At 40.4% G+C, this 72,089-nt stretch overlaps 1 protein-coding gene across 5 annotated transcripts; it reads left to right on the top strand.

Moving 5' to 3' along the window:
• The first annotated feature begins 21,904 nt into the window (after positions 1 to 21,904).
• LOC139406635 (F-box-like/WD repeat-containing protein TBL1XR1) lies at positions 21,905 to 68,835 on the top strand. 5 transcript variants are annotated; one of them, XM_071149470.1, is made up of 18 exons: positions 21,908 to 21,948; positions 22,098 to 22,175; positions 29,075 to 29,122; positions 32,005 to 32,070; positions 57,725 to 57,827; positions 58,085 to 58,230; positions 58,625 to 58,844; positions 58,967 to 59,141; positions 61,960 to 62,101; positions 62,383 to 62,446; positions 62,538 to 62,635; positions 62,807 to 62,867; positions 63,075 to 63,196; positions 63,327 to 63,401; positions 63,740 to 63,867; positions 64,156 to 64,321; positions 64,718 to 64,819; positions 64,958 to 68,835. In XM_071149470.1, the coding sequence occupies exons 5-18, from the start codon at positions 57,770 to 57,772 to the stop codon at positions 64,982 to 64,984; spliced, it is 1,584 nt and encodes a 527-aa protein (XP_071005571.1). In that variant the 5' UTR covers positions 21,908 to 21,948; positions 22,098 to 22,175; positions 29,075 to 29,122; positions 32,005 to 32,070; positions 57,725 to 57,769; the 3' UTR covers positions 64,985 to 68,835. The 5 variants fall into 5 exon arrangements, with proteins under 5 accessions (XP_071005572.1, XP_071005569.1, XP_071005571.1 ...); XM_071149471.1 differs by having other exon boundaries at positions 21,905 to 22,175; positions 59,009 to 59,141; XM_071149468.1 differs by having other exon boundaries at positions 21,907 to 22,175.
• The last annotated feature ends 3,254 nt before the right edge of the window (positions 68,836 to 72,089 follow it).

Raw genomic sequence — 72,089 nt, 5'->3', positions numbered from 1 at the left:
GGCACAGTTTGTTTTTTTGCTTTCATTTGGGGTTGTTTTCTTCCCCAAATGAAAGTGTGTGTGCTTGCACATGGACTAGTTGGACTGGTCCTCTATGTAAAAGATTCAGATTTTCAATCTTGCACTGCCATTTCATATATTTGACTATGTGTGGATGGAAGATTTATTAAACTGATATTTCTGTATCTGTATAATAAAATAGCAAACAAACGCGATGATTGACACTTCTGAAGCTCTGCATGATTGCTGACAAAGAGAGAAAGAGGGAAAGAGAGAAAAGCTCACAATCCTTTGTTAGACTCTCTCTTCCCCCTTTCCCCTCACGCCTACTAAGCAGTGTGTTTGCACTTTGGCAGTGCAGTCATTTCACCAGAGGCTCCGTGGGGACCAAGCTCTGCTGAAGGAAGACTCCCATCAAACATGGTCTTTGATGATATCAAGATAGCAAGAGCTGTATTTTAATCAGCTATGCCATATGAAATTAAACACTACAAATGGCTTTTATATAAAGCAGGTCTGCAGTTATTTTCACCAAAACAAAAAACACACACATTCTAATGTATTGGCATGATTGGAAAGATTACACAAACTTTTCAGGTTGTAAGATGTTGTTTGTATGGAACATGTCTATGGGTGTTTGGGGCTCAATGATGTATAAGTCATGTTGTTGTTTTCAGTGTCTTGGGCAGCGAAAACTGCTTTTTCTCGGAATACGATTTTTCCTCTGTGACCTCCCTTAATAAGGTAAAGATTATTTTGGAAAACAACACACCGTCATGTTCAAAGGGATTGAGCAGCTTTGTGAGGTGCATTTGATGGAGGCTGTCCATTAGCTTCTACCCCTATAGTACCATGTTCACCCGCAGCGAGTTGAAGGGAAAAAGGGCGTCCTGCTCATATGAAATCTAAATGGCAAGTCAAATGGATTTGTTCATTAGGCTTGAGCGAGAGCCCCAGATGAAGGCACAGATAATTGAGAGGGAAGATCAAAGGGTTCATGGCAGCTTGAGAAGCTCAAAGCCTCTCACTGGATTTATCTCAGAAATGGCATGGCGTTAAAGCACACTCAAGCGTGTGGATCTGGGCTATAAATGGCAGTGCCAAGGATAGTTACCAGGGGGTGAATCTCTTGTTTGAAGCTTTGGGGAGTAAAATTACTTAATTAATTTGAACAGGTTCCTGGGTTTAAGTCAATGTTTATTTTATTTTAGACTTGGCCATATTTGATATTCTAATAGCAAGATAAAACATAACTATTTTGTACAAGTGTACCGTTGGTTTGCATTGTACAGTGTCCAAGTAGAATGCTGTAGATGTGAGCACAGATACAAATATATTTTTCAAAACCCTGTCTACATTCAAACAAATCAAAATCACTACACTAACTAAACTCAGCAACAAAAGAAACATCCCTTTTTCAGGACCCTGTCTTTCAAAGTTAATTCGTAAACATCAAAATAACTTCACAGATCTTCATTGTAAAGGTCTCAAACACTGTTTCCCATGCTTGTTCAATGAACCATAAACAATTAATGAAAATGAATGAAAAGCTTACAGACGGTAGGCAATTAAGGTCAGAGTTATGACAACTTAGGACACTAAAGAGCCTTTCTACCTACTCTGAAAAACACTGAAATCACGTTTATCGTCGAAGGAATGAGCGTTACACCGAGGCCTGTTCTCTGGAGCGGTATCGATTGGAGGTGGAGGCAATCTCAACACTTTGCGTTACAGGGAGGACATCCTCATCCCTCATGTGGTACCCTTCCTGCAGGCTCATCCTGACATGACCCTCCAGCATGACAATGCCACCAGCCATACTGCTCATTCTGTGCGTGATTTCCTGCAAGACAGGAATTTCAGTGTTCTTCCATGGCCAGCGAAGAGCCCGGATCTCAATCCCATTGAGCACGTCTGGGACCTGTTGGATCGGAGGGTGAGGGCTAGGGCCATTCCCCCCAGAAATGTCCAGGAACTTGCAGGTGCCTTGGTGGAAGAGTCGGGTAACATCTGACAGCAAGGACAGGCAAATCTCGTGCAGTCCATGAGGAGGATATGCACTGCAGTACTTAATGCAACTCATACTGACTGTTACTTTTGATTTTGACCCCACCTTTGTTCAGGGACACATTATTCAATTTCTGTTAGTCACATGTCTGTGGAACTTGTTCAGTTTATGTCTCAGTTGTTAAATCTTGTTATGTTCATACAAATATTTACACATGTTTGCTGAAAAAAAACAGTTGACAGTGAGAGGACTTTTTTTTCTGAGTTTATGACTATGGTATGTATATTAAAACAGGGTTGGTTGGATGACCTGATACCTTTGACCCTTCACTTTTAAAATGTAATTTATTTATCGAAAGGTTCAGAAAAGGAACAAGGCTTACTTATTCTTGACTAATCACCATATATATATGGTGGAAAATATTTCCCATCAAATAGGCTACTTGTGCAATATTGATACTTACTTGCTCTATGGCAGCAACTATACTGAACACAAATTTAAACGGAGCATGCAATAATTTCAAATATTTGACTGAGTTATCAGTCAGTCTCTGGTGTGACCACCATTTGCCTCATGTAGCGTGACACATTTCCTTCGCATAGAGTTGATCATTCTGCTGATTGTGGCCTGTGAATTGTTGTCTCACTCCTCTTCAATGGCCGTGCAAAGTTGCTGGATATTGGCAGGAACTGGAACACGCTGTCATACACGGCAATCCAGAGCATCCTTAACATGCTCAATGGGTGACATGTCTGGTGAGTATGTAGGCCATGGAAGAACTGGGACATTTTCAGCTTATAGGAAATGTGTACAGATCCTTGTGACATGGAGCTGTGCATTATCATGCTGAAACATGAGGCAAACGCAGCGGATGAATTGACTACAATGGGCCTCAGGATCTCGTCACGGTACTCTGGGCATTGAAATTGCCATCGATAAAATGCAATTGTGTTCGTTGTCCATAGCTTATGTCTGCCCATACCATAACCCCACCGCCACCATGGGGCACTCTGTTCACAACGTTCACATCAGAAAACCGCTCACCCATTCCGACGCAATACTAGTGGTCTGCGGTTGTGAGGCCAGTTGAACACACTACCAAATTCTCTAAAACAATGTTGGAGGTGGCTTAAGGTGGAGAAATTAACATTATTTTATCTGGCAACAGCTCTGGTGGACATTCCTGCAGTCAGCATGCCAATTGCACGCTCCCTCAAAACTTGAGACATCTGTGGCATTGTGTTGTGTGACAAAACTGCACATTTTGGATTGGCCTTTTATTGTCCCCAGCACAAGGTGCACCTGTGTAATGATCATGCTGTTTAATCAGCTTCTTGATATGCCACACCTGTCAGGTGGATGGATTATCTTGGCAAAAGAGAAATGCTCACTATCAGGGATGTAAACAAATTTGTGCACAACATTTTAGAGAAATAAGCTTTTTGTGCAAATTGAATATTTATTTTATTTCAGCTCATGAAACATGGGTCCAACACTACATGTTGTGTTTATGTTTTTGTTAGTGTTTGATGTAAATTCCTAGCTGTGACCTACATTTCCTTTTGGCTGTGTGGGCTAATGGACAGCAATTAAGAACAAAACTAGGATTTACATAACAAGCAACAAAAACACTCTCTAAAGACCTGCATTGGTTATTCAAGAGAAAGCATTGGCACATTTCAAGAAAATCATAATTCCTTGATCATTATCAATAATACACAGTGTCCTAAAGATAGTTCGTTTTTTATTCTAGGACATATGTGGTTAATTGAACTAGATCTATTTGAGACGGCCATTTAGTCTTCTCAACCTATTTCAAATCAGTTCTCTGCAGACACTAATGTTTAATTTTAAAAGCCTGACAAAGCTGATGTCATTTGGGAATATGTGCTTAATGATTGTCCTTGTTAAACCTACACTATTTTCTCTCGCAGGCAGAGAAGAGAGAGGCATATTTCCTGCTTCTAAGCTCTTTGTCTCGGGCAGACGCACAAAGCTACTCAGCTATTCCGTTATTCCCCTTACTACCCATTACTTTAGCGGTTTATGATGTCAAACATGTCAAACAGTATTAAGGGGGAGCTGGCCTCAGGAATTGCAAAGGTCTATGGTCCATTTCATTAGCAATAAACCATCATCATCACCATGACCTCAAGTTCTCTTAGAAGAAGGCAGACAGAAAGAACCAAAGCAGTTTAGTATAATGTCAGGATTTTCTATTTTCTGACGTAAAAAACAAATGTCACAATAGAAACGGATCCAGAAATTATCCCACAGGACCCTGTACAAGGCAGAGAGGCAGGTGACTGTTATGTGAGTGGCAGAATCAGATATATGGAAATTGTTATAAGCCTTTTGGAATTAACCAGCCAATATGAATTTGTTTGCTTTCCTACAGAGCCACAAACAGGATGCAAACTGGATTGAGCAGGTGTAAGTCACCATGGCCCTGACATGGTGACAGGAGGTAGGGTCAGCTAAGGCGATTGTGCTGTGTAGTCTTGCCAGTGGCTGCTATTACACTGTATCAGGGCCCTCATTTGACGAGGGTCTGACAAAAGTGTGTTGACCACAGATTATATAAAACGTACAATACTGTAATATAAGACTAGCCATTTACAGTAATATTATCAGCACAACAATGTAGAGCCATGGTGCCATTCACCAAGCAGGAAGAGACATGACTGTAAAATTGAATTGACTGATATAACCACTGTGCCGTCTGCGCAAAAATAAAACTTAAAAAGAGTTGGTGTAACAATGTGTAAGATAAAGTGTCTAAAAACCATAATAAATAATTTTTTGTTTCAGATAACAGCAAGAACAAAACACATTACTCCACATATCGTGATTGTTGTAAATTTTGTTCCTCTTTGGTACAAAGCTGATGTTCATCAGGATGACATTTCAACCAGCTAAAGAAGAGCAGATGATGTGCTCTCTCTCTCTCTCTCTCTCTCTCTCTCTCTCTCTCTCTCTCTCTCTCTCTCTTTCTCTTTCTCTCTCCCTCTCTCGTTCTCTCTATTCCTCCCTCTCCCTCTCTCTGCCCATACTGCAGTAATTTAATACAGTGTTGTAAAACAATTTCTGGCACTCTCATTGTACTTTACAGTGTGACTGTGAGAAAGCTTTGAAACTGGATGAGGGAGTGAGGCAATAGGGACCCATTCTGTGAGGTACACCACAGGAGATAAACTCTGCAATATGCAGTGGGATTATGAAACCTTTGTCAAGACAGACTTGCTGACTTAGAGGACTGAAAGACGACAATAAACTCACAGATGACCTATTCTCTTTGATTCTGTGTCTTTACCTAGATCTATGGGGGGGAAATTCTGAATTGTTCAACTACATGGACGCTACTATGCCGGTTTACATCCTGTGGTAAACTCAAGGGAAGATTGATGTGATTGTGATGTCCTTGTTTCCACACAGACAGAATCCCATCCAAGACACATCTTGTAAGGAGTCATGTACAGTATATCAATATTCAAGACAAAACTGGGAGACAATTTAAGGATACGGGGAGAAGTATACTTTAGAAACATATTTTTATTGAGAATAGTAATAGGTAAAGGTGTTAGTAGCAGGGTGTCTTGTGTATAACTGGCAGTAGAATCAACCCAAACCTAAACAAATGTCAATACTATAAAAATGCTGCTGTAGTGTTCTGTCAAATGTGTAGGGATTATCAGTCCCACATTAAACAAACCACACATTTCTGAAGGCTTTATCTCTTAGATGAGCTCGAGTGTTCTCTGGGAAAACGTGGCCTGAAGAAATATGTTTTCTTGTTACATCTTGCGTCAGGCCACAGGAAGCTTTGTACATCTCAATCAGTTACACCCATTCCCCATAATGAACACAAATATTGAGCTGTTGTAAAAAATATATATAAAAATAACATTACTGGACTTTCTCACAGAAGAGATCTCCTGTTGTGCTGTACAACGACTAACATAAACCTTTGCATTGTGTGAAGACTACACGACCCAGACACGTAACACATGATTAAATTCAATCAGGAAAAACAAAGGCAGGAGAACCAAGTTAGTGCACTCAGTGGTTGAAAATAACACAGCTTCAGGTGTATCTCTTGCACATTTCACTCTGTGGTTTCATATAAAAAAATACCTGTCCCCTTTACAAGGAACAGTGCAGCTTTTTCACACTGTTCACTCCTTGGTGTTGAGAAAAGGTGGACATTGAACATAGATAGATTTTTCATCTAGTCGGCTCTGGGATTCGAATCAGCAACCTTTCGGTTACTGGTTACCTTTTGGTACTGTATATCAATATTCAATACTCTCTCTCCCTCTAGCTCTGTGGAAGTGCATTGATCCAAAGAAATGGAGGGATAACGCAATTCACAGGACCATATTGAAGACCCTGCTGAATATTTCTCTCTCCTTTGATTATGGTTTTATGTCTGCAGCTACAGCATTTGTCTCTCTCCCTAGCTCTTGAAATCGTTGTCTCTCCATAGCTCTTCAAATCCAACATTGAGTGTTGCAGTTGGGAAGAGCTGGCTTAAAACACTGTCGGCTTCGTTGTATGACAAATTGAGAAGCAGACATTCCTATGAGTATTGCCCTAAGCTTTAGTCCTCTCATGAAACACGACACACAGTCTATTTTTTAGCTCATTGTGTCTTACCTTGGAAGCAGCCATACTAATACCACATCCATAATTGATGCAATGGTAGAATAAAAGACAATGCCATGTCATAAATTACTTAATGTACCTTTGGTTAAAATAAGCATGCACTACTGTACAGAGCAGAGGTATTCCCTCCCATACCCAATAATACCATACATGTTGTTAAAAATGTGCCCTTACCATTGTGTCCCCAGTCAGCCTTCAACATTTTTTATTTCATGTTGCTGCATGAATTGTTTGTCTGTGTCTACTGCTCTGTTGCCTTGTGCCTGTGTTGCAGCCTGGAAGAGACTGCTGACATGTGAGATACTGTCACTTCCTGTTTGATGCTCCAGTCTTACACCTCTGCAAGGGATTTTTCTATCGTAACACTTTCATCTCTACCGCACCATGAAGATAAGCAACGCCCAGTTTCCTTTCAGACCAGCATATCAACAGAAGGCAATCCTCTGAGGGAGCTTGCTGTGGCAGGCACTTTGCTCAGATCAGGAGGGGGGAGGGGACTGGGGGGGACTATGTTGACATGTTGGTGGAATATTTATCCACCTTGAATACAGAGTGAAAAGCCAAGGTGTCTTGTTTCTGCCAACAGAGGATCCAAGATGGTGTTGTGTCTTTGGCATCATTAAATTGAAGACTGTTATTTTATCAAATAAATTCTCTGTAATTATTATTATTACGTTATTAAACTAATCATGTAAATGTAATTAACTAAGAAGTTGGTGCACCAAGGAAAATGTTCAGATTACAAAGTTATAATTTTCATAATATAACTCTTCAGATATTTTAATATCTGATCAATTAGTCTTCTAATTAATTAATTATTCTTAATCTCACGTAAGTCTCATTCCAAATGTCGTCCGTTGTTGGTTATCGGCACTATGCCTTTACTATGAATCATCCAAACATCAATTGTCTTAATCATTTATTTACTAACTAACTAAATAATCACAGAAATGCATAAACAAGCAAACAGTAGATATGGTAACAAGGAAATGATAGGGGAGGTTCCCTAGTGGGCTAAGCTGATATGACGGCTTGGTGGACAAAGGGAAGTGGGTGTGGACTGAGAAGGGCGGGAAAGACAAAAAGAGTCACTACACAGTTGATCATTATATTAATTGAAATGCTAATCCTTTGCACATGAACGCTCACTCATTTGGGAATAATTGCAGTCAATATATATTTCCGCCCAGTGTGTCGTCGTGATCTCTGTTGGAATCGTCAGTCCTTCTATTGGAAAGTTCATCCGAGTGTTTCTCTGCTTCCCTGAATTCTTTCGTGGTTAGAATGGATACTTCAGGGTACCATTCAGAAATGTTCTGATAGAATAGATGTTTCGGTATTTGTCGGTCTTCGCATCTCAAGTTGACATAATTTCTAGCTGCAGACTAGTAATTACTATCTAAGATTTGCTCTTATTCTCTAGGGATCGATAGTCTCAGAGTTTAACCATTTCCAGCTATGTGTCACGTTCTGACCTTTATTTTCTTTGTTTTGTCTTTATTTAGTATGGTCAGGGCGTGAGTTGGGGTGGGCAGTCTGTGTGTTTTTCTATGTTGGGGTTTTGAGTTCACCCTAGTATGGTTCTCAATCAGAGGCAGGTGTCGTTAGTTGTCTCTGATTGAGAATCATACTTAGGTAGCCTGGGTTTCACTTTTGGTTTGTGGGTGTTTGTTTTCCATGTGTGTGTTTGTTGCCACACGGTACTGTTTTGGTTTCGTTCGTTTCATGTCTTTAAATAAACGTTATGGACACTTACCACGCTGCGTATTGGTCCTCCGCTCCTTCTCCTCAGAAGAGGAGGAGGAATGCCATTACACTGTGTAGCCAATGCTCCACGTGGTATGGTTAGGAGTTCAACATTACAACCTTAGCTTATACTGAGGGTTTTGGGGTCTAAACTCAACCTGTGCCCCCTCAGCTGACCGAGGAACGCGTGGTCTGAAGAGGATTTCTTCAGGTGGGGGTTTTATTCGTAACAGTAGAAAAGGGCTGTCCCTTGAGCCAGATCATATCTGTGCTCATAGGGGCAGGCCAATTACTTAGTTCAACTTTAAAGGGAATACAATTCTCTCACATTAATGGTTTAACATAGGATTACATCAATTCACAAATAGTTTCATCTTTACTCATTCATTTTATACAATAATTAGATGCAAACCTCATAACAAAGGCACCTGTATAAACAGAGTTATGGTAATGTGGCTGTATTGTCTTTCATGAGGTCACAAACATGAAACAAAACGGTCCGGGTCGTAGCTGTATTCTCCACCGACCGTTTACACATCCTCCAAAACATGGATATTGTTCAGTTCTCAAGTTCTGTGATGTAGAAGAAGGTCCTTTGTTCTACTGTGAAACTCTCTCTCTCTATACTGCATGGCCAGGAGGAGAGAGTCTCCTCCAGGAATTTACAACCTGAGATACCAGAACTTGGGTGTAGAGAGGGAGAGGGATGCCACGATCTATACCCAGAAAGGGCCACATCATGACAATGGTGATCATTGCAGTGGGTGATGTGTCACAGTGGGACACGTGCAGTGGAAGAGACATGTAAATGCCACAGCCCAAATTATGGTGTCTGCCTCAACACAGACCATCCTGCCAGTTCTATCTCTGCCTGATATAAAGCAGAAAGTCCATGCTTCTTTGTTTCAACATACAGTAATGCTTACTGATGAAATAACATCAGTAAATAAAGCATTTAAGAGTCGGATGTTGCCTTCCTTGAAGATGTTTATGAAGTGTTGCTCTCTGAAATGTTTCAAGTGGTTTAGAGCTACAGGTCTTCCTCAGCCTGTATGCATGTTTATCTTCTGGAATTGTTTTCAGCTATCCCTTATGCTCTGAGACAGTGTTATTGATGGGAATCCCAGCCCTTAGACCACAAAATGCATGTTTATGTTACAATGTGTGCTGAGAGTTGGGAAGCAAGTTCAGGGAGTGAGTGTTTTAATAAATAAATGAAACCAAAATGTGACACAAACAATGCACAGATATGACCTAGGAACAGAAACAATAGCCCCTAGGGAAAGTGAGTGACATATATAGGGAAGGTAATCAGGGAGGTGATGGAGTCCAGGTGAGTCTGATGACGCGCAGGTGCGCGTAACGATGTTGACAGATATGCGCCATAAAGAGCAACCTGGTGACCTAGAGGCTGGAGAGGGAGCACACATTTATTTTTTTATTTTTTATTTTTTATTTCACCTTTATTTAACCAGGTAGGCTAGTTGAGAACAAGTTCTCATTTGCAACTGCGACCTGGCCAAGATAAAGCAAAGCAGTTTGACACAGACAACAACACAGAGTTACACATGGAGTAAACAATAAACAAGCCAATAACACAAACAAGTCAATGACACAGTAGAGAAAAAAAAGTCTGTATACAGTATGTGCAAAAGGCATGAGGAGGTAGGCAATAAATAGGCCATAGGAGCGAATAATTACAATTTAGCAGAAGTGATAAATGAGCAGATGATGATGTGCAAGTAGAGATATTGGTGTGCAAAAGAGCAGAAAAGTAAATAAAATAAAAACAGTATGGGGATGAGGTAGGTAGATTGGGTGGGCTATTTACAGGTGGACTATGTACAGCTGCAGTGATCGGTTAGCTGCTCAGATAGTTGATGTTTAAAGTTGGTGAGGGAAATAAAAGTCTCCAACTTCAGCAATTTTTGCCATTCGTTCCAGTCACTGGCAGCAGAGAACTGGAAGGAAAGGCGGCCAAATGGGGTTTTGGCTTTGGGGATGATCTGTGAGATATACCTGCTGGAACGTGTGCTATGGGTGGGTGTTGTTATCGTGACCAGTGAACTGAGATAAGGCGGAGCTTTACCTAGCATAGACTTATAGATGACCTAGAGCCAGTGGGTCTGGCTACAAATATGTAGCGAGGGCCAGCCGACTCGCAGTGGTGGGTGGAATAAGGTGATTTGGTAACAAAACGGATGGAACTGTGATAGACTGCATCCAGTTTGCTGAGAAGGATGTTGGAAGCTATTTTGTAGATGACATCGCCGAAGTCGAGGATCGATAGGATAGTCAGTTTTACAAGGGTAAGTTTGGCGGCGTGAGTGAAGGAAGGTTTGTTGCGAAATAGAAAGCAGATTATAGATTTGATTTTGGATTGGAGATGTTTAATATGAGTCTGGAAGGAGAGTTTACAGTCTAGCCAGACACCTAGGTATTTATAGTTGTCCACATATTCTAGGTCGGAACCGTCCAGGGTGGTAATGCTGGTCGGGCGGGCGGGTGCTGGCAGCGAACGGTTGAAAAGCATGCATTTGGTTTTACTAGCGTTTAAGAGCAGTTGGAGGCCACGGAAGGAGTGTTGTATGGCATTGAAGCTCATTTGGAGGTTTGTTAGCACAGTGTCCAAGGAAGGGCCAGAAGTATACAGAATGGTGTTGTCTGCATAGAGGTGGATCAGGGAATTGCCCGCAGCAAGAGCGACATCATTGATACAGTATATACAGAGAAAAGAGTCGGCCCGAGAATTGAATCCTGTGGTACCCCCATAGAGACTGCCAGAGGTCCGGACAACATGCCCTCCTATTTGACACACTGAACTCTGTCTGCAAAGTAGTTGGTGAACCAGGCGAGGCAGTCATCAGAAAAACCAAGGCTATTGAGTCTGCCGATAAGAATATGGTGATTGACAGAATCGAAAGCCTTGACAAGGTCGAAGAAGACGGCTGCACAGTACTGTCTTTTATCGATGGCGGTTATGATATCGTTTAGTACCTTGAGCGTGACTGAGGTGCACCTATGACCGGCTTGGAAGCCGGCTTGCACAGCGGAGAAGGTACGGTGGGATTCGAAATGGTCAGTGATCTGTTTATTAACTTGACTTTCCAAGACTTTAGATAGGCAGGGCAGGATGGATATACAGTAGGTCTGTAACAGTTTGGGTCTAGGGTGTCACCCCCTTTGAAGAGGAGTGATAGAGATAGTTTTAGAAAGAGAGGGTCCAGATTGTCTAGCCCAGCTGATTTGTACTGGTCCAGGTTTTGCAGCTCTTTCAGAACATCTGCTGTCTGGATATGGGTGAAGGAGAAGCTGGGGAGGCTTGGGCGAGTATCTGTGGAGGGGCGGAGCTGTTGGCCGTGGTTGGAGTAGCCTGGAGGAAGGCATGGCCAGCCGTTGAGAAATGCTTATTGAGATGTTCGATTATCTTTGATTTATCAGTGGTGACCGTGTTACCTAGCCCCAGTGCTGTGGGCAGCTGGGAGGAGGTGCTCTTGTTCCCCATGGACTTTACAGTGTCCCAAAACCTTTTGGAGTTAGAGCTACAGGATGCGAAATTCTGCTTGAAAAAGCTAGCCTTTGCTTTCCTGACTGACTGCGTGTATTGGTTCCTGACTTTCCTGAATAGTTGCATATCGTGGGGAATATTTCGATGCTATGGCAGTCCACCACAGGATGTTTTTGTGCTGGTCAAGGGCAGTCAGGTCTGGAGAAAACCAAGGGCTATATCTGTTTTTAGTGACAGTTTAAAGGTCCAATGCAGCCTTTTTTATCTCAATATAAAATCATTTCTGGGTAACAATGAATTACCTTACTGTGATTGTTTTAATTTAAAATGGTCAACAAGAAAAATATATAGCTTCTTAGCAAAAAGCTATTTCTCAAGCAAAATGTTGCTAGGGGTGTCTCAGAGTGGGGAGTGGAAAATGGAAAACGATCTGTTATTGGCAGAAAAGTTTGGAACTCTCTTTCTTTTTGGTCTATTAATTTACCACCTGGTGATGCCAAAACTCCAACACACCAAAACAGACAGACATTTCAGGCACTCCTTTCAAACAGCACTTAAATTAAAAGGCCATTATCATAATTTTCACAATTTCTCAGTATTATTCCAACCTCAAAGTGTGGAAATAATTTCTATATAACACTGGAAAATCACTTTGACTGAACTGGGCCTTTCATAAGTCATTTGTGAGTAATAAGTCTTTCTCTCTCTTCCACCCTCTCTCTCTTCCACCCTCTCTCTCTTCCACCCTTTCTCTCTTCCACCCTCTCTCTCTAGCCCTTCTCCTCTGGTTGCCATGTTTCTTAATCACAGGCACATAACAGTCATCTCTTTATTCTAGGAATAAAAACATCCACATCACAATATTAAATTGTGATGCCAAATGGAGCTTAAATGCTTTCAGCAATGTTAAACTAGGCCAATGCAAATATACCATCTGGGTAGACTTAGTTTGATAAACTGAGCCACCGCTGATTGCACTCAAGCACTGATGTCTAGAACAATCTTCATGTAACTGAGTTATCATCGGTCTCACAGGGTATTTGCTGTAACGTGTTGATGCTAAAGTGTGTTGCCCGGAACCTTTTAGTTGGTGTTTTTCTCAGTCGCCAAAGTTTTTGCTCTACAGTGTGAATATAATTTCTACTCTCTCTGCTTAATTTTTCTCTTAAACACATAGCAGCTTCTATTTATCAAAGGGTGTTTCTCTTGCTACCATACTAAAGAATGCAAACAGCAATTTGTCTCTATTGGCCAACCATGAAATTACCTTAATTTTGCTCACTCAGCACGCTCACACCATATAAATGGCTGTCAAATAAAGAACTCAGGACTGAATTTGTAATTTTCTAAATTCTGTATTTGTGTTACGTGTGTTTCTATGAGTTTGGCAGTGTTTTTTTCTGTAGGGTTTATTACTCTGCCGCTGTGTATTAGATAATCTTGTTTATCCCACTTGTGTATTGTTTGAGTGTTTACTTGTGTTTGTGTGTAAGTTTTTCTCCAGTCTAGAGGCTGGGTCACCTCATTACTCACTTGTCTGGCAGAATGTTGAGCCAACCACTCTCTTCCTCTGAATTCTCATTATCTATCCCCAGCCAACCACACACTCTTTCAGTCATCATTATCCAATCCCAATCCATGGCAGGGAAATGACCCTCAGACCTACTTGGGACTGATGTTATGCATGGAAAAAAAGGTGAGGTAAGAAATCCCTGACCTTTACCATCCCAGTCAATACTCACACACACACACACACACACACACACACACACACACACACACACACACACACACACACACACACACACACACACACACACACACACACATACATACATACATACATACATGCATGCATGCATGCATGCATACCAGGGTTTCCGTTAGGAAAAGGTGGTGCTGGACATTTGACCTGCAGCATTTTAATTTACTGGACATTTCAGAAATTTACCGGACCCATATGCATTGGGTGCATGACCTGATTAGGGCGTCTGAGAATGACAGAAATTACTTTTAGATTATGGCAATTCATCTTAACAGAACATGCAAGTCCTGGAAGCAATGTCTTGCGACCTTCTTAACAAATTCTGCACTTTGAAGATGTTAGAATAACTGTCCACATATACTTTTCTTCAGCCAACTAGATGAGTAATGAACAGCAAAATCACAAGTGCCAATTTTATTTATCGGCTTTTCAATTTTTTATCAGCCAAAAGACAGCTATTACCGGCTTACGGAAACCCTGATACTGAATGTCCTTGATTGTTTTTTGTTGTTGTTTATCTTCCCCTTGTCTTATTACAAGACACCCCCTTAAATGACTTACTTGGCACACAATGACAGTTCCTGTTTATGCATTATAGTAATAAAGCGTTTCCCAAAGGGGCGCACATTTTGTTTATTGCCCTAACACTACACAGCTGATTCAAATGATCAAAGCTCAATGATGAGTTGATCATTTGTATCAGCTGTGTAGTGCTAGGGAAAAAAACTAAACGTGCACCCCTTGGAGTCCCGAGGACCGAGTTTGGGAAACCCTTTAGTAATGTCAGTTTTAGACACAACCTGAGATGGTCATGATAGAGGCTGTGATGCATTATCTGGGGTAACATATTTATATATGGTTCATTCTAATAGTGGCACTGATTAGGCTACTGTCAGAACAATAAATTATTTGCCTTCACATCAACAAACTATACACGGAATGCTTATTATTTGATTGTCATATATGGCATGATTTACTGTACATACCCGAAGACTGCATCTTACGTCTTTGTCAAGGCAATTATGATGATACTGAAGCCAGTGGTACTAAAGTGTTAAAATAGGCACTACATTGATCCCAGGAGAAGTAGCATTTCTATACACACTCACATGTGTATTGTTTTCCTGGAGTCAGCCTTCCATGAGCACAATCTTAGTGTTTTGCTTATTACTGTATGAATCAAGATGTATTCAGTAGGAGAATTTTCCACCATACAGTTCCCCTCGTTACGAGGGACAATGCCCTCATGTGTAAGGACCGATGCTGGAGTCGAGAAGCAGGTACGGGGAGTCAAACATTTAATGAGGAACAGACAAAGAACAAGACAGAAACAGCGTCAGCACACGGGAACAAAACAACATACAAACGTTAATGTGGAAGCGGGGAACAGAGCTGAGGGACAGACAGAAATAGGGAAGGAAATAACAGGTGACTGAGTCCAGGTGAGTACAAATTATCGCTGATGCGCGTGACGAGGGAAGCAGGTGTGCGTAATGATGGTGGCAGGAGTGCGTAATGCTAGGGAGCCTGACATCCTCGAGCGCCAGGGGGGAAGAGCAGGAGCAGGCGGGACATGATGTTTGGTCAAGAAAATGTAAATTGATTGTTAAGAACAAAATAATAGTAATCTGAAATTAATCTGCTCACTGATGCAGATTAAAACAATAATGCTTGATGTAGGTAGCCTGGGCAGTGCTGTGAAAAAGCCATGGCACACAGTTTCAGATTATATCAAGACAAGGTTATATGATAATGCTCTTAAATAAAGTGGTGATCCTAACTGGCCTAAAAAAGGGAATTTTTACTACGATTAAATGTCAGGAATTGTGAAAAACAGATTTTAAATGTATTTGGCTAAGGTGTATGTAAACTTCCGACTTCAACTGTATTTATGCACAATATTTGCCAAAGAGCATTTATAAAGAGAAATCAATGAGATGTGGAAGACCACAGTATCTCCAATTTAATGGTTCCATTTTGAGAGAATAATAATCCCTCTACTCCCTCCAATAGACAGGGATTAAGCATACCCTTAAACAGGTGTTCTAGAGAGTCTTTGCTGGGGCCCCTTTATATAGCTTTTCCAGCTCCACTAGAGCCAAAGGGATGAGATTCCTCCTTGTGCAGTTGGATAAAAAAAAAAAACTATGGGGAGGGATGGAATGCAGAGCCTCACTGTGGCTAATTGATTTGAATTCTGTTGAACATGTGTCTCCTCTACCTTGCACTGCATTGGGGTTTAACATGCACCACATTCTATGCGAGTGGATGGCTCTCAGCCCTTTTAAGTGACAGTGGATTGAAATACTTAAAATAGAGCATCTTCAAACTAAAAAGTAGCGGTGTGTGGCATAGTCACCTTTTTGCAGTGCTTGACTTGGACTGAAATAGGTACCGGTACTCATTTTGGGTACTGTTTATATTGGAGCAGGAGCTCCATAATAGTTGTATGCTAATTATTCTATAAGAGGAACAGGAGCTCAAGCAGTAGAACATTTTAGTGCCGGTACTCAGTTCCAGTGAGCTCCTGCTCAAGTCAAGAACAGCCTTTTTGTATGATAAACTGTTCTGCCTCAAGGACTGGCACTATTCACTTTTACCAATTATGTTCCAAGCATATTCTTATTTTTCTAGATATCAGTATTGATTGCCATGGCTTGCTTTCATGTGTGAAACACTCTTGCCCCAGAAATACCATCCATCCTAGAGACACTCTCTGTACGCTACTATGTAATATTTCCACATATAGTTAGCTCAATGTCACAGAAGGCTGAGGCCCAATGGAACATTACCCTACCCCCAACAGTGCCTTTCTGATCTAGTTCCACCATTTTCCATAACATCCTCTTATTTGGCATAAATCTCAAACCTTAATGCTCCTATCTTAGGATATTGTGGGTAGAATGAAAGTAGCAGTGTAATATACAAACCAATGATGATGTCAGCTTGTTATTGACTCTCCAAGTCTGAATGACTGAGCAAAGGATAGGGGGTGGAGTGGAATCTATCTTTTGCAGTCAGTGACCAGCCAGGCAAAAGTGGGTTTACAAGCGAATGTGGGGGATGGGTGGGATCCTGCAGTCTCCTTTCCGCAGACATAATCTCCCAGTAACTGCACAGCTTTTCAATAGTTTACAATAATCTCTTCCCTGTATTCTGATGAGAACTAAATTAGAATAGCTAGGAGCAGAGGCAGCCATTATGGACAAAGTGGAACGTCATGACAAAGATAATTGAGAGTAATGCTGAAATGGATACCACATTACAACCTCTAGTAGAACAGAGGGTAAAATTCACAAAAATGTTGCTGAATGCAAAGGTGCAGATGTATTAAAATGGGGAAAATACTAAATTACACATTATGTAACATGTTCTAAAATAAATGCCTCTCCATTGCTTCCAAAACCACATTCCTGACTCCTGAGACAGACTGCATAGGGGAATAAGAGCGAGGGAGGAGTTGGACGATCACACACACTTCTCTCTCCCACCACCCCTCAGCACACAGGAAAAAAATATTCTGTGTACAATAATATTTGATTTACATTGTTGTGGTGCCTTTTTAAATCCCGTATCTGATTTGGGATTGTATTCATAGTCTAAATGAGATGTACATAAACACAACGTTTAAATATTGAGATATTTCTAACTCCCTTACACTGATGGTGAGTTGTATGTTAAAACTGTATTAAACTACTAAAACAACATACCTACAAAGCATTTAACAACCTGCAAACAAAAAAACTGGTTTATCTTTAGAAACACAACCCATTTGTTCATGTATAATGAACATAAATGCTTATAGATAAATATGGATCTCACAGGACGGTTTACATGCAAATTGTATAAATGATTACCAACTTGTAATATTTTGGTTTCAAATAAAGGGCAGCTTCTCCCTTCTGCACTAACATGTTGTTTATTGTGTCTTCTCTCTGGAGGACAGTTAATTGTTCGAGTTAGATTTGTCATTTGTAAATGTTAATGAGCAGAGGTTTGAATCGATTCAGAACCAGAACGGCCCAGGCTCCACACATATTGACTGGAAGCAAAGTATACCATCTCAAGCAGTACTTGGTTGTGCTCCTGAATAATTTATTTACTTACCTACAGCAGGAGTTTCAATCTTTAATGATTTAGCTTACACTCAAATTATACCATATTGCAGTATCTGCATTACTGAGCCTTTATAAAGAAATATGACAAAAAATTATTATTTGCTAGAACCCGGTAATGCTCACATCAATATTTCTGATGCAGAAAATGAAATGTCCTTGCCCTATAAAGATAATTTCCTTCCGCTATGTACAGACAGATCTAGACACCACGGACATTTGAAATTCAAATTCTGTACCATCACACAGAATTGATAGGCAGAGATAACCTAATTTGAAAAGGAAGCAATATCTCCCTGGCAGTGGGGGAGGAGGCTTGAGGTTGCGATGTCATCAATGGCTGGCATTGTCAGGGTTTAACAGCAATGGGTATCTCTACTAGCTATGCTGTTCAGATGGCCAGTGTCACGCAACGGTGTGGAGACCTCCTAGGGGCTACATCTATTGAGCTGGGCACTGAGACCTCATTAGTAGATATAGGAAAGTGGAAGTCTTTCTCTCTCTCTCTCTCTCTCTCTCCCTCTCACTGGTCTCTCTTTCTCTCTCTCTCTTTCTCTCTCTCTCTCTCTCTCTCACGCACACACACACACACACACACACACACACACACACACACACACACACACACACACACACACACACACACACACACACACACACACACACACACACACACACACACACACACACACACACACACGCAAATCCATTCATGCTACACACAGATCACAACAACGGCTGCTACCAGACTCTTAGAATGATTGCTAAATACTGCACAATTGAAACACTTGCCCATCAAGCCCCCCTTCCCCAAACAGGTATAAGTATTGGACTATAAATTGTGTCTTTGTTTATTATACTTTATGCAACATAACAGGTACAGTATTTCACACATCACGATATGGCCATGGATTCCTGAAGACTGTTCCTATAGTCTTCTCCTGAGATCGCAGCGAGGGGTAAGTTACCTGAAAATAACAGCCTTCCTCCTGCCCCTCTTCCCCCCTCCACTCTTCACTTGTCTTTCCCTGGTGTGTTCAGTAATGTCCATTACACTGGCAGCCCTCTGCCCAGAGGAGCTTCAGACTCTACTCTGCCTCTCATCACTCCCCCGCTTTGATTCCAGAGACTCTCTTATCCTGTCTCTACTCTCTACCCTCAGTTATCCTCTCCTTACTGGCCTATTCACCCAATAATAGAATGTCTTTGTAATTCCAACCTACAAAGCAAAAAATACATTTGAATATCCCCCTTACCTAAACCTGTTGGGTTTCATGTGTGACATGAAAGCTTTATTTATTTTATTTATTTATTTTTATTTCACCTTTATTTAAACAGGTAGGCTAGTTGAGAACAAGTTCTCATTTTCAACTGCGACCTGGCCAAGATAAAGCAAAGCTGTGTGACACAAACAACACAGAGTTACACATGGAAATTGATGTAAAATATATCACTAGCCACTTTAAACAATGCTACTTAATATAATGTTTACATACCCTACATTACTCATCTCATATGTATATGTATATACTGTACACGATATCATCTACTGCATCTTTATGTAATACATGTATCACTAGCCACTTTAAACTATGCCACTTTGTTGACATACCCTACATTACTCATCTCATATGTATATACTGTACTCGATACCATCTACTGCATCTTGCCTATGTCGTTCTGTACCATCACTCATTCATATATCTTTATGTACATATTCTTTATCCCTTTACACTTGTGTGTATAAGGTAGTAGTTTTGGAATTGTTAGGTTAGATTACTCGTTGGTTATTACTGCATTGTCGGAACTAGAAGCACAAGCATTTTGCTACACTCGCATTAACATCTCCTAACCATGTGTATGTGACAAATACATTTGATTTGATTTGATTTTGATTTTGGGATAAACAAACGTACAGTCAATAACACAATAGAAAAATCTATATACAGTGTGTGCAAATGTAGTAATATTAGGGAGGTAAGGCAATAAATAAGCCCTAGTGGCGAAATAATTACAATTTAGCTTAATTGGACTAATCATTTAAAGATGATGATTTTCCTCATGCTTAGTATTAGGCCTACTCTCTTACCTTGCAGTATTATAATACAAAACAAACGCATTGGTGGCAGCGATGTGAAGTAGTGTAATATTATTCATTTTTTCAACCAATGAGAATTATGAGAGCCAATTGTGAAACAGGAAGAAACTGTTATTTGTACAGGTTTAACAGAGTATCATTTTTTACATGTATTTTTTATTAAGTATCCTTTATTTTTTATTTTTACAAGAATCCTTTCACTCTCCCGACTAGGGATGGGATCCTGGGCAATTCTGGGCTTCTGGGCAAATTGGTATAGCAACGGTCACCCGTTTGTTGTTTGATTCGACAGCCATTTGCATCAGAGGCAAATTGAACAGTGTCATGGTGTTGCCTGTTATTTGTTAGAGAAACAATTGATGTTTTTATTGGTCTGCCATTTTTCCTTACCTGTCATGTTTTAGTTGGTGACAGCATTCGCTGCTTCCGGCTTTACAGTACAAACAACAGAAAACTCTGCAACACCATGTAGACCTGTATCCTCCGGGTGTGCAACATGAGCATGCCCACTGGATGATTATAATAATGCATATAAAACATTGTACACGTACTGTAAGTGTAGACTACATAATACATGAAGGGGTGTTTTTGGTCTAACAGTAAGTATCCTTATAATATGCTATTATATTCAGTGTGTTAGGCCTATATAGAAAACTAATGAATCATTAAGTGACCTTACTTTATTATACAAGCACCATTCTGGGAAGTGGCGGAGCATCAGATTAAGTTAAAAAAAATATAGAATGTTCGCAAGTATGGACCCACCAATGTCACAATCTAACAGAAATCCGCACAGCATTACTATGACCAATGGTTAGGACTATTGATTGTTATTTATACGTTATTACAACCAGATTAATTAGACAAGGACAGGCTTCATTATTCTCAACATTGGATATTTCATTACTATTGTGTTTTTCTCTGTGGGGCTAGTGCTGGAACATCTTGTTTCTAACAGGTCAAACTCATTAAAAAAACATTGTAGATAGATGGGAATATGGTAGACAGTCATCTATCTGCCTAGAATAGATGGTTAACGTGATATCTAGCTAACTAAACAATTTACCGGTGTGCTACATCATCCTGGCAGTCACATACCACCTCATTTCACTGCAGTTTAGGCCTACCCATGCAGGCAATGCCTTTTGCTTGGCTGCTTTTTTGGGAAATCTGTCAACTTTAATTTCCAAAAATAGGTGTGTTCCCAGTCGTAGGAACCATGCCACAAGTGAACAACACGATCCAAATGTTTATTTTGACATGTGAAAACAACTAGACTTAGTAGCTAGCTTAACTAGCTAGCTGTTTAGCCTGACAAAACAGTTGGGTTCTGTTCAGTACAACAGAGCGGTGTGCAACGTTGAATTCAACGGAAACAGTACAGTACTGAATGACCAGTTGATAAACATTGTGATTATGGTGGCCCAGGTGGGAGATTGCCATATGGTGTGCTGCACAAGTTTTGCGATTTCAAATGTCACACCCATATTGGTCAGGCCACACCTCTCCACACCCACCAAACAGGCGAAAAAGTATCCCAAAGGCTGTTGAAGAACAGCGCACACCGTTTTGAGGAAACGTATCATTCATTACAAACTGTCTCGCAACGTACCAAACGTTGAATCAAACTGAACTCACCCCAGAAGTTTGAACATTCCATATGTGTAACATCACCCACTTCAGGCTGGTATTATTATGTGATAAGTTATGATTGAGATATTTGCATATTTTTTATTTCGATTTCTGCATCTTGAGACTTCTCCAGAATAAAAATGTGTGTACTGCTCTACATGTGTATTTTATACAAATGCTATTTCAACAACACTAGTTAGGTTATATAGGTACATGAAACACTATTTTATACTGCGACACCCATTTCAATATTTTTGTGTCCTTCATACAGTTTCTACATAACTGCAGAGAATTGCCTAGGCCTGCCTCATTTTTGCCTGGAGAGTCACCTCCTCAGTGTTTCTGTATCTGAAGCCGTTGGCTGGTTCTGAACCGTTTGGCTCTTTCTCCACAAGCAAGCAACCTTACAATGTATCCCAATTGCTTTTCAATCAATTTTTTTTAAGGATTTATCAAATGCTACACTTATGTAATCAAAACACATCGCTCATTTGGGATTTTAACTACCAAGCCGCAATCTCGGAGTAGATTTATAACGCTTTATTGTGACTATATTGTAGAAAATAGCGGTGGAGGAAGAGATTCCATATAAGGAGCACAGCAGAGAAGGCACCCGTTGTGTGATCTGGACAGTTTAAGTAAGTGTTTTCTTGGCTTTTCTCGTGATTATATGTAATATAAAATATACTACGATACGCATTCATTGTACACTATTGTTTGTTGGTCGTTATCGTCAATTATGTCACTGTCACCAATGTTTATTTTGGTAATTTCAACAGGGTGGGGGATGGGCAGCGTCAGCGTGTGTGCGCGCGAAAGAATGTGTGTATGTGTGTGTGCGCGCGTGTGGTGACTAGCAGCTTGTTTCCTGTTCCTACCTACAACTTCACAGGGTTTGTAAAGTTGCTTGTTTACAAGCCAGTTTTTAACTGTATGATAATCACTGCCAAATATTTTAGATAAACCATTAGAACACTTTGACCATCTGAGCGGTTGTAAACGCAGATTTGTGGCCACAAATCTAGGTGTGATGTGCAAGGTTTGTTGTGATACATAGCTAGACACACATAAACATGCTAACGTTAACAACCATTAACTGTTGCTAACTACATAAAAGGGATGTAGAATGATGTATTTAGCCATATGTTAACTTCTATGTAATAAATGAACAAAATCAGAGCTTATTGACAATTCAGTAATGTAACCCATGAGTGTGGGGGAGGGGAACCCAGAGTCAAAGCCAGACGACTAGCTCAACTTCCTTACAGTATAGCCTAGTTGAAATCCAGGAAATAATTAGTAAGGTTATGTAGTTATCTAGCCAACTACATAGGCTACACATATGCTTTTCCTGCTGTATTGCTTAACCTAAGAATTAGTCTTTAATTGACATTTTGTAGGTTAAGCCTAGCTCCTGTTTAAAAATATATTGACCTGAATAGTGCAGTCTGACCACTGCTGTATTATATTATGGGAATATTCAATAAGTGAAAGTATCTATGATAATTACAATAGAACAAAGGTTATAACCCAATACTAGCCCAGTTAATTATCTGATTTACACACCTGTTTATATTCATATTTCATATAGACATGAAGTTTATTGTATTTGCTATGGAAACGTTTCGCTTAATCAATGTCTCACCCCCCTCTTATGTAGCTAGTGGTGGAGTAGCACAGTTATGTAACTGGTGCTTGACAGTAGACTGAAGGAACATGTGGGGGATGGGAACGATGAGTGGATTTCAGTTCTACAGCAGCAGTTCTTTGTTTCATAGCTAGATTGCCAGGACAATGACAGAACAAGACATCAATATTAAATCATCTTTTATTAGTTCCCATACCAACCCATATTTAATTTAAATGGCACATATTGTCAGAGATGGTCATTTACAAATTGAAATACAGTCAGAATTATGATCTTCAGGCTAGGTCTTATTGTGTGTTCATGTGCTATTGGAAACTTGGGACTACTGATGAAACTCCCTGATACGCCAACTCCTGGAATCATCAGAACTACGCATTTACAATGTCCAAAACAATTCATGTGAGCTTCCAAGTTGGAAAAACTTGTGGGAAACCTGGAATGTTGTGCCCTACGTTTTACAGTTAGGCTAGACAGTTTTCTAAGTTTCTTCTTGCAAGGAGTACTTGAACATAAGATTACACCAATAGGCTATCTGACAGTTGGTTGGCATTATTTAGCCAAAATAATGTATTGAGCCATTGAGGGAAATCAAGTGACATATTTGAGGGAGTGAGGCTTAGTCTAGGCCTAATAGTAATAATGCTGACTTCTCCACACTAATCTGAAGGGGATTCAGCTTGGAAGGAATGATTAATCCTTGTTGGGGGTTAGGATAAATCAAAAAGGTCCAATGTGTACACACAGAGAGATGTGAAGTTAACTCTTCCCTGGCTAATATAAATCAGTGCCAGCCTCTATGTTATGGACCTTTCCATTTCTCTTTGTTTTTCCTCTGGGGAGCCCAATGATACAAACAGCAGCCCCTCTCCCTGTTGACACTAGTCACATCACTAGTCACATGGTGTGTATTGTGACCCCAGAGTCAAGTTCAACATTCTGAATGCCCCGGAGCCTAGAGCACCCACTTTTAGAGTAGTGCCTCTAAAGGCATCAGCATGCTTCAGTTCGGCTGGCGGCTTGCCAAAGTCGGCAAGACGAACCGAACGAGTGTGCTCACATACTCCCTAAAAGACATTTGCTTGAAAAATGAGGAAAAAGCTGCAAAAAGTGCCGTTTATCAATTTTTTTGAGACGCCAGTATACACTTCCTCAAAATAGTCAGAATTGATCTAACATAACTCAAGAAATCTGTTATTAATTTTATATCTAACTAAGATGTTTGGTGCAGTATTTCGCAATGAAAAATGTGCATGAAAATGAGTCGTCTCTCGTTGAATGACAACAGACTTTATTGAAGAATCCCTACTGTTGACCAATCTCTGGCGAAGGGGCGTGGACTTCGGCTCCGGACATCAGTTTGCCCCTAGAAAAATATGTGTGTGTCCGAACAGCCGAAAAACCCTCACTGAAGTCCAAAATGGACAAAAACGGCATAAAATTCTTGTCATAATATATGCACAAACTCTTAAGAACTGTTTTGGCTGAGAAGCATGCGGATGCCTTTTGTCCCAAGGCATATCTTTCCTGTGCTGTAAGTAAGACGTTTTGTGACACAGTTTACAACCTACACATGCAGAATGCATTTTCTTTACATTATTTACAGGTTTTAATTAAACAATTTTGTGAAAAATATATATTTATACTTCCAGATGTTAAGTATGATTTTTACACTAAGAAACGCCCAAACTTGATTTGTTATGAATTGGCCTGGTGCCATATAAGTGGTTTAGATATTTGTGAAAGTTCATTTATTAATTGGTTGTATCAGAAAATATTGGACACACAACTGATATTTCACTCCTTTTGCCCAAACTAGCCTAAACTATTTGTATAACATACATTTGAGATTCATGACTAGGCCTACATTACAGTGCACTACGTTTGAAGAGTCACACAAAGCAGGGATTTAGCCAATACATGAATCACTGAGACAGGTTTGAACAGTGCAAATGGGTAAGCCTATTACTAGGGTGTTGGCTAAGGGAAGAGTAACATTCCAAATACATCTGTCACGTGAATACTCCACTCACATTTCCCTTAATGGGTTCTAAAGATTTTCACTGGAATAGTTAAACACGCTGGGAAGAATGATTGTGTTGGTCAAGCAGAGCGATCAATGGAGGAGGAGGCAGCTTTTTTTGGGAGCACATAAAATGTAGGCCAATATTCAAAACATTTGTTTGCAGCCAAATAGGATAAAGGCAGATTTACTCTTTTTAAGTAGCAGGAAGCTAAGAGTGACCTGCTTGGGGATAAAGGCTGTGTTTACATTGGCTGGTCTTTTAGATGGTGTACATAACTTCATGAGACGTCTGATCTAAAATGAGAAAACATGTGAAACCGATTTGTGTGTTACTGAGTTTAGGACTGTTATAAATTAGGAGTAGGTCTATATTAACTGGGTTTTCTTTTTCACAATATTAATATAAGGTTGGCTAATGAAGTGCTAGTGGAATGGAATAAGGAAGTTCCTTATAACCTTTATTTGTTTGATTTAGGCCTAAACCTGAGCACAATGACTCGCCTTCCATGCACGGCTATCTATTACATCTAACTAAAGTTATCAGGGATTTGGCATGGACCATTCTCTGGTTTTGGATGGCCTAATTAAACTGTTCACTGCAGGTTTCGCTGGGGCTGTGAAAACAGCTCTGTCTCACCCTTGGTCACAAGGAAGACTGTGAAAAGGAGTTGGGACTTGGGAGGGAAGTGGGGGGTGGTTATTGACCAATCCTTTGACGGCGACTAGATTGTTGACCCATGTGTATCAAAGATGTGCTGCACAAGTTTAACAGTGACCTAATGAATCGTTCATGTCCATTGTTAGTACTACTAAATTTAGTTTTAGCATTAAAAAGCCTAATGATTGTCGAATGTACAATGTACAATGCGATAGAAACAGTGTGAATGATGAGCAAAGGTCTAGATTCTAGAATGAGGGAATTAGGCTAATTTCCGCATATTGGACATTGCCTTCATTGCAGAATGTAGGCTACAATAAAACATTTGAAAATACAGCAAGCTAGCAAACATGTTAAACTGCCATTTAATGACATGCTGGGTCTGTGGGATCTCGTTCTTCCAGCGCTGAGCCAAGTAGCCTGGCTAAGCATTTCCAGGATCTGTACTCCCAGTGTAATCCTAGCCTATCTTTCCCCATCTTAGAAACTCTACTATGGAATGTGATATGTGCTGCAATAACAGAGGGGGAAGGAAAGGATGAGGAGTTCCTTTGCTCTTAGGTCTTTCTCATATAAGCCATCGCTTACAACAGTGGTTGTCATGGTGGGGGTCGTGGTTTTGGGGCATCACGAGTGTGAAACTGAATAGGAAAAGTATATAATTTTCATCCATATTTTAATAGTCTACATGTAGCCTGCCATTTGCATGTTATATACCCTTGCCTATTTAATCTGGTTTCTAATATAATTGTTAATCAACAGGAATTCAGCAAAAACTTTTTGGGGGCTAATTTAGGAAATCTGTCCCCAAGTACAGCGGCTAAATCTAGTTGCCTACCCCTGTGCTAGAGTATTGCACAAAATTGTAAAAAAAATAATCTAAAAACTGTTGACTAATGACCAGTCATCCGCATAGGCGCACGAAGGTGGGCACATATATCAGATTAGTGACCTGAAAGGACTCGCTTAAGATTCTGAGGTTTTGCCTCACAAAAACAGAGTAGGTCTACGTTTATATTATCCATATAAAATACTTGTAAAAAATCTAATACGGAGGCATATTTGCCAGAACAGTAAAAAGCTATGCCCCAATTTCATTGATGATGTTCATACTTCAGATAGGCCTAGTTTGGGTGGCTACTGGCTGTACGTCTAAAGATAGCTGCAACATTGCTGCCTTCAATATTATGGGATGAAGATGTAACATTCTGGCGAATTAATTATTGTATTTGTGAGGAAGAAAAGGGCCACCCACTTGGCAAAAAGCATTATGTGGGCAGGCAGCCCTTCAAAGTGATAGTGTGCAGTGCAGACAGACCATGCTTTCCCTCCGATCCTGCAACCACCACTGCATACAGGTAGGCCATATGATTCTGCTTGCTCTGGACTCCAGAGAAGTGACATGATATCCCTAGTTTATGTTGGCTACTAACATGAATGACTTTCAGCTAAAAATGCAGGTGTAAAAGTTTAGTTCTGTATCTTGCGTTTTGAAAATGCATTGCGTTTTTGTCTGTAATGACAGGCTACATTTGCGCAACGATTTTGCGTGCATGTACGTGCGCGGGGGTTGCAAGCTTCGAACCACTGTTTTTTGGGGGTCGCGGGTCAAAAAGTTTGACAACCGCTGACTTACGACTTCTCTTAAATCTTTAATGAAAAGTGATCCCTGGTGTATAGGCTACTGTGTTGACTCTCATCAAATGGGCAAGAGGCTCTCCTCTCTTAGCACCTTTCAATCTGAAACTGTGTTACTTTGGCTAGGCTATTTGCTGATTTGGGTATCAAGGACCATCCTGCTACGGCTTAATAGTTAAAGACAAATCTGACGGCTGTAATTTAGCAAAACAAATGTTTTGCTATGATGTTGTCTGCAGAAGTAGTATGGAGAAGCAGACTTGAAGATTATAATTGATTGTCCCACTGTTTGTGGGTTAGGCTAGCCTTACACTAAAGGCTGCATATGATGCCAATGCAGTGGTGTAAAGTACTTAAGTAATACTTTACAGTATTTTTACTTAAGTAGTTTTTTGTAGTATCTGTACTTTACTATTTATATTTGTGACAACTTTTACTTCTATCTCACTACATTCCTAAAGAAAATAACGTACTTTTTACTCCGTACATTTTCCCTGACATCCATGTTGAGTGCTTAGCAGGACAGGAAAATGGTCCAATTCACGTACTTATCAAGAGAACACATGGGCTGCGTTTCATACTCAAAGTAGACAGCCCTCGGCCCTAAACCCTCAGCCCTATGCCCTTGGGGAATCTCCACGGCCATATTTGTCGTCGGTCCAAGTGATTAGCATAGCAAGGGAAGTTTGCAACGTAAGTCCCTCAGCCCTCGTTTTTTAATGGAGTTTGCGAGTGTACAATTATGTTCACTTTGGGGCCTGAAACACCCCATAATTAAATTCGCGAAGATTGTACATCCGCTAAGAAATGTCCGCCAAAACTTAAAACCTAAATGTCAATATGGAGTCAACATACAAGTGTAAGTAAAAACGAATGTAAATAAGTTAGAAATGGTGCTACTAATGCACAAACACGTCTTATAAAAGTAATTATGTTTTTGTTTGGTTAGCTTTTGGAAATTGTAGAAATAAAACATTTTCCTTCTTCAGAAGTAGCTAGGCAGGCTAACTTTAGTTAGCTAATTAATAGTAGGAGTATATTAATAAATATATAGTTAATATAAGTAGCCATGCAAACCCATGCCCTGCAAGTGTATACCCGTCAGACGTCATAAGAAGTGTCCACTTAATTTGAGGGCTGAGGGGACAGGGTGTGTATTTAGTGTTTGGAATTCAGCCATGGTCATCCCTACTGCCTCTGATCTGGCAGACTCACTAAACACAAATGTAAATGATGTCTGAGTGTTGGAGTGTACCCCTGGCTATCTGTACATTTTAATAACAAGAACATGGTGCCGTCCACTTTGCTTAATATAAGGAATTTGAAATGATTCATACTTTTCCTTTTGGTACTTAAGTATATTTAGATACCAAATACTTTGACTTTTACTCAAGTAGTTTACTGGGTGACTTTCACTTTTACTTGAGTAACTTTCTATTAAGGTATCTGTACTTTTACTCAAGTATGAATTGGGTACTTTTTCCACCACTGTGCCAATGATCCATCGCATTTGTTTGCTAATGTGTATTCATTGATTTTAATCAGCATCTCTTTTCTTCTTTGTCCTCAGACTGAAGAGGGATTACTGTCAGATATCTGAATGACACTCGGGCACATGGTAAGCACACTAACCTCCCTCTATAAACTAGCTGATGTCTGAGGTAAATCTCTAATGTTGAGTCTTTGCGTTAACAAACATTTTCATAAATGCCTGCTTGTACTATCAAAGCTGTTGCAGGTTGTTTTATTATGAGTGAGGAATGAAGGGGGCTATTGGTGATGAACCTCTTGCCTCATAGCGAAAGGCAGACTTGTTGCACCCACACAATGATCACTGTAACTTTAGGTCATTAGTGAGCTAAATGTGCTGCTTGAAAAACCTGCCTCTAAATGCTGTAGATTAAAGGGAAACTCCACTCAACCACTATCTTTTGGTATTTATTCCATTAGTCCACTGTTGATACAATATTTTGCATGTCAGCAGTCAAGTTTTCAAGATATTGAACTTTTAAGAAGGAAAGTGTCACCGGTTACATCATCATGATGATGCAACTAATTCAAAAAAATACCCAATACATATTTTTTGTGGATTTTCCCTTTAAAGCAGTGCTGCTTGTAAAATATATAATCTACTAGATTGGAACCACACTATCAGGAGTTTAGTTTAGTAAGTGATAGGCTGCTATCCTATTATTGGCATTTTGTCATAGCCATCAAGTAGTGATGGGGGAAAAATCAAAAGTTACATATCGCAATATTATTTTGGGACAATATGGAGTGGAGAGCATTAGATAGCGCTAGTTTGCTGTACGTCTAAAGATCAATTTAGCCTCAAGTAAATAATGAAAAACAAAGTGTTGGAGAAGAAAGTAAAAGTGCAATATGTGCTATGTAAGAAAGCTAACGTTTCAGTTCCTTGCTCAGAACATGAGAACATATGAATGTTGGTGGTTCCTTTTAACATGAGTCTTCAATATTCCCAGGTAAGAAGTTTTAGGTTGTAGTTATTATTGGAATTATAGGACTATTTCCCTCTATACCATTTGTATTCCATTAACCTTTGACTATTGGATGTTCTTATAGGCACTTTAGTATTGCCAGTGAAACAGTATACCTTCAGTCCCTCTAGTTAGCGCGCACTAACTATCTAGCCATTTCACTTCGGGTACACCAGCCTCATCTCGGGAGTTGATAGACTTGAAGTCATAAACAGCGCAATGCTTGACGCACAACGAAGAGCTGCTGGCAAAACGCACGAAAGTGCTGTTTGAATGAATGTTTACGTGCCTGCTTCTGCCTACCACCACTCAGTCAGATACTTGTATCCTTGTATGCTCAGTCAGATTATATGCAACGCAGGACACGCTAGATAATATCTAGTAATATCATCAACCATGTGTAGTTAACTAGTGATTATGATTGATTGTTTTTTATAAGATAAGTTTAATGCTAGCTAGCAACTTACCTTGGCTTACTGCATTCGCGTAACAGGCAGTCTCCTTGTGACGAGAGAGAGGCAGGTCGTTATTGCGTTGGACTAGTTAACTGTAAGGTTGCAAGATTAGATCCCTCGAGCTGACAAGGTGAAAATCTGTCATTCTGCCCCTGAACAAGGCAGTTAACCCACCGTTCCTAGGCCGCCATTGAAAATAAGAATGTGTTCTTAACTGACTTGCCTAGTTAAATAAAGGTTAAAAAAAATAAAAATATATGTTTTTGGCAAATCGGCGCCCAAAAATACTGATTTCTGATTGTTATGAAACCTTGAAATCGGCCTTAATTAATCTGCCATTTCGATTAATCGGTCAACCTCTAGTTGAAATCCTCAGGATGCCTGAGGATGTCCAAACAGTGGACATTTTCAATAAAAAAATAAAAAAATCATTTTCTGGATGGGATAAAAATATATAAACTAAAACCAGATATATGGTATGAATAAAAGATAATGGACCTATATATTTTTTTATAATCTTTGAAAACTATCATTCACCAAAATAAAGGGAGGAAGGGATAATAATAATAATACAAAATTAATCTAGCAGTATTAATTCTCATTATGTTTGAGAAAATGACCTTGCATCATTCATGGCAAAATGCATAGAATTAGGTTTAAAACTGCAACATGGAGACATTTCTAGAATTGCAGCAAATGAGGTTAAAATGTAACAATTTCTCTATACCGCCAAGATGTGGGGGCTCAAATTTTTTCTCCGAAATTCAGCTCGGGCCAGCCGTGCCCATTTCCAAAGCCCCTGCCACACCCACCACCTAAGCCCCATTTTGATCCAGAAAAAACTCTGGTCTTACAATATCAGAAGTGCTTTCTCGAACATTGTCTTTGAACTACAGAAGGTTTTATTATGTAGCATTGAACAGAAAGCTTTAGGCTACATACCTCTCATGCTTTCACACTACAGGGGAAAAGGATTGTCTACTACTCTTCAGTGGTTTCTAAATGTCAACCTGAAGTCAGATGTACGTTGATATAAGTACAGTCAAGGGGAAGTGTGTGTGTGAGTTCATACCCAAAATAATGCATTTTTTTATGACAATGTTGCTGCTAGGCTTATGTGTAGATTACTATCGACCAAGTTAGACGACACAATGACATTTGCTTACTGCTGCCGTTGTCTCTTACTTTAGGGGCATCAATGAGAGGTGGATTGAATATGGGCTAAATTACAAAGGGATGGGCTGAATGTTATGTTGGGATGATCTTTTTAAAGCTTTGATTAAAGGGGAACTCATTACAATCTATGTTGCGTTGTTACCATTGTTTACTTACAATCTTGGGCCTGTAATGAATGCATCAAGCATGCTGCTTGCTAAACAGGTCTAACGATACTCTACTGTAAATATAGTGAAGATCGGCAAGTGTATGCCAGACAGACAATGGAGCATGTCTCATAACCCTTTCACATACAAAAGAGGCATTTTGTAGTGCTGCAGTATCAGTTTCCTAAAAACGGCTTAGTTTTAACCCTCCTGCTTGTCTTGCAGGTGCTGAGACTGGTGGACTGTACACTTTCAAATCATATTTGTTGTGATAACAGACTTACTACTGTGGTAAGTAGGGTCCTACATATTCGTTTCTCTATTGTGTTTTTGACTAAATGCTGTGTAATTAATTTATTATTTTTATTGGATGTCTCTAATTCTCAGCTCTGTGAGCATAATGTGACAATCATTATTGTAGTATAGCCTAGTTACTGGGGGAGGAAAAGCTCTCAAGGCAGCAGGCAGTCCTGCTCCGCTATGGCTCTGATGTACTGTAGTGAGTAGATAGTAGGCACAGTGAAGATAGAGAGTGCTGTAAGGTCACCAGGGTAGAGTGGAACCATTTTACTTGCATATGCGCCTAAGTATTCTGCTGTGCGACCTGACATTTTTATTTAGAAGCACCAGTGCGTCTATAAAAATTAAGCATTTTAGCTTTATCTCAAATAATACCTACATTTCTTTGTGTGTACCCTCAGAAAGTATTCACACCCCTTGACTTTTCCCACATTTTGTTGTGTTACAGCCTGAATTTAAAATGTATTAAATTTAGATTTTTTTTTGTCACTGGCCTACACACAATACCCCATAATTTGAAAGTGGAATTATGTTTTTCTACATTTTTATAGATTAATGAAAAATTAAAAGCTGTATTCAACCCCTTTTGTTATGGCACGCCTAAATAAGTTCAGGCATAAAAATAAGAAGTCAAATAAGGTGCATGGACTCACTCTGTGTGCAATAATGATGTTTAACATGATTTTTGAATGACAACCTCATTTCTGTACACAACACATACAATTATCTGTAAGGTCCCTCAGTTGAGCAGTGAATTTCAAACACATATTCAACCACAAGGACCAGGGAAGTTTTCCAATGCCTCGCAAAGAAGGGCACCTGTTGGTTAAAGGGTAGAAATATAAAAAGCAGACAGTGAATATCCCTTTGAGCATGGTGAAGTTATTCATTACACTTTGGGTGGTGTATCAATACACCCAGTCACTATAAAGATACAGGCATCCTTCCTAACTCAGTTGCCAAAGAGGAAGGAAACCGCTCAGGGATTTCACCACGAGGCCAATGGTGACTTCAAAACAGTTAGATTGTCTGTGATAGGAGAACACTGAGGATGGATCAACAACATTGTAGTTACTCCACAATACTAACCTAGTTGACAGAGGGAAAAGAATGAAGGCTGTACAGAATAAAATTAATATTGCAACAACTCAAAATTTGCAAAGCAATTAACTTTTTTCCCTGAATCAATGTATTGTATTAGATTTGCCTCAAACATTTTTTATTTTTTTTATTTCCCCTTTATTTAACCAGGTAGGCAAGTTGAGAACAAGTTCTCATTTACAATTGCGACCTGGCCAAGATAAAGCAAAGCAGTTCGACACATACAACAACACAGAGTTACATGTAACAGTAACTTTAGACCGTCCCCTGGATGCGAACCAGGGACCCTCTGCACACATCAACAACAGTCACCCACGAAGCATCGTTACCCATCGCTCCACAAAAGCCACGGCCCTTGCAGAGCAAGGGGAACTACTACTTCAAGGTCTCAGAGCAAGTGATGTCACCAATTGAAATGCTATTTAGCGCGCACCACCGCTAACTAAGCTAGCCGTTTCACATCCGTTACACTCACCCCCCTTTTGACCTCCTCCTTTTTCCGCAGCAACCAGTGATCCGGGTCAACTGCATCAATGTAACAGTATAACTTTAGACCGTCCCCTCGCCCATACCCGGGCGTGAACCAGGGACCCTCTGCACACATCAACAACTGACACCCACGAAGCATCGTTACCCATCACTCCACAAAAGCCGCTGCCCTTGCAGAGCAAGGGGAACTACTACTTCAAGGTCTCAGAGCAAGTGACGTCACCGATTGAAACGCTATTTAGCGCGCACCACCGCTAACTAAGCTAGCCGTTTCACATCCGTTACATACACATGGAGTAAAACAAAACATACAGTCAATAATACAGTAGAAACAAGTCTATATACAATGTGAGCAAATGAGGTGAGATAAGGGAGGTAAAGGGAAAAAAAGGCCATGGTGGCAAAGTAAATACAATATAGCAAGTAAAAGACTGGAATGGTAACATAACACATTACTGTGTACCATTCTCCTAATTTTCAAGCATAGTCAAGTCTCGCCATTAACGCTTGTCCACTTACCCAAGACAAGTAAAAAAAAAAAGGTGAACAAGCAGATTGTTTATTTTATTTAACCTTTATTTAACTAGGGAAGTCAGTTAAGAAAAAATTCTTATTTACAATGACGGCCTACCTTAACCCGGACGACATTGGGCGTGGGACTGCCCTATGGGACTCCCAATCACGGACGGTTATAATACAGCCTGGAATCGAACCGGGGTCTGTAGTGATGCCTCTAGCACTGAGATGCTGTGCCTTAGACCGCTGTGCCACTCGGGAGCCCATTATAGATTTAAGTTGTCCGAATAGACAAGTAATAAAAATTATAGCAAAAATCACAATATCAAACAATTAGGCTACTCTGATCATAATTGGATCATAATTGGATTGAAGTGTCATCTGGATGCGATGTTTAGCTCACTGTCCTCCCAATCTCTGCAGAGTGTATCGGAGTGTAATTATTGTAGGCATGCATTGACAGGCATGAGTGGTCTTTCAATCATGCAGTCGCGAGATGCGTTTTTGCGATCAAAGCGAGTCTCGCTGTGTTTGCACATTTGTTGATAATAATTGCTAATGAGTTATTTGCCCAGTTATAGCAATTTTTTGGTCAGCAATGAAAATTCTGGAAACGTGTGCATCAGCTACGTGTGGGCTGTTGCCAGAGGAGAGAGGGCGAGAGAGAGACTTGCGCAGCAGGTTAAATAATGATATACAGACTAAGAAGATAACTAGACAATCTACACAATATGTTTTGAATTGGCTATCTCCCTAGTTAACTATTTAGTTATTAGCATGGATTAAAGTCATTGTCATGTCCGATGGCCTTAAATAACTTTCCACAGGCACTCATGTATAACCAGGGTGCGCACTTGATGAAAACAATGCTGCATACTCCGGTTGTAAAACCGCCTCTCAAGCGCTCAAAATTGTCTAAGTTCTTCTTTCTTTTTTACTGTCCATGTAATTCTGACAAAATAAAAATAACAAAAATTGTATAACCTAATTGACAAGTAACTCCTGTGCTGTCAAGATCTCCCCTGAACACTGAATATATATTAACCTTTACATACATAGTGAACAAAAGTTTAAACCGAATGTGTAAAGTGTTGGTCCCATGTTTGAAGTAAAACATCCCAGAAATGTTCCAGACACACACAAAAAAGGAATTTCTCTCAACTTCTTGGCACAAATGTGTTTACATCCCTGTAGGTAAGCATATCATCTTTGCCAAGATAATCCATCCACTTAACAGGTGTAGAATATCAAGAAGCTGATTAAACAGCATGATCATTACACAGGTGCACTTTGTGCTGGGAACAATAGAAGGCCACTTTAAAATGTGCACACATACCACATTTTGTCACATAACTTGAGACATATGTGGTATTGTGTTTTGAGGGAGGTTGCTATTGGCATGCTGACTGCATGAATGACCACCAGAGCTGTTGCCAGAGAATTGTTCATAAGCCGCCTCAAACGTTGTTTTAGAATTTGGCAGTACATCCAACTGGCCAAACAACCGCAGACCAATTATAATCACACCAGCCCAGGATCTCCACATCCGGCTTCTTCACCTGCGAAATAGTCTGAGGGAGTGCTGAGGTATATTTCTGTCTTTAATAAACATTTTTTGTGGGGAGAAAACTCATTCTGATTGGTTGGGCCTAGCTCCCCAGTGGGTGGGCCTGGCTTCCAAGAGGGTGGGCCTATGCCCCTCCCAGGTCCAACCAATGGCTGTGCCATTGCCCAGTCATGTGAAATAAATTCGGAGAGCTACTGGGTGTGCAGGCTTTTGCTCTAGCCCTGCTTGAACATAAGCACATTGTAGAAAAAAAAATCAGCTGCTCAACAGGACTTTGATAAGCTGACTCTGGTGTGTTTGAGTGGGGTTCGATAAGAAGCCTGCATACCCACTAGCTCTCCAGATATTTTGTACAGTAGCCTATCAGTGGAGTATTTTACTTTGTTGGGGGTTAAGTGCCTTGCTCAAGGCCACAACGGCAGGAGATATAATACATGGAATCAGAGACCAGCAGCCTTGTGAAGTGGTTCCTGACCATCATACAACATGATTTTCAGTCACCTTTTTGGCCCATGGATTTACAGACCTTTTTGTTGTTGTTGGGACAAGTGTCTGGAGCTTTCGGTCAAGTACAAATCTGACTTATTAAAAAAGTGAATGTCAAGCCCTGAATAGTGGTGACTGCATCATGTTATGGGTATGCTTGTAATTGTTTAGGACTGGGGAGTTTTTCAGTATAAAAATACATGGAATGGAGCTAAGCACAGGCAGAATCCCAGAGGAAATGCTTGTTGTCTGCTTTTCACCAGACACTGGGAGATTAATTCACCTTTCAGCAGGACATTAACCTAAAACACAAGGCTAAATCTACACTGGAGTTGCTTACCAAGAAGAGTGAATGTTCCTGAGTGGCTGACTTACAGTTTTGGCTTAAATCTACTGGAAAATCATATGGCAAGACCTGAAAATGGTTGTCTAGGAATGATCAACAACCAATTTGACAGAGCTTGAATCATTTTTTAAATATAATGGGCAAATGTTTCACATTCCAGGTGTGGAAAGCTCTTTTTGAAGGCACTATACATTTTTCAACAAGGGTGCACGTGCTCCTTGAAAAAAAGGTCAGTCTAGAGCCTCTGTGACTCTTTCATAACTCACTCAGGCAGATCAGGTTTCAGACCTCAGACCTCTCTGCACTGAAGTGGCAGGGATCCTCTGCAGAACAGTCTTGTGATAAGCCTAATAGCTTGGTAGCATTGAATGAAGACTATTCTCTATTTTGAGAACATTATAGATTGAATAAAAAATCTCACCGGTCTACACTGGCTATTTGTGTGTTGTGGTAGTGACGACTTCTTTGCCTTTACTAAATGGACCTTGAATGTGCTCCTGACATTGGGATTTATACTAGTATACTGCCCTACCAAGCAAAAAGGCAGTAACTGCTCATAGCATGGAACTGAGAAAAATGGCTTTTATTTACCTTGGTTTCACAGTAACTTTATGCAGTTACTGCTAACATGACCCCCATTTTCTCCAAAACACAATACAATAGAGACAGGATACGTCCACATGATTAATGAACTCAGTTTCAACCAAATTAGTACTTACTGCCTTTTTGCTTGGTAGGACAGTATATTGTTGGTCTACAATTGTTAACTTTACAATTGGAAGCAAGATGAATCGCTGTAGTTGATGAATAAGCTCTGGATCAAAAGGTGGAGAATTTTGTGATTGGGTTTATTATAGTTTGTTAGGCCTGTTGATTCACTCCCCAGTCCTATATCTGCTGTGAACGAAGTGCTACAGGCTCCATTTATTAGTATCCATTTATCAGTATGCATTTATGAGGAAGTAGCCTGTAGGCTACACATGTATGAACATTTGTGTGGATAATAACCACTGTTTCCTGATGTAACAGGAAGTGTGTATTCATTAAACTTTGCAGAGCGCTAAGATAAAGTGATTAGTGAGGAGAAGATGAAAATAACATTTGCATGGCACGTTGGAGTGAATAACGTAATTTCCATGTAAAATGACCCATGAGCAACATGTGAAGTTTATAGGAACATATCAAATTTGGCTACAAATGAAAGGTAAGAGTCTCAATATTTTTGGCATATTAAGGCATAGATACATTGTTCAACCGATTTCCATACTAAAAATAAGGAATAAGCAAAGGCTTTTATTTCTGGTCACACAGATGGAAAAAACATCTAATACAGAAAGTCTTAAGGTATTAGAAATACATCAAAACATAATGTTGAATTAAAGGCACCTCCATCCAATATCAACATTTATATTTAGTTTAGCAGGAATTTGCCTTCTGCAAGTTTAAGAAATATTGTCATTTCTCTACCTCATGAGGAGGGAGGATTAGGGAAGTTCAAAGAAGTAACAAATAAAGGTAGACCTACCAATTAGTTAGTGTTTTTACTGATTACAATTTAGTTTGAATTATTAATTGATTAAAACTTGGCACTTTGTTATCAAATCGGTAACAGCGAGTGAAAAATCAGTAGCACATTAGAATACAGAATAGTCTTTGGCGGTGTACCAATTAAACCGTATACTGGGGTATTTTGAAATATGAATGGTTTGGTTTTCAAAACTGTAAAACATTATATTATAATAAAATACACATTTGGGGAGGGGGTCTGAGGATGTGACACTGCTTAACTTTCTACGATGTGCCAAAATAAATCCATATCAAGTGTCTAGCTATGCATTTGGTTTGCTCACTTGCCACTTAGCTAGCAAGATAACGCTTCTTGGATACAGCAGAGACAATCAATCCCCTCCTGGAACAAGGTCCCTGCTGCCTACATTTGTTTTGTGCAAAAAATAAATAGCATTTGGAAAGAAATAGTGCCCCTTGTGTGCACTGCTGGTAATACCATATGGTACAGTAATGGTATGAAGATATGAAAATCTTGGTACCGCCCAACCTTAGTACAGTAAAGAAAAATAGAGTATAGTTCAGTACAGTAGTGTTGCACGGTATACCAATACTTCGGTATGAAAAAGGGTTCGGTACTAGGGCTGTGGCGGTCATTACATTTTGTCAGCCGGTGATTGTCAAGCAAATAACTGCCGTTCTCACGGTACTTGACTGCTAATTAACATTAACACGTTTTGCATCTCGTGGCTTCCACGCATAGCCTGAAAGCCACTGATGCAGACCTTTTGGAACATCTACGTTTTAAAAAGTCTAATAAATCCATTTTAATATAACCTACACTATCACAATAAATCCATTATTTGTTTTAGACAGGTCTAAAGAAACATGATATGAAGAAAATGTAGTCTATTTCAGAAGAACAAAATAGCATACTCTGAGTTGTCCTTATGTTAGGCCCTGATATGGCTATTCTTTTTTATTATTTTATAATATGAAGAATACAATTGAAATTAATAAAATAGAAAGGATATTTTCTCAAAACGATTACAAAGTGTGCACATGCCGCTATTCTGTATTGAGCCGTTTACAAAGAAACTGTTCTTTGGTATGCTTAATTTAGAGTTATTTATGCAACTTTAGTTGTGATACAAACGTTGGGATATATGTTTTGATTTTTAATACATTCTAAGGCTGCATGATGGGACTCTAGTGATGATTTGAAAAAAGTTGCAACTTGCACACACCATCAGTCTCTCATTCAAAATTTGACAAGCGCTTGATAATTTTCTCACCGGGCCTTGAATTTCCCAGCGGCATCCAACTTGTGTGGCCGTAATGCCCCTTAAAAAAAGAATGCCTTTTGCGGCCAAAATAAGTGGCCGTTGTGCCCTTGGGCTGAATATAATAATTATAATTTCCTTCTCCCAGCTGCAGTGCTCCAAAGCACCTCTCACTCACATGGCTCTCTCAGATGTAGCCAATGCCCGTCACGTGATTGGGTCCTTCTCACAGGCATTTTGGCTAAGAAGTAGGCCACAAGTGAAGGAAGACCGACACATCGGCGACGTAACTGCACGTGCCCCTCTTATCGAATTCCGAGGCGCGTATTGAAGATGTTAGAACTGTTCACATTCAGCCAACAAGATGAGTAGGCCTAACGAACAGCAAAAGCAATAGCCTATGTCTCCCATGGTACAAAAGTTGACCTATTTTATTGGTCAACTTGTCCTTCTATGCGATAAATACATTTTCCAAACATACTCTGGGACAATTGTGGGATGCGATAGATCCCAAAATTAATACAACCACTCACATCCAAAAAAAACTGTTTAAAAGCACTGTTCTCAAAAATGATGGCAAATGCGATTATGCATGTAATGCTTTATTATAAAGGTGCATTTTTATGGTTAAATGATCTTTCCCGAACTTGATACTTATGCGCAGCCTTTGTATGCCAGTTAGACTCTACACCGGTTATAAAGCGGATTAATGTGCTTCATTTGAAGAAGTTATTTGGCCACTTTAGTTGTGATACAAACCTTATCAAAACATGTGATGCTATGGGCTAGGCTACATGAGGTGTTCGACTAGGATTTGAAAAAGTCGGGGGAAAAAGGTAAGCGCTGTTTGTTGCCTTACTGCACAAGCTGGGCACATTCACACTTGATAATACATCATATACATTATGGGCTAATATTGTGACCCATCAGACTATTCTTAATTTGATGTTGTCTTTACATATAAAATTTGTTTTGATTTAGAATGAACCATAATCTTGCACCTGTCTCAGAACATGGGCATGGAAAAATAGCGAATGGAGGACGCTTTTCCTGCGGTTAATTTTCATGCCAGCCAGGTAGGCTATACTCCTGTTGTAAAGCGAAGCAATGTGCTTAATATTAGGAAAGCTGATAGATACATATAGTAGGTCTAGCCTATAGAAAGCTGGTGGGAACCTCTTTTTAACCTGTCTGGGAACGTGGAACCCCTCGCCAACAGCCAATGAAATTGCAGTGCGCCAAATACAAATCAACAGAAATCTCATAAATCAAATTTCTCAAACACATAAGTTTGATGACATCTGCATTGATGATTTGTGGGGCAATAGAGTGCTGAGTACCAGGCAGTTAACAAGTTTGGTAGGCTACTAATGACCACCAGCAGCATCAGAGCTTGGAGAAGCCTAATTAACAGTCATTCAGAATTTGACTGCTGTCATGTGGAATTTGACTGCGGTCATGTGGAATTTGACTGCGATCATGTGGAATTTGACTGCGGTCATGTGGAATTTGACTGCGGTCATGTGGAATTTGACTGTGGTCATGTGGAATTTGACTGCGGTCATGACTCGTGACTGCTGGTGTGACGGTAATATGGTCACCGTCGTAACAGCCCTATTCGATACAAACATTTTTGTTACTTTCGATACTTCTGCTAAACGTGTCTCACACATCATGTCTGTATCAACTCAGCCGATGTGCCTCTTATAGCGCGAGCGCACTGTGCCTGCTCCACATAGCCTGGACTGGGAGTCTGGGTTGCATCATGTTAGCGCCCCACTCATGCTGCACAGAAGTAACATACTTGAATAATGCGACGCGGCATGTAGAAATGTTTAAATTGTTAATTACTGTTCGCAAAACAATGTTCATTCAGGCTAGAACACTTTGCAACGCAAGATTTGCAAACCGTAACGCAAATTATGCTGATTTCAAAGCTGGTTGCCACCAAAACTTGCTGAATTCACTTAATTGGTCTCTCTCTCACGTATCTCCCAAGGATTATCTATTGTTTCAGCGAACTGTGGCTGCCCCCCTCTTGACTGGTGAATGACGTCATTACTGGTTATAGAGACAGTGCACACTTTTATAAAATGAGCTACTTCTATGCTAATTTTGTTATTCAGTACAATCTTATAAGTCCACAATGAAAGGGAAGCAGATTGTTTGACATCTGTAGCCCCATCAAATCATCCAAAGCAAGTTCAATAACTCAATGAATGCACACACTCCTATTGAATATGCATTAACCTGTATTATGAATAGGCCTAGGTTACTTCTTGATTTACCCAGTTTGTCAATGGAGATTTACCATTCAAATAAATGCTTACCGTTATGTTGTCATGTAGTTAGAGTCAAATTGATTGTATGATTGTATAATTGATTCATTAATGCATACATAAAACATTTCAAATGTAATGCTATTGAACTCAAAAGTTGCCCAACGATTGAACAGAGCAGGAGACATTCTGTGGCTTTGACTAATATGCCTTCTTTTTTTTGCCGTGGTATCTTTTTTGTATTGAGAATCGATATGGTATCAAGTATCGTGAAACTAAACCTGGTATCGGTATTGAAGTAAAATTTCTGATATTGTGACAACACTACAGTACAGTCCAGTAGAGTACAGTGTAATGTACTTTACTTTACTGTCCTGTACTGTAGTGAACTGTACTTACTCTGCTGTGTTGTACTGAACTCTACTTTTATTTATTGTAAGGAACTATACTTTACTTTTCTGTACTGAACTCTACTTTGCTGTGCCATACTCTAGTAGACTATGCTCTACTGTGCTGTAGTGTGATGTCCAAACTTGTGAAGCATAGACGTCTGTGATTGGTACAGATTTGGTCTGGTCTGGACAAACCAAATTTGGTCTTGTTTGGGGGCGAAGCTCATTAAAATAATTACCAGTGTGTAGAATAATACCCAAACATCCGAAAGAGGACATTACATATTTCTACCTTTGCGTACCTATTCAGGATACAGCACCGTCGTTACACAGTTGACTGGCGGCTGACAGAACGTGTTTACATGTCGTATTGGGTTCAACATGGGGATTTGTATTTGGCTGTTTAGAAGTTCAAAATTGGGGATCGGTTTTTGATCAAATTTCCAGAGGTTGCGTTGTGTGAATACTAGGCTACCTATGGTCTGGGGAGTCCAGCAGTATCAGATGAATGTTGGCATGACCGCTGATCCAGGAAAATAGTCTGGTGGAGAGATGGGACCTGTAAGATGGAAAAACAACATAATACTGACCAGTCTGTGACCAAGTCTATACAGGTCCAGAATCCACTTGCATAGGTTTTAAGCTCATTCAGCGAGGTTTAGTGCCTTGACAATGATTATCTTGCAGTTTTAATGGTTGCTGTGGTTAAGGTGAGGCGCCACACTCCGCTTTCTAATCATTTAACAAATCACCTTCATTTTCTAAAATGTGTAATTTCTTAGGGGGGGGATGTGTTCCTTTGTGAACACGGGTGCTACGATTTCATTCCTGTGAAACTATAGCATGTGGACTGCATGCTAAGTTATGTTGATAGAATCAAACCTTATTTAGGCTAGGTTATTGGTGTGGAATGCACATCATTGCTGCGTGAGCTTGCATAGAATGTCTGAGGTAGGCTGCACAATACTGAATGTGTCTGAGAAAACTAGGTCAAACTCCGATGTGCATTCGCTCCACTCGGCCCTCAAGGAATGCAGACATTTCACACCTCCACATAGGAGGACGTCCCAGGATGACCCTATTTTTGTGACCTTAGAGCAAAGCTCTGTGGAGAAGCCTTGTGACGGCATTTTCTTTGATCCCAATGCTATCTGTGTGCCAGAGATTAAAATAGGCCAGCGTCTGAGTCAGTGCTCGCACCACACTAGTAGGACTCACTGACAGAGAAATGCCCTTGCCAAGACATGCGATAGCGCTTCCATTTCCAACTCGCTTTCAGTTGAGTTGTGTCAACTAGGTTTTACATTGAAGCCATTGTTATTTGCAAGTCCTAGGCTATACCACAGTCTATTTTTAGGTCAGCATGGCAACACTTCTGCCTTTGTTTGATTTAGCCTTATTTGTTTGCTGACTTAAGCAACGTCATTGTATTTGTCTGTTTAGCCTTGCATTTATACAGACTATATGATAAATCACTGCAGCAGTGATGAATCAGTGAGTGTGTGTGTGAAAAATATGGACAAAGGAGCTTCAGCAGTGTTCATGTGAAAAATGAGTTCACACTGAGGTTATGAGTAGCTATCCAGAGAGTGGGATTGTAGCAGCTCATGTTGCTTTTGCTCGTTTACCCATGTCCAAGTTAACCACAAACGCAGCAGACAGGCATGCCACTACCATCTGTCACCTACGAGCACTAGAATGCCCTCCAAATTGATTGGGGATGGCATTACCTCAATACTTTTTGATACAAACCTGCTGTAGTAGGCCCTATTTATCTCTTAATATTGCGCTTGCAAGGTCATTTTCAATACAGGTTCAAGCTGTGTTCATACATTTCCTTGAAAATATTGTCCAGCCAGGACTTGAAGACAGGACAGTGAAGGTTGTTTATAGCATGTCTGCCACAGGAGGTTGGTGGCACCTTAATTGGGGAGGATGGGCTCGTGGTAATGGCTGGAGCAATGAGTGGAATGGTATCAAATACGTCAAACGCACGGTTTCTATGCATTTGATTCCATTCACTCCGTTCCGGCCACTATTATGAGCCATGCACCCCTCAGCAGCTTCCTGTGATGTCTGTACATTGGAGGAGGTTTAGCGTAGTGACACGTTCATGTGACACAACATTCAGTGCAGCAAATATTTTGTGTTTTTATTACGTAAAATACATATTTAATAGGTCTAACTAGTCGGATTATCACTTTTTTTACACCCTGAAAGATAAGTTGCCTGCGACTTTGGTTCTGACTTAGTGAGTCTAGGGGAAAATGGAAATGATGCAGGTCCTACTGTGCGAACAGATGTGTGCTCTGTCAATATACTTTATAGGCTAGCCATTGACAACACATAGCTAGAGGACTCTTATAATGTATCAATAACAGAGGAAGTTAATTTAAACCCATTTGTACTAACATGTTCCCCTTATTCACAACATTGTGAGGGATGTGTACTAAACTGTAAAAGTAGGTCAACCAAGGTTAATCTTCTGTGACATTGTCTGCTAGCATGTGGCATGTACGCCTAATAATCACAACTCATTGGTAGCCCTCCTGGAATGATCAGGCAGAAGTTCCTTCAGGCTGTTAGAATTGTCAGATGGCCATACAGTAATATCTAGGGCAGGGATGGGCAACTTTGATGGGGTGGGGGGCAACAAAAATCCAAACTCATCACGAGGGCCCGCAGTGGCTCACGGGTCTGCAGTGGCTCACGGGTCTGCGTACCCATATCCATACACCCCCCCCCCCAACCCCACCTTGCGAACAAAACAGTTTAGCGGCCCTCCTCTTGACAGCGGAGAGGAGTTATAATTTCCTTCAATTCTACACATTTTGTCATTGGGCATAGAGAAAATGTTGCAGTTTAAAGAAAGTTTGTTGCAATTCTACTAAGACTGGGAATTGCCAGAGACCTCACGAGATCGCACAATGATATTATCACAAGTTGATATTATAGGTGCCGATACAATATGTATTGCGATTCTCACGACCATTTCATGGTCCAAACATATTGCTTACCATACAGTGTCTCTGCTGCAGAGGGACAAGAGAGAGCCATGAGAAAATTGTTTTGATCAGTCATGGAAATAAAAGTGCTGAAAACAAATTGCCTCTCTAGTTAAAGAGATGGAGAATACGCTATGAAGGAAACATACTGTCACGTTCATTGTACGGAGGAGACCAAAGCGCAGCGTGATTAGAATACATACTTTTTAATGAAGACGAAGAACACTTAACAAACTATACAAAACAACAAACCGACCGTGACGCTATATATAAACAGTGCAGACACAGGCAACTAGACATAGACAATAACCCACGAAATACCCAAAGATGATGGCTGCCTAAATATGGTTCCCAATCAGAGACAACGATAAACAGCTGCCTCTAATTGAGAACCAATCTAGGCAACCATAGACATACATAAACACCTAGATGGTAAACAACCCCATAAACCTACAAAACCCCTAGACAGTGAAAAAACACATACATCACCCATGTCACACCCTGACCTAACCAAAATATATAAAGAAAACAAAGAATACTCAGGTCAGGGCGTGACGCATACTGGCATTTTGGTGCAGGTCAGCCATCTAGCGCAAAAATAATATTGCGATATTGTCAAAACGCTATATTTTATAACGTCAAATAATATCCCAAATATGTAATTATCGATCCCCCCATCGCTAAATTCGACACATTTTCCTGTGGAGTGAAGATTTCACGTAATTCTACTTATTTTTCCATGGGGCGGAAAGAAAAATGTGCGGTTTTACAGCAAATGTTCTGCAATTCTACCCGTTGCCGTAGTGTGGAGAGACATTTGAGCTGTTTTTAATATGGTATCTAAGTGAGTGACTCACAAAATCAATAGGGCCCCCCGGTCAATAATTCAACCATGATTACTACAAGTTTAAATAGCTGGCATTTTACCAATCTAAAAAATGTTAGCTGACATGGGGTAATTGAGTGACTTTCAGTGATTGACATAACAGAAAAATTGCTGATGCACAACCAAATGTTGAAATTGCACCTAGTGTATTCTACTATTCTAACTCTCAACAGTTTGGAAATTGGAACTTGATTCCACGGGCCTACAAACGGGTGGCACGGGCCTCCAGTTTCCCTGATCTAGGGGATGTTAACCGTATAGTGCCCTTTGGGCTGGATGATATGGCCAGATTATCATATCACAATATATTTCCCGGTATTGATGGTATTTTGTTTTTATAATAAAAGTTCTAAATGTAGTAGTGCATTACCCTATGGTGGCAACAAATACATTCTGAGGGATTTCAATCGGCTTTCTCCATTTAAATTTTTTTATACTGTTCAATCAAACAGGAATAATTTTCAGCATTTCCATCAATGTATGCATTTCCTGCACTGATTTGAGATCACTTCCACTGCCACATAGGGCTGCATGATATGGGCAAAAAATCTGGGTCTTATTTTTAACCGAATACTTGGAATTTAGATACACACTTGGGTGAACTGTTTGAAAATGTAATTGTAATTCAAATTCTGTAGTTAGAATATTATAGTGGGCTCTTTGAATACAGTGTTTGACATGGATAAATTAAAAAGCCAGGGAGGAGTTATTGTGTCAGAGTAGGAAACAAAGTGATAGCCAGTGTTTCCAAGGGGACTCTGTAATCTTTGGCTACATTTAAATATTTTCTCTTCATGTAGCTTAGCTGTATTAGCTAGCTATGTCTGACTCAGTACTTTTATTTGCTAGCTAGCTAACGGCTAACATTATTTATTTTTGCCACAACTTGTTAGATAAGAAAAACGAAACAAATGGTGTAATTATAGTATGCTTGTGGATTTATATTAAGAAGCAAAATGGAAAGCAGCATTGTCATCAACATCTTATTGCATCTGCTGTATTGACCATGCAGACTGAAGAGTGAACGACAAGTGATCTCTTGGTCGAGCAACAACAACTGCTCTCCTTGAGTGACAAGGGGCAGGACTTGGTGAGAGCGGGATAGCAACGACTCAAGTAGAGGACGTTACACACTGCGGACTGGCGTATTACATATAACAAACCAAACATTGAAATACCATTATAGAAGGCAAAGTCAAAACCCAAACCGGTCTGCGCATCAATACCAGTATAAAGTCAAATACGGTATACCGATCAGCCCTAAATGCTCTTACTGTCTTTGTTGCAAAACTTGTATTGCCTTGAGAGAAAGGAAAGAGGCAGATCTTTTGAGGCACACGTATGCAATGGCTGGGTGTTGTAAGAGTAGCTAGAATTCCTACAGGCCCAATAAAGTGTATCCAAAATCAATTGAAAAATATTTTCTGGTGCTCCTAACTTTAAGATGGGATCACCAGTGCTCCCAATGGAAAATGTTAATTTAGAGCCCTGCTGGTGTGAATAGGACTGAGTGGGTCACTTCAGAGAGAATGTCATGGTTAATTAGGGAGGTTCCTGAAAAGTCCTTGCCTTAGCAATGTTGCCAAACAAGTCTTTGACATGACTTATCAGCCATCTCAAGAGGACGAGAGTTAATCTGTTTTCCCAGCCAAGTGCATGTTTGTGTGTGTCTGTGGGTGTCTGCGTCTGTCTTTGTGGCTGTATGTGTACTTTTTTAGCTCCTTTTAAAGCATTCTGAGATAAGCCTGTCTGTCTCAGTGGGGGAAACGATATAGGCTAGTGGCCAACCCTCAAAAAGGTCTTTCCTTTTTTGAGATACCCCTATCCGAGGTAGAACAAAAAACAAACATGTTTTTTCACATCTCTTATGTCTCCCATTTCTGAAATGGATAGTTGTGTACAAATATTTTACTGCAAAGTGGTTACAATAAAACTTTAATTAAACACAGTCTCAAATAGCCGCCTGTCCCTTTTAATAGCAGGGCAACGGCACACATTTCAGCAAATAAACACCTGTTTCAAATAAACACAGGGTCTAAATGAATTGTTTACGAGGTTTGTTTGATTTGTTACATTAAATAATACAGTAATGACTTGAAAATCACCCAATTTTATAGCAGTTTCTAACAGTTGAGAACTGCTAGCTAACTGGCAAGCAAAAAACAGTCAACAACTTAAGGAGTACAGACCCCCAAAAATCGTCTGATCGCCCTCTAGTGCCAAAAGTAAGAACTGTCAAATGCACAGTCAGAGAAGAATAGTTATTCAGTCAAGGAAAAGTAAAAAAAATCTGAAATAGAGGGATACTTAGACAAAGAAACATGACACAGTGTGTTAATGATAACACAGTGGAGGAAATTAAATGTATTAAAATGCTGGAAGTGAATGCATGAGTTAAACAATTAACCATGCAAATTTGCAAAAGCTGTGTGCATTAAGGAAATAGACACCTGGCTCAAATAGAAGCCTTTCTCTAATAAGCGCCTGTTGTGATTTAACAAATTAACGCCCGGGCTATTAAAGTTTTACAGTAAATTAATATTGTGACCCCTCCCCCCTAAACTCCAAATGTGCAGAATGGGCCACATAAGCTCATGTAACCCAATATCGCAAGCTCTGATATTGCAAAAATGTGGAATACAAGTAGTCAGATGTCTGCACCTACATCCACAAACTAACAGCATTGGGATATCTCAATCCAACTTGGAAATATAGACCTGAAAACACAGAGCTACAATAGGTGGGAATATCAACTATGAATATTTCTGATACATTTTTATGTTTCTGGTAGCTGATAAATAGACAACTCTCCAAGACAAATTCAGTGCTGTATGGTCCAGCCTGCCCAAAATACATAGTCAAAATGTTTATGTTGTAACTATTGTAATCCAATCTGCCCTTAGGGAAAATGGTGGGCACAGACACATCTATGGCAGACAAAAGCACCCTGAGGATGGTCAAACTTAAACAATGAAGATGCTGTATGTCATTGTGTATGGTGGCTGGGGATTGACTGTGTGATAATGGCCTTTGTGCACCATGCTTGACCAACTCCACCTGCTCTGCAACATGTTTACTGTCCATCAAAGCCCAGGGATCATCTTCAAATGTTTGTGTTAGAGGTCGACCGAAAAAAAAGCAGATGCCCGATTTAAATATATAAATAAATAAATAAATATGACAATTACAACAATGCTGAATGAACACTTATTTTAACTTAATATTATACATCAATAAAATCAATTTAGCCGCAAATAAATAATGAAACATGTTCAATTTGGTTTAAATAATGCAAAAACAAAGTGTTGGAGAAGAAAGTAAAAGTGCAATATGTGCCATGTAAGAAAACTAACGTTTAAGTTCCTTGCTCAGAACATGAGAACATATGAAAGCTGGTGGTTCCTTTTAACATGAGTCTTCAATATTCCCAGGTAAGACGTTTTAGGTTGTAGTTATTATAGGAATTATAGGACTATTTCTCTCTATACCATTTGTATTTCATTAACCTTTGACTATTGGGTGTTCTTATAGGCACTTTAGTTTTGCCAGTGTAACAGTATAGCTTCCGTCCCTCTCCTCGCTCCTCCCTGGGCTCGACCAGGAACACAACGACAACAGCCACCCTCGAAGCAGCGTTACCCATGCAGAGCAAGGGGAACAACTACTCCAAGCCTCAGAGCGAGTGACGTTTGAAACGCTATTAGCGCGCACCCCGCTATATAGCTAGCCATTTCACGTCGGTTACACCAGCCTAATCTCCGGAGTTGATAGGCTTGAAGTCATAAACAGTTCAATGTTTGACACACAACGAAGAGCTGCTGGCAAAACACACTAAAGTGCTGTTTGAATGAATGCTTACGAGCCTGCTGCTGCCTACCACCGCTCAGTCAGACTGCTCTATCAAATCATAGACTTAGTTATAACATAATAACACACAGAAATACTAGCCTTAGGTCATTAATATGGTCGAATCCGGAAACTATCATCTCGAAAACAAGACGTTTATTCTTTCAGTGAAATACGGAACCGTTCCGTATTTTATCTAAGGGGTGGCATCCATTAGTCTAAATATGCCTGTTACATTGCACAACCTTCAATGTTATGTCATAATTACGTAAAATTCTAGCAAATTAGTTTGCAATGAGCCAGGCGGCCCAAACTGTTGCATATACACTGACTCTGCGTGCAATGAACGCAAGAGAAGTGACACAATTTCACCTGTTAATATTGCCTGCTAGCCTGAATTTCTTTTAGCTAAATATGCAAGTTTAAAAAATATATACTTCTGTGTATTGATTTAAAAAAAGGCATTGATGTTCATGGTTAGGTACACATTGGAGCAACGATATGCACCGCATCGATTATATGCAACGCAGGACACGCTAGATAAACTAGTAATATCATCAACCATGTGTAGTTAACTAGTGATTATGATTGATTGATTGTTTTTTATAAGATAAGTTTAATGCTAGCTAGCAACTTACCGTGGCTTACTGCATTCGCGTAACTGGCAGTCTCCTCGTGGAGTGCAATAGAGGCAGGTGGTTAGTGCGTTGGACTAGTTAACTGCAAGGTTGCAAGATTGAATCCCCCGAGCTGACAAGGTGAAAATCTGTCGTTCTGCCCCCGAACGAGGCAGTTAACCCACTGTTCCTAGGCCGTCATTGAAAATAAGAATGTGTTCTTAACTGACTTGCCTAGTTAAGTAAAGATGTTATGTTTCCGATTGTTATGAAAACTTCAAATCGTCCCTAATTAATCGGCCGTTCCGATTAATCGGTCGACCTCTAATATGAGTGTGGCGCTGTGCTACGTTCCTCGTAACGTGAACGCTTCTATGACCTACACTCGTAAGTAACCTCTAGTTTACCTGAGGTCGCCCTTACCGGTTCTGTCACTCTCCTCATCTCCAGCGGGGCCTGCACCAGACCATAATCACAGCCAACCCCCCCACAGTTAATATCAGCCAGATAATTATCCTAGCCGACTTCCAAAGGAATGTGAATGAATATGTAGGACGTGACCTGCAGGATATTTGCCACATTCAACATAAACTCTACCCACAAGTCAATTAGGCGTTGGAAAGATCTAAGGGCAGGGGTGTTTATGACAGCCTTTTCACATTCTTCTTCACAACCAGACAACTAGGCTTAACCAATACACTACTGAAGTATCCCCAGCATCATTCAGGCTAAGATGACATTCAAATGAGTGAATGGGTCTTGCTGGCATGCAAGCTGTATCTACTGAGTGCCTGCACCTTAATAAATACCAAACCCAACTGTTGTAGAATTGGAAATGGATCAACACACAGCCCCAATACCCCGCCAGTCATACAGGACAACCGTTAAGCTGTACAATCTGGTCAGGCTCCATAACTACATCCACCACTGGCTACTTTCTCTCCCCACCCTGTTAGGACACACTCATGTCCTGGTCACCTCAAAGACTTTGAATCAACCTTGCACACATTGTTTCAGTGGGGAAAATAGGGAAGTGGTTAGAGCTGACAGATTGCTTTCCTGTAACTTGGTTATGCTACTATGTCACTGGCGTACCGGACATTCCCGCAACCCCCGCAAGTTGGGGGTGCTCACGAGCTCTGGGGGCCCATGCGCCTGTCATCGATGTCAATTTGTATTCATTTTTATAAATAATTTTGACATTAATCCTCCAATAAGCCATTCATAAACCTTTTTATTTTCCAGATGTTCTAGGAAGCTAAGTGTTTGTTTATTGGGCTTCAGAAATGTGACTGAAAAAGAAAAACGAAACTGATTGAAAGTATGAGGGGATATCAGTGAATAAATGCGGTTGTCAAGGCTATGGCAGTGCCAGTGCCAGTGCAATGAGTAGAGCTTACTCAGGTGTTCAAAAGCTCATATCAGCCTGAGAGCCTAATGCTTCTTATGTAATTCTTTGAGTTTTAGTTAAGAAAACTATGTCTTGGCAGAAACAACATTTACAGGGATGGTAAAAACAGGCTGATTGCCATAGCAACATCAGGGAAACTGGGCAGAAGGGAGTTTTTTCAAATACATGAGTTCTGCAACATCTTTAATTGAGCCTCTCATTCTAATTGCTGGCCTTAACACGTTACGGAAAGAGATGAACTGTATAGGAAGCTCTGGGGACAGGTCATCTGGGTACTGGACAGCCAATAAATTGGCAGATATAAACAGATCATCATCTTTAGCAGACAACAGTACTTGACAAATAAAAGCTGTTTGTGATTTCGTTCATACTGGTGAACTGGCATTTGAGTTGTGTGATTGCATTATCAACAATCCCTTATCTCTGGTACGCTACATGGCCAAAAGTATGTGGACACCTGCCCTTCGAACATCTCATTCCAAAATTGTGGCCATTAATGTGGAGTTGGTCCCCCCCTTTGCTGCTATAACAGCCTCCACTCTTCTGGGAAGGCTTTCCACTAGATTTTGGAACATTGCTGCCGGGACTTGCTTCCATTCAGCCATGGGCATTAGTGAGGTTGGGCACTGATGTTGGGCGATTAGGCCTGGCTCGCAGTTGGTGTTCCAATTCATCCCAAATGTGTAAGATGGGGTTGAGGTCAGGGCTTTGTGCAGGCCAGTCAAGTTCTTCCACACCGATCTCAACAAACCAATTCTTTATGGACCTCGCTTTGTACACAGCGGCATTGTCATGCTGAAATAGGAAAGGGCCTTCCCCAAACTTTTGCCACAAAGTTGGAAGCACAACATCGTCTAGAATGTCATTGTATGCTGCAGCGTTAACAATTCCCTTTACTGGAATTCCCTTCAGGTGCCTAGCCCGAACCATAAAAAACAGCCCTCCATAAAACATTATAGTTGGCACTATGCATTGGGGCAGGTAGTGTTCTCCTGGCAGCCAGCCGACGCTTGGCATTGCGCATGGTGATCTTAGGCTTCTGTGCGGCTGCTCGGCCATGGAAACCCATTTCAAGAAGCTCCCGATGAACAGTTCTTGTGCTGACGTTGCTTCCAGTGGCAGTTTTTCGGTAATGAGTGTTGCAACTGTGGACAGACATTTTTTTACGTGCTTAAGCACTCGGAAGTCCCATTCTTTGAGATTGTGGCCTACCACTTCGCGGCTGAGCAGTTGTTGCTCCTAGACGTTTCCACTTCACAATAACAGCACTTACAGTTGACCAGGGCAGCTCTAGCAGGGCGGACATTTTATGAACTGACTTGTTGAAAAGGTGGCATCTTATGACGGTGCCACGAAAGTCACAGAGCTCTTTCAGTAAGGTCATTCTACAGCCAATGTTTGTCTATGGAAATTGCATTGCTGTGTGCTCGATTTTTTTAAAGATTTTTTATTTATTTATTTTTATTTTTATTTATTTTTATTTTTTTTATTTTTGAAGTAACTGAATCCACTAATTTGAAGGGGGTCCAAATACTTTTGTATATGTAGTGTAGGTCTTAGGAAAGACTGTCTGGGTTGGCAATACTCAGTATGGAAAATAGTTGGGCCCTCAACCTGGACCAGAGACACTGTTTTGCCAGTGTAATGTGTGCTTGTGTCGAAAGGCTTGTTATTATATTTTGCGGAATTGCCCATTGTTGATATGCTGTAAGTGTGTGAATGAGATTTAAACATGAAAAGCGAACACTCATTGTAAAGCTATTTGGCTTCAGGTATTCAAACGCAAGAGGCATGGCAGTGCCACTCATCTTTCTAAATATACCTAGAGCCTTATGAAGCACTTTTGAAAACATAATAGCACATTCAATACATAATAAACAATCGCAATTTATATGCAGGCAAAAGTGTTTGAGTGAAATCATGTTGGCCATGTTGGATTCAGAATAAAATGTATTTACACTAAAACAGTCTTTAAGGGTATGAGTGTTGTACACAATTCTGAAAAAATGCCTAATCTACAAAACGCATATTTACATGTGATCTAAACATCAAATGGAATTATGGCAGCCGTATTTGATTTTCGATGCCATATTGGATTTGAGGCAAAGTCCATGTTGGCTCTGTGGTGACCTCTGACTTAATTCCAAGAGTAGGGGCTAAAGATACAAAATCCTTCAAGGAACCGTGGACTCCAAAAAATCTAATTCCAATGTCGGAGCTCATTTGTTTTCTATAGAGCAGATTACACTAGCCACAACATCAAAAAACATGTGTAACTGTATGTATTTTTGTCAGGCAGGACGATACAGCACTGAATGAGAGCAAATTTGACTTGGAAAGTTCTCTATTAAGCATCTATCTAAAATTAAAGCATACATTCATCATAAATATTAATAGTTGACATTTCTGCCTATTGTTTGTCTGTGTTTACAGGTCTATATTCCCAAGATGCATTACAATATCCTAATGCTGTTTGTCTGTGTATGTAGGGCAGACAGCTGACTACTTGTATTCCAAATTGTAGCAATATCAGAGCTTGCAATATTGTGTTACATGAGTTTGAGGCCCATCCACCCACCCTCCAGCCAGGTATTATGTTTCACTTTTGGAGTTTAGGGGGTTTGCCACAATATATATACATTTAACCAATTTTGCAGTAAAATATTTTTCAACAGCTATCGATTTCTTATATGGGAGATATTATGGATGTGAAAAAAAACATTACTGTGTTTTGTTCTACCTTGGCTAGAACAAAAGGCCTAGTTGTGTCTACAAAGTGAGTCAGCTCGGCTCCATAGGCAATGTGCATGTTGTGTTCTATTCTCGACCAATGGCTGTAAAGGTGGCATAATCGAACATCATGCAGGAGAGAGGGTGTGAAACAGTGTTGAGCAATATTCATATCAATGGTTAAAATTATAGAAGACCACAGACACCTACCATATGAAATGCCTATTACAATCACTTTGGGTTGTGTGTGTGAGTTGTAAACAATGTGACTCCTGAGAGCAAAGATGTGAAGTGCTCCATCTCTACAGCGGTGCGCTCCCGCTCTCTCAAAATAGACCAAAACCTCATCACTTAGATACGGCGATGAAAAGGGAATGAACTACGTCTCTAGTGGTGTGTTCAAGTATATTAGTAGCTGACAAATTGCAAACAAACCACATCCTATGACAGCTTTGTCAATTATTATGTGCATCTATCCAATAGGCCTACACTTCTCTGAAGATAATTAATGATGGTCGACAAGGCAGTAAAACTTCAATAATACTATCTTCAGTAGCTGGGACTACTAAGATTGCACCTCCCCTGTAGAGTTCTGTTATGGTTATGCAATGTTTTGACATGGAAATGAGAATGTGCTCCAGTAATCTAACTGCAATATGCCTCTTCAGATCTGATGTATCTTTGGGTGAATGTACAGTTCTTCATGTCTGGCTGGCAGAGATGGCTCCTTAATTGGGATTGCTCAGCACATAACATAGCCTAGTTACAGAAAGGGGCCCATATTATAATCACATGGAACCTTAAGGTTTGTGTTTTGTGCTCGATCTAGAAATGCATTTTGGCTATGCATTGATTTGTTATTTCAGGTGTGTATATAAAATACTTCGGTGAAACACCAGTAGCACTGGTCCTGCAGTAGTTTTTCCAGAGAGAGGGATGTTTGTGCTCCTATTCTATATCTTTCTGTTGAATGAATGAACCCAGTTGAGAGTAGCAGACAGACTGTCCATGCTGTGGTCATGCTTGCTTGGTTGTCACTTCCTTGATTCTACAAGGTCCCTGACTAGCCCTCTTCTGCTCCGATTCAGACCTGGCTGAGATAAACACCACTGCTGCAGTGTCGTCGGCTAAATAGGACTCATTGTCAGCCGGCTACTTTGTCCACTTCATTAATTCAACCTAGGCTTCTTTTCATTTAAAAGTTGAATTCTCTAGTCAGAAAAGTTCATACAGCCTTCACCTGCTAGAATGAACTACATGCATCTTCTATTGATAGGACAGGCGCCTGTCAGTCACAAAGCGAGTGATGACGGGGACACACTGCTAGTTTGTCAGTCTGCTGTCTGTTTATTTTTGTGCTCTCTGGTTGGCTGCAATAAAATGTATTTTCACGGAGGAGGGAGAGCATGATGCGTCATCGTTTCCTGTGAGTTAATTTACACGTCCCATGTAATGTAAGTGGTAACGATGAGTTTAAATCCACTATATGAATACAGATTTAATGTAGTCAAAGATTATAGGGTCCCCGAGGAAACACTGAACATCACTTTGGTTCCTACCCTGTCACAATAACTTGTTCATGGCATTTTCATTCGTTGTCATGTCAAACACTGTATTCAAAGTACCCACTATTATTTATATTCTAACATTCTATTTCCATGATTCCACAAGTTCACCCAAGTGTTTTGATCTAAATCGCAATTGAAACATTTGGTTAAAAAAAAGTTAAGTATTTTTGCCCATAACATGGCAGTGTGGAAATGATCTCAAGTGAATGCAGAAAAAGCAGAAATTGATGGAAATGCAGGGAATTATTTTAGGTTGAAGTTGAATTTAACAGTATAAAACAATCCGAATGGCAATACTCATAAAGCAAATGTAGAACTTTTTAAAATAAAAAAACAGAAAATACCGTCAAGAATTTGAAAAATACCATTGTGATATTTTGGCCATATCGCCCAGCCCTACCTGTAGGTCTATCTATGAGCGTCAGTCTTTGTGCACCCCCACTTTTATACAATCTGGCTTCCTTCTTTGCATTTTTAAAACCACTTTCCTGCAGTTCTATATTGTTTCTCAGCAGGGAATCCATGTTTAATTGACAGAACACAACTTTTTTTCTAAGGTTTTTGTCACAAACCAAATTGAAAGACTAGTTTTCTTGACTAGGTTACTACTGTAAAACTTCAATTAATAGCCTGGGTGTTTATTTGCTTAAATCACTGAACACAACAGGCATGTATTACAGACGGGCTTATATTTGAGCCAGGTGTGTCTTTCCTTAATGCACATAGCTTTTGCTCATTTTCATAGTTAATTGTTTAATTCCAGCACATTCACTTACAGCATTTTAATAATTTTCTTAATTTCCTACACTGTGTTATCATTTAAACACTGTCACATTTCTTTTGTCTTTGTATGCCTAAAAAAAAATATAATAATAATTTTCCATTACAGTATAATTATTCTCCTCTTTGACTGTGCACTTTTGCCAATAGAGGGCGATTTGGCTGATTTCTAGGGGCGTTAGAATGTACCAGTAGCCACCAAAATAGAGCTCATTCTGCAATTTATTTTCTCGGGGGCATGCCCCCCCGGTGCCCCCCAGCCCAGAACTCCCTGGCTGGCAATTATTTCTATCTGGCTGGCTACTCCATGCACTTATGGAAAACACTGCTGCTGTAATTGATGGAGCACAGCACAGCCCAGAGCAACAGCTCAGCTCCGCGCTGGAAAGAGAATCCCCTTCCCATCCCCAATTACACACATTCAGTCAGTAGTAGAACGGCTGAGATTCTGTTTAACGCAACAGCACCACTGCAGTGGGATGGTGAGAATGGGCACTGCACCTTGTTATTAGCCATACTGGAGAGACACACTAGCAGTGCTGCTGCTCCTGTCCACAGTTAGCCCCCAGCAGCAGGTTTCTGTGCACACCCTGACCCCTGACTGAGAACCCTGCCTGCTGCCCTGCCCTGGTGCGAACTTGTGTGTGCAGCAGGGTGGAGTGGTTTTTGCACACAGACAAAATGTGTTAGTGCATCTCCTGGGAGGAAGTCTCCACTCTAGCCCTGGCTTCAGTTTTTACTTAGCAGCACATTGTTGTGTGATTTGTCTAATGTGAAAATGTTCTGCGTTGGGTTCTGATAAAAAACAACTGTCGCACCTCCTCCCTTTCCTTGCAGGCCTATGTCCTGTTTGCTGACCTCATGGTGTAACCAGGTGTAAAGATGAGCATAAGCAGTGATGAGGTCAACTTTCTTGTGTACAGATACCTACAGGAGTCAGGTAGGCTCCAACGCTCAAACCACATGTCCATTCACATTCTGTAAACACTGGTAACAGACAGCTGTTGAAACAATGTTCTGTATATTCTCCTACTCATGTAATGTTCTAGTGCTATTAAAGGGTGCCTAGAAAATGTGCACTACGATAACAACCACAGAGCTATTTGAAATGTGCTATTTCCAGAGTCACCAAAGGGAAGGATCTGCTCAGTATAATGTGCTGCCTACTGACATGCTGCTCATGCTTGCCCCCGACAGGATTTTCCCACTCAGCCTTCACGTTTGGCATAGAGAGCCACATCAGCCAGTCCAACATCAATGGAGCCCTGGTGCCCCCTGCTGCCCTCATCTCCATCATACAGAAGGGCCTGCAGTACGTGGAGGCCGAAGTCAGCATTAATGAGGTGATCTCATCTCCTCCTCATTCACACAACCCATTATCACAGCATCTCATCTCAGCCGACTATCAGGGAATCTGCGGACTTTATTACCGCAAGCCTGGTATAGTGTGATCAAATGCAGAAATTGGCAATGGTTTGATCACAAATCAGAAAGAATATGTTTGCGGTGCTAGGTTTCTGCTCTTCAGTTATTATGCAGTTATTAACCAATGTAGCTTTATAATGCATTGCATTATTATATTTTAATAGATGGTTCTCTAGTGATTATTTTTGAGAATGTATTTATTATTCTTTAATTGGAGTTATAACTGATGATTTTAGCCTACCATTGCTTATAGCTACAGTAGTTATTTAGCTGTTTGCATTTGAGTATAACCAGCTTGTCTGGTGTCCCCAGGACGGCACGCTGTTCGATGGACGGCCGATCGAGTCCCTGTCGCTCATCGACGCGGTAATGCCGGATGTGGTGCAGACACGGCAGCAGGCCTACCGAGACAAGCTGGCCCAGCAGCAGGCAGCCCAGGCCCCCCCGGCCACCACCACCAACTTGACGGCCAATGCCAAGAACGGAGAGAACACGGCCAACGGCGAGGAGAACGGAGCTCACACCTTAGCTAGTGAGTCTGAGTCCTCGGCCCTGGCTTTAGCGTTTATTACCTATAACACAAAGAGAAAGGAGGGATACAAATATTTGTAACATTGTTGAGTCAATGCCAATGCTGGATGTTTTGTTATTCAGATCTTGCACATGCTGATGAGGTGCTCTCTGTGTGCCATACAGACAACCACGTCGACATGATGGAGGTAGATGGGGATGTGGAGATTCCCCAGAACAAAGCCATGGTGCTCCGAGGTCACGAGTCAGAGGTGTTCATCTGCGCCTGGAACCCTGTCTCCGACCTGCTTGCCTCCGGGTCAGTGTCTGTCTCTCACTCTCTCAATTTCAATTTAAGGGGCTTTATTGGCATGGGAAACAGATGTTACATTGCCAAACGCATATACAGTGGGGCAAAAAAGTATTTAGTCAGCCACCAATTGTGCAAGTTCTCCTACTAAAAAAGATGAAAGAGGCCTGTAATTTTCATCATAGGTACACTTCAACTATTACAGACAAAATTAGAAAAAAAATCCAGAAAATCACATTGTAGGATTTTTAATGAATTTATTTGCAAATTATGGTGGAAAATAAGTATTTGGTCAATAACAAAAGTTTATCTCAATACTTTGTTATATACCCATTGTTGGCAATGACAGAGGTCAAACGTTTTCTGTAAGTCTTCACAAGGTTTTCACACACTGTTGCTGGTATTTTGGCCCATTCCTCCATGCAGATCTCCTCTAGAGCAGTGGTGTTTTGGGGCTGTTGCTGGGCAACACAGACTTTCAACTCCCTCCAAAGATTTTCTATGGGGTTGAGATCTGGAGACTGGCTAGGCCAGTCCAGGACCTTGAAATGCTTTTTACGAAGCCACTCCTTCGTTGCCCGGGCGGTGTGTTTGGGATCATTGTCATGCTGAAAGACCCAGCCACGTTTCATCTTCAATGCCCTTGCTGATGGAAGGAGATTTTCACTCAAAATCTCATGATACATGGCCCCATTCATTCTTTCCTTTACACGGATCAGTCGTCCTGGTCCCTTTGCAGAAAAACAGCCCCAAAGCATGATGTTTCCACCCCCATGCTTCACAGTAGGTATGGTGTTCTTTGGATGCAACTCAGCATTCTTTGTCCTCCAAACACGACGAGTTGAGTTTTTACCAAAAAGTTATATTTTGGTTTCATCTGACCATATGACATTCTCCCAATCTTCTTCTGGATCATCCAAATGCTCTCTAGCAAACTTCAGACGGGCCTGGACATGTACTGTCTTAAGCAGGGGGACACGTCTGGCACTGCAGGATTTGAGTCCCTGGCGGCGTAGTGTGTTACTGATGGTAGGCTTTGTTACTTTGGTCCCAGCTAACTGCAGGTCATTCACTAGGTGCCCCCGTGTGGTTCTGGGATTTTTGCTCACCGTTCTTGTGATCATTTTGACCCCACGGGGTGAGATCTTGTGTGGAGCCCCAGATCAAGGAAGATTATCAGTGATAATGTTGTCTTCCATTTCCTAATAATTGCTCCCACAGTTGATTTGTTCAATCCAAGCTGCTTACCTATTGGAGATTCAGTCTTCCCAGCCTGGTACAGGTCTACAATTTTTTTTCTGGTGTCCTTTGACAGCTCTTTGGTCTTGGCCATAGTGGAGTTTGGAGTGTGACTGTTTGAGGTTGTGAACAGGTGTCTTTTATACTGATAACAAGTTCAAACAGGTGCCATTAATACAGGTAACGAGTGGAGGACATAGGAGCCTCTTAAAGAAGAAGTTACAGGTCTGCAAGAAATCTTGCTTGTTTGTAGGTGACCAAATACTTATTTTCCACCATAATTTGCAAATAAATTCATTAAAAATCCTACAATGTGATTTTCTGGAATTTTTTAAGTGTACCTATGACAAATTACAGGCCTCTCATATTTTTAAGTGGGAGAACTTGCACAATTGGTGGCTAACTAAATACTTTTTTGCCCCTCTGTATATATGTTAAATATATATTCTTGTAATGATTTCCAAATAGTTAAAAATAAATCAACATAAATATAGGTTGTATTTACAATGGTGTTTGTTATTCACTGGTCGCCCTTTTCTTGTGGTAATGTGGCACAAATATTGCTGCTGTGATTGCACACTGGTATTTCACCCAATATAGATATGGGAGTTTATCAAAACTGGATTTGTTTTAGAATTCTTTGTGGGTCTGCGTAATCTGAGGGAAATATGAGTCTCTATGGTCATACATTTGGCAGGAGGTTAGGAAGTGCAGCTCAGTTTCCACCTCATTTTGTGGTGAGTGCGCACATTAGCCTGTCTTTTCTTGAAAGCCTGGTCTGCTTTTGGTGGCCTTTCTCAATAGCAAGGCTATGCTCACTGAGTCTGTACATAGTCATATATTTCCTTAATTTTGGGTCAGTCACATTGGTCAGGTATTCTGCCACTGTGTACTCTCTGTTTAGGGCCAAATAGCATTCTAGTTTGCTCTGTTTAAAAAAACATATTTTTTCCCAATGTGTCAAGTAATTTTCATTTTGTTTTCTCATGATTTAGTTTGGTCTAATTGTGTTGCTGTCCCAGGGGTCTGTTTGTGTTTGTTAACAGAGCCCCAGGACCAGCTTGTTTAGGTTCATCTCCAGGTTCATCTCTCTGTAGGGGATGGCTTTGTTATGGAAGGTTTGGGAATCGCTTCCTTTTAGGTGGTTGTAGAATTTAACGCCTCTTTTCTGGATTTTGATAATTAGCGGGTATCGGCCTAATTCTCCTCTGCATGCATTATTTGGTGTTTTACGTTGTACACAGAGGATATTTTTGCAGAATTCCGCATGCAGTCTCTGACCCCAGACCTCATGACCATAAAGAGCAATAGGTTCTCTCTCTCTCTCTCTCTCTCTCTCTCTCTGTCTCTGTCTTTCTTTCTTGAAAACGTCCCAGTAGGATTCTGGATTTCTGGCTTATTCCTTCCTTATTCCAAGAATCTTCCAACCTGGATTTGGGAGAAAAAAAACAGGGCATTTTGGGAAAGTTAACAGAATTTTGCAATCCTACGTCAATATATTGATTGATAGACTGATTTACCGAGGACCTGGGGCTTTCTGTGTTGCTGTGTTGCATTGTACTGTGCTGACTGTCCCTCCACGCTGCAGGTCTGGGGACTCGACAGCACGGATCTGGAACCTGAGTGAGAACAGCACCAGCAGCTCCACACAGCTTGTACTGAGGCACTGCATACGGGAGGGAGGTCAGGACGTCCCCAGCAACAAAGACGTCACATCATTAGACTGGAACGTGAGTCAAGGATCCACACTCACTCATAACTTAACACAACCCCTCAAATTCCATAACTTTATTTCCACTTCTCCTTTTCTGAATGTTAGGAGTCACTTGAAACTGCTTTAATGTTTCAAAACTTTGACTTTGCTACTGTTTTGCTCTGTATGTTATTTATCCTTGCAAGGGAAAGTTTCAATGAGCAGAATTATGTTCCTATGCTGATGTGCTTAACAATATGTATTTGATTTAAAACCTTTTTATTTTATTTACACATTTTGTCTCTTTCCACCTGACAGAGTGAGGGTACGTTACTAGCAACCGGCTCATATGATGGATTTGCCAGGATATGGACAAAGGATGGTGAGGTGCCACTTTTTACTGCTTTTTCAACTCACCATATTGTCAGTTTCCGAAACACTCGCCTCTCTAATATAAATGATTTGAACCCTAGGTAATCTTGCAAGTACCCTGGGTCAACACAAAGGTCCCATTTTTGCATTAAAATGGAACAAAAAAGGAAACTTTATTCTTAGTGCCGGAGTAGATAAGGTAAGAACCCAAACAGGCTTTTATTTTTGTTATGAGCTCAAGACTTGAAATGCTTTCATGACTCATTAACCTCTTCTGGTAGTCAGGACTAAAATAACCTTGTTATTCTTAGGCGTGTTCTAATTTAATGTTTTTATTTGTGTGTGTATGTGTGTGTGTTTCTCCCTGCAGACTACAATCATATGGGATGCTCACACAGGAGAAGCAAAGCAGCAGTTCCCGTTCCATTCAGGTGCACTGAATTATCCATTGGCTTCTTTCCTCTTAATTAACCCTTATTAGACATGTATCCGTACATACTTACCTGACTATAAACAGTAAGGGTATTTTTGTGCCGAATCATTCCTAGTTTCTGTCAAGCACAGACAAAAGACGTAGAGTTCTATGTTGTTTATTCATTGCGTTTTCTTCCGCTCTTCCTCTTGTTGTGACTTAACAGCACCTGCTCTGGATGTGGACTGGCAGAGCAACAACACGTTTGCCTCCTGCAGTACAGACATGTGCATCCACGTGTGTAAGCTTGGCCAAGACAGGCCTATCAAGACATTCCAAGGACACACAGTGAGTCCGCCCCCATCACCCCACAGTGTAGCACTGCTCCTGCAGACATTATAGAAGCACCATTTTCTATGTGTCAGAGACTTTGCCCTTTCTATGTCTGCGCTGATAACTCTGTTCCCCTCCGTTCCAGAATGAAGTGAATGCAATCAAATGGGATCCAACCGGTAACCTGCTAGCCTCTTGCTCAGATGACATGACGCTGAAGGTAAGATAGGAATGAAAACCAGCTGTCTATAGCTACATCCAGTATTGTCAGAGTTTTTGATTACAGTCCCTGTTAAATAAATTATTTAAATAAATACACGTGCACTTTGTAATGTTGTGCTCTGGATTATGTACCAGAAATTCAAATAATTTATGTGTTGTTTATATCACTCTATCATTTTTCTTAGTTTCAATTGTGATGAATACCACTCGACAAATTGTCGACCTGAAAAATAAACCAAGTATAAAACCAACCAAACATTCTTATCTTTCTGAACATTCAGCTTTTTTGCATGATCATCACACGTAAAACATTATTTTGTCATTTTACCATGCTAGATCTGGAGTATGAAACAGGACACATGCGTTCATGATCTGCAAGCTCACAGCAAAGAGATCTACACTATCAAATGGAGCCCCACCGGTCCTGGAACCAACAACCCCAATGCCAATCTGATGCTTGCCAGGTACTGAAACAGAAGCACTGCTGCGCCCTCTCTGTCGGCATTCATTATTTTGATTTGCGAGCAGCATTACTGACATAACAGCGGTGTGACCCTGTTCGAGGGAAATGGACTGATCACCACACTATTTTTGGGCCAGCCACAGTCTTTGTGCCCTGAACTGAAACTCTGAATTGCAAGAGTTTGTGTCTTGCTGTATTGGGGCTTTGTTTGAAGTGAGCTATGACTATGAGCCAAGTACTTGCTTCTGGGGAGGCAGATAGATGACAGTTTTTCCTGTGTTCCTTGCAGCGCGTCCTTTGATTCGACGGTGCGGCTGTGGGATGTGGACCGAGGCATCTGCATCCACACGTTAACCAAACACCAGGAGCCTGTCTACAGTGTGGCCTTCAGCCCAGACGGCAGGCATCTGGCCAGCGGCTCCTTCGACAAGTGTGTTCACATCTGGAACACGCAGGTACAGTCTGACACCATCAATCCCCTGGCTATCTGTCCCCTGACACTGTCCTGCTGTCCAGCTTGCATGGAGCGGGGAACTGTTAGTGATATTACCTATTTAGCTATTTTGTTACTTACGTCGGTGGTAATGGATTTTAATCTAAGCAAGCTATGGCTGATTTTTAATGGAATATCTACATAGGCGTACAGAGGCCCATTATCAGCAACCATCATTCCTGTGTTCCAATGGCACGTTGTGTTAGCTAATCGAAGTTTATAATTTAAAAATCTAATTGATCATTAGAAAACACTGCAATTATGTTAGCACAGCTGAAAACTGTAGTGCTGGTTTAACCTTTGGCTTGTGCCTGTCGTTGTGGTTGTTGATCTAACGTCTTCTCTTCCCTTTCCACAGACTGGCGCTTTAGTCCATAGTTACAGGGGGACAGGGGGGATCTTTGAAGTTTGCTGGAATGCAGCAGGTGACAAAGTGGGAGCAAGTGCATCAGATGGATCTGTGCGTACTAATGTTTTGAACATTTTCATATACTTTTTAAAAATGTTTTCTATTGTGTTATCGCCAAAATAAAAGTTTAGCACTCTGAGATATATATCTCATAATAATATACTAAAACTACAATTTCTTGTTTTTCAGGTTTGTGTATTAGATCTGCGGAAATAACACTGCTTGTTGGAAGCCATGGACCGACAATGAATGTGTACATAGCCAAAATGACTGTCCCTGCGCCATGTACTGCTAGTCCCGCTTAAACCATGGCTGGCCACTACAGACCAGAAACAAGCACCCCGACACAGCAGATTCAGGAGCAAGGACACGCTCTGTGCAGCAAGTCGTTAGGACCAGAGACATTAAAGGGACACAGACAAAAAAATGTAAATGAAGAAAAAAAAAGCAGATCTGTATATGTACCAACATTTGGAAGCTATTTTGCTTTTTGATCTTTAAACCATGCTCATCAAGACAAAAAAATATGTTTTAACTTTATTGGTAGTTCAGTCTCTGTGTGCTGACATATATCAGCTTTCCAATCCAGCGGCCGGCAGTTAGGTTTTTAACAAAATCATTTATATTATTTCAATGTTTAAGTTTATATTTTTTGGGGTCACAAGTGGAGGAGTCATCTTTTTATACACACTCACAATACTGTTCTTTGAAGAAAATCATATTTGGTAGTGTACGCTTTGTGGTTCAAAACAATATCGGGACTTGAAGAAATGTCATTTTTTCAATTGTAGTTTTTACTGTTGACATCTAAATGCAGTAGTTTTTTTATTTATTTTTTTCTAAAGAATACATTGTTTCTCCTGACCATAATATGAGTACAAATTAACACATGGGCGCACATGAAAGAAGAGGCATTATACATCTAGATGCTTTAAAGCCATGTTTATGGTTGGTTTGTGCACAATCGATGGCGCTAGAGAAACATTCCATGATTCCCTCCTGGACAAAGCTGTACTGCTGTAGCTATCATGTGGAAACACATCAGGTATTGGATCGGTTAAAGAAGAGAAGCAGACAAATCAGTACCTAATGACCCCCCCCCCCCCCCCCCCCCTAGTGTGAAGGATTGGAACTGTGATGTCCACTGGACCTTTCACAACAGTGTTACCACTGGGGAAACGGAGGCCCCCATTACAACATATAGCAAAAAGAAAGACTTGCTTTAAGTTTTGTATTCTTCTAATGACTACTTAGCTGATAATGTGTTTCTCTTACTGGTTATTTTCAAGTACATTTCATATTGCTGATTTATCATATGTGTCACAACAAAACTTCCATTAGGGTTTTACTCAAAATGGTTTACATTTTTATAAGGCAACGTTTTTTTTTATTCCTGTAGATTATTTCCCACAATAGATATTGACAGTGGTTATTTGGATCACAAACAAGCAATGCTGTTTTCAGTAGAAAAATGTAATCTTAAAGCAAGTCTGGGTGTTGGGCTAGGAATCAGAAATCACATGGAGTAACATACACCATATACATTACTACATTAAGTAGTTAAAAAGTTAACTGAATTTGAAGCAGTCATGCAACACTGTGTGGTATAATTGTACATTCATGTAAATGTATCTTTTCAAATCATTGTGAGCAGAGAAGTCCCCTACTGGTCAGTAAGCAATCAACAGTTACAGTGGCTTGAGAAAGTATTCACCCCCCTTGGCATTTTTCCTATTTTGTTACCTTACAACATGGAATTAAAATATATTTTTGGGGGGGTTTGTATCATTTGATTTACACAACATGCCTACCACTTTGAAGATGCAAAATATATATTTTATTGTGAAACAAACAAGAAGACAAAAAAACTAAACTTGAGCGTTCATACCTATTAACCAGCCATTACAGCTGCAAGAATTGTAGGGTATGTCTCTATAAGCTTGGCACATCTAGCCATGGGGATTTTTGCCTATTCTTCAAGGCAAAACTTCTCCAGCTCCTTCGAGTTGGATGGGTTCCGCTGGTGTACAGCAATCTTTAAGTCATACCACAGATTCTCAATTGGATTGAGGTCTGGGCTTTGCCTAGGCCATTCCAAGACATTTAAATGTTTCCCCTTAAACCACTCGAGTGTTGCTTTAGCAGTATGCTTAAGGTCATTGTCCTGCTGGAAGGGGAACCTCTGTCCCAGTCTCAAATCTTTTGAAGACTGAAACGGGTTTCCCTCAAGAATTTCCCTGTATTTGGCAACCACCATCATTCCTTCAATTCTGACCAGTTTCCCAGACTCTGCCGATGGAAAAACACAGCATGATCCCATGCTTCACTGTGGGGATATTGTTCTCGAGGTGATGTGGTGTTGGGTTTGGCCAAAAAGCTCAATTTTAGTCTCATCTGACTAGAGTACCTTCTTCCATATGTTTGGGGAGTCTCGCACATGCCTTTTGGCAAATACTTATTTTTTTTCTTTAAGCAATGGCCACTCTTCTTTTTCTGGCCACCCTTCTGTAAAGCCTAGCTTTGGAGTGTACGGCTTAAAGTGGTCCTATGGACAGATACTTCAATCGCCGCTTTGCAGCTCCTTCAGGGTTTCCTTTGGTCTCTTTGTTGCCTCTGATTAATGCCCTCCTTGCCTGGTCTTTGAGTTTTGGTGGGCGGCCCTCTCTTGGCAGGTTTGTTGTGGTGCCATATTCTTTCTAGTTTTTAGTATTGGATTTAATGGTGCTCTGTGAGATGTTCAAAGTTTCTGATATGTTTTTATAACCCAACCCTGATCTGTACTTCTCCACAACTTTGTCTCTGACCTGTTTGGAGAGCTCCTTGGTCTTCACAGTGCCGCTTGCTTAGTGGTGTTGCAGACTCTTTGGCCTTTCAGAACAGGTGTATATATACTGAGATGATGTGACAGATCATGTGACACTTAGATTGCACACAGGTGGACTTTAACGAATTCTGAAGGTAATTGGTTGCACCAGATCTTATTTATAGGCTTCATAGCAAAGGGGGTGAATGCATATGCACGCACCACTTTTAAGTTTTTTTAATATATTTTTTTTCCATTTCACTTCACCAATTTGGACTATTTTGTGTATGTCCATTACATGAAATCCAAATAAATATATATTTAAATGACAGGTTGTAATGCAACAAATAAGAAAAATGCCAAGGGGGATGAATACTTTTGCAAGGCACTGTAAGTCATTTTGGATTGACTTTTTAACAATTTCATTTGAAATGGGACAAATCTGAATATTCACCAATTACTTTCTAGATATCCAGTTAAATGTAGTGTTTTTAAAACAAAGCACGCCATTCTAATTTTAACGATTGCAGAGTGAGGTTTCGCCTTGATGGAACTGTGAGGATCCAGAAGCAACTGCAATGGCCAGGATTCCTTGTCCTCCTTGTTTAAGCCTTATATTTTATCAGTTTATTTTTTAAGGATATCGCTAGACATAGGGCCGGATGCATCGGCCCATATGAAGCCTACTCCTGGTCTTATAAAGCACTTTCAATGGAAACATTGAGGATGTTTTAGTCTTTGAGTAGGTTTAATCAGGGTCTGCAATTGTCCCATAAAGTTGCATTTTATACAAAGTGTAGACCTTTTAAATCTGTATAAACCGTCTACTCTAAGTAGATTGCACCATCTGGACACTATTTATTATACAGTCCATGACAGTGGAAAGGTATTTGAGGTTTTATTTTATGATAAATCTGCTGTCTTCGTGTCTGCTTTGCCCTTCATTTTCACGACCTGAATTCTAATCATATTTTTATGATGCGTATGTCCCCTGGACATTTTGTACTCTTTTAAAACTTTTGTAATTCATATTTCTTTGTAGCCTAAAGGAGTAAAATGTATGATTATTGGGGATACTCAAGTACTGTGTGTTCCAGTTTAATATTTTTTTTTGGTTCCACGTTGCATCATGAGTGCCCACACCCCACCCTTGGTTTCTCAAGTTTTGTTTTTGTTTTTGCAGATTCTCCTTACATTGCATTGATCTGTTGTAATTTTAACCAGATCTGAAAAAAGTCCAGAATAAAATATATTTTGATATTAATATATATTATTTTTTATTGCATTTTCCCGTGGTTGTTTATCTGTTTATTCTAAAAGTTCTATATAAACCCAAAGTCAAATGTGTAAGCTAGTGAGATGCATAAATATGAAATCATTCTTAGTAGGGAAAGAAGGCGTAGGCAACTTTTCCATAGTGAGATCCCAGACATGCTGTGGCATCATACCAGTTATTTTCAATTTTGGTGATGCACCAGTCTGTACATTTGATGTATAGACTAAAATAATTGTATGCTCTGGTTATGCTGTTAAACAATGCATATATTGAGCTGTAAATATATAGTTGTGAAGACTCCCTAACAGCAGGACTACTGTTAATTCAATAAAGCCCTTGGAAAACAATGAATTGAAAACCAAACAGTACATGAAATGGTTGGCCGTAGGAAATAACCTAAGAGAAAGGAACTAGAGAAATAATGGAAAAGTAATAACACTTTATAATCAAAGTAGTAATAAATACAAAATGACTCATGGTAACTTTGCTATATATACTGAACAAAAATAAAAGTGCAACATGTAAAGGGTTGGTCCCATGTTTCATGAGCTGAAATAAAAGACCAACCAAAAAGAAGATATATATGCTTATTTTTCCAATTTTGTGCACATATTTGGTTACATCCCTGTCAGTGAGCATTTCTCCTTTGCCATGATAATCCATCCACCTGACAGATGTGGAATATTCAGAAGTTGATTAAACAGCATGATCATTACACCGGTGAACCTTGTGCTGGGGACAATGAAAGGCCACTAAAATGTGCAGTTTTATCACACAACACAATGCCACAGTTGTTTCAAGTTTTGAGGGAGCGTGCAATTGGCATTCTGACTGCAGGAATGTCCATTAGAGCTGTTACCAGAGAATTGAATGTTAATTTCTGTAACATAAGCCCCCTGCAACGTGGTTTTAGAGAATTTGACAGTATGTCCAACCGGCCTCACAACCGCAGACCACGTGTAAACGTGCCAGCCCACGACCTCCACATCCGGCTTCTTCACCTGTGGGATCATCTTGAGACCAGCCACCTGGAGAGCTGATGAAACTGAGGAGTATTTCTGTCTGCAATAAAGCCTTTTTGGGGGGTAAAACTCATTATGATTGGCTGGGCCTGGCTCCCAAGTGGGTGGGCCTATGCCCTCCCAGGCCACCCATGGCTGCGCCGCTGCCCAGTCATGTGAAATCCATAGATTATGGACTAATACATTTAAATCAATTGACTGATTTCCTTGTGTGAACTGTAACTCAGTAAAATCTTGCATTTATATTTTTGTTCAGTATACACAGGGTACCAGTACAGAGGAAATGTGTAGGGTTAGGGGGTAATTGAGGTAGATGTGTACATATAACTAGGATTAAAGTGTCTAGGCAAAAGGATAGATTAACAGTAGCAGCAGAGTATGTGATGAGTCAAAAAAAGTTAATCAATGCATAACGACTGGCTAGCTGTGTGGTTAAATCTTTAACTAACTATTTAGCAGTCTTATGGCTTGGGGGTAGAAGCTGTTCAGGTTCCTGTTGGTTCCAGACTTGCATCGGTGCCAATTGCCATGCAATAGCAGACAGAACAGTCTATGACTTGGGTGGATGGAGTCTTTGACAATTTGTAGGACCTTCCTTTGACACCGCCTGGTCTAGAGGTCCTGGATGGCAGGGAGCTTGGCCACAGTGATGTACTGGGTTGTACGCACTAACCTCTGTAGCGCCTTGCAGTCAGATACCATACCAAGTAGTGATGCAACCAGTCAAGGTGTTCTCAGTGGAGCAATTAGGGTTAAGTGTCTTGCTCAAGGCCACATTGACCAATTTTTCACCTAGTCTGCTCGGGGATTCAAACCAGCAACCTTTCAGTTTCTGGCCTAACGCTCTTAACCACTAAGATACCTGCCGCCCGCTCAAATATTGTTTTTGCCCCTGGGCAGGATGAGGTGTTGTCGTGCCCTCTTTACGACTGTATTGGTGTGCGTGGACAATGATAGATCCTCTGTGATATGGACACCGAGGAACTTGAAGCTCTCCACCCGCTCCACTATAGCCCCGTCGATGTGAATCATTGTTCCCCCGCTCGTTCCTCCATTTCCTATAATCCACAATCAGCTCCTTTGTCTTGTTGATATTTAGGGAGAGGTTGTCTTGGCACCACACTGCGGATGAATCCCAGAACATATTCCATTCTGTGCTAGCAAAACAGTCCTGTAGGTTAGTATCCGCTTCATCGGACCACTTCCGTATTGGGCGCATCACTGGTACTTCCTGTTTGAGTTTTTGCTTGTAAGCAGGAATTAGGAGGATAGAGAGAGTTATGGTCAGATTTGCCAAATGGAGGATGAGGGAGAGTTTTGTATGTGTTTCTGTGTGTGGAGTAAAGGTGAACTAGAGTTATTTCGCCTTTAGTAGTTACGGGGCGGCAGGTGGCCTAGTGGTTAGTGTTGGACTTGTAACTGAAAGATTGCAAGTTCGAATTCCCGAGCTGACAAGGTAAAATCTCTCATTCTGCCCCTGAACAGGGCAGTTAACTGTTCCTAGGCTGTCATTGAAAATAAGAATTTGTTCTTAACTGACTTGCCTAGTTAAATAAAGGTAAAAATAAAAAATTAATGGTAAGGTAAGAACGATTTCAGTTTCCCTGCATTAAAATCACTGGTCACTAGGAGCGCTGCCTCTGGATAAGCATTTTCTTGTTTGTTATGGCCCTATACTGCTTGTTGAGGGCGCTCTTAATGTCAGCAAAATATAGATGTAAACTCTAGGTAAATACAGTGCCTTGCGAAAGTATTCGGCCCCCTTGAACTTTGCGAACTTTTGCCACATTTCAGGCTTCAAACATAAAGTATTTTTTTGTGTGGGACACAATCATGAAGTGGAACGACATTTATTGGATATTTAAAACTTTTTTAACATATCAAAAACTGAAAAATTGGGCGTGCAAAATTATTCAGCCCCTTTACTTTCAGTGCAGCAAACTCTCTCCAGAAGTTCAGTGAGGATCTCTGAAGGAACCAATGTTGACCTAAATGACTAATGATGATAAATACAATCCACCTGTGTGTAATCAAGTCTCCGTATAAATGCACCTGCACTGTGATAGTCTCAGAGGTCCGTTAAAAGCGCAGAGAGCATCATGAAGAACAAGGAACACACCAGGCAGGTCCGAGATACTGTTGTGAAGAAGTTTAAAGCCGGATTTGGATACAAAAAGATTTCCCAAGCTTTAAACATCCCAAGGAGCACTGTGCAAGCGA

The sequence above is a fragment of the Oncorhynchus clarkii genome, chromosome 4 (genome assembly GCF_045791955.1).
Source record: "Oncorhynchus clarkii lewisi isolate Uvic-CL-2024 chromosome 4, UVic_Ocla_1.0, whole genome shotgun sequence".
Taxonomy (NCBI): domain Eukaryota; kingdom Metazoa; phylum Chordata; class Actinopteri; order Salmoniformes; family Salmonidae; genus Oncorhynchus; species Oncorhynchus clarkii.
Note: the sequence above shows the minus strand (reverse complement) of the source record. Positions and strands in the feature narration are given on the sequence as shown.

Excerpts from the sequence above, each read along its gene's own strand:
- LOC139406635 (XM_071149468.1), top strand. The coding sequence starts at position 57,770 with ATGAGCATAAGCAGTGATGAGGTCAACTTTCTTGTGTACAGATACCTA. Across the intron at positions 58,845-58,966 it reads CGGAGCTCACACCTTAGCTA|ATCTTGCACATGCTGATGAG; the intron begins GTGAGTCTGAGT and ends TTTGTTATTCAG. Across the intron at positions 63,197-63,326 it reads AGACATTCCAAGGACACACA|AATGAAGTGAATGCAATCAA; the intron begins GTGAGTCCGCCC and ends CCTCCGTTCCAG.